This window comes from Podarcis pityusensis, assembly GCF_964106645.2.
Source record: "Podarcis pityusensis genome assembly, chromosome: 6".
In the NCBI taxonomy this organism is placed as follows: domain Eukaryota; kingdom Metazoa; phylum Chordata; class Lepidosauria; order Squamata; family Lacertidae; genus Podarcis; species Podarcis pityusensis.
In genome coordinates this window covers 37,743,005-37,815,093 of record NC_138030.1, presented here as the reverse complement: position 1 = coordinate 37,815,093, position 72,089 = coordinate 37,743,005, and positions in this window count along the sequence as shown.

Here is a 72,089-nt window from a genome sequence, read left to right as displayed (position 1 = left end):
TCCCATTCCACAGTTAAACAGATAAAGCAAATAGATCTAACTTCAACTTGCACTCAGTTCATGTGTGTATGCACTGCCTCACCTTGTTTTGCTGGGCGGTTCTTCAAAGCCACTTCTGCCTTAGGAGGAGATGGAGTTGTGGGCACTCACGAACCCTTCAAGTGCACAGGCGTGTGGTCAGCCCTGCGTGATTGGGGGTATTCCTGCCTGTGTCACTGCCCAGGCAACCAAGCCGATTGCCCTGGGGGTGCAGCTTGCTTGACTTAAGCAGGACCCAGCGGGAACCTCACCCCTTTTCACACTTCCAGCTGCTCTGGTTTTCCTACCCTCCCACCCTTTAGGTTATTTCATCTCTTGACCTTGCTATGGACTCTGGTTGGTCGCCACTGAGGGGCCTGGTAGGACTTTTTCCACTTGGCAAATTGGCTCCACCACTTGGTTTTCGCCTACCTCATAGCAAATTGTCACAACTTTGTAAGGTTTGGCAGTTAGGCATTGGAATATTGCTGGAGAAGAGAGGAGGGGAGGTAGCGCCATCACCTCCCCCGCACATTGACGGGCATTCCATTAAAGGATTCTGGGGGTGTGGCCCTGTCCGAAGCCTGGGCAGGCTAGGGCCTAAGGCACGACCCCTATCAGTGGCCCCGGGGGAGCTCCTAGTTGATGTGCATCAGCAGGACTCTCCCTACTGGTGGTTAACCCGTCACAGACTCTGTGCAGACGGGCGGGAGTCAGATATAGTTGGTTAGCCTAAGCCAATACCACTCACAATCTGCAACCAAAAAAGTTGTGGCCTTTTTAAGCCCATTAACCTAAAATACTGGTGTCAAGTGTCTTTATTCAACCTCGTGGGGGGGGGGGGTCAGGACCTTGCCACACAACTGTGTGGTCATGTTCTCTGCAAGCGTTCTCTATCACCATGAGAAAATATTGTAACAAAATGTGGTGTGGCTGGGTGAGCATGATCTTTTATTTAATAAGGCTAAAGAAGAGATTAAAAGTTGTGCTACCAGTGAAAAAACCAACAGGCACCGAAGAAGCTAACAGGATGTCTTAAAACCAGCCAAACGAAAAGGCCCAGAGGAGGAATAGTGAAGACACTGGATACTTTGACCACAGAGGAACAGTTAATGGAATGTGGAAAGATGAAACCACCAGTGACAACCTGCCAGAGGTGCTTCCTAATTCAGAGACCTGGTTCATGGGAAATTCCAGTATAACTAATGACAAGAAGTCTAGGTCCAGTGAAGATAAATGCAACTGGATTCTGGTTAAGCTGCATAGTAAATTGCCAATGATTGCCCCTTCACCAAATCAACTACAGCAGGGCTGACTCCCTGATCATGTTCTAGTGTGGATAAGATTGAAACAGTCAGAGATGTTATCAGTGAATAAGAACACAAATCATCAGATCAGCAATCATATATATTTGAAGCAGAAAAAAATAGATAAGCCACACAGCCTGGAAGCCGCAAAACTGAACAGAATGCATTGCTAGTTCAATGTTGCCCTTCAACATTTTGGAAATCAAAGATTTTAAGAAGTTTGTAAGCACACTTTGGCTCCAATTTCGTATAACTACTAAGCAGTCAGTATATTGTTGGGCCTGTCACAGAGCACAGAACAAAAGAGGAATAGAAAATGCATTAAGGAAATCAGATGAGAAAGCAGTCTACTTCACAAGTGACTTTTGGATTGGTAACCAGATGAAATCATACCTCTGCATTGGAGTGCAACTTCATTGATTCCTGTCATTATTAACAAAAAACCAAAAACAAAATTGCAACGGTGACAGATTGTTTTCTGGAACACACAATGGTGACAATATATCCAGACAGTTGCAGGAAGTGATAGATGACTGGGTGACTTCATTGATTTTAGTGGAGGGCTGTATCACTACCGATAATGGTTGCAATTTCTTTAAACCTGTGAGACTAAGCAGCACGAATCATGTGCAATGCATTGAACACTGCCCACTTCTGGGTGTTCATTCTGCTTTGCCTCTGTAAGAGTGAAAAAAGTACTGGTTAGCTAGCAAGAACAAAGCTAGCAAGAATAATCTGTGTGCACTTTAGATAGCTGCAGGCTGCAATGGAGAGCATAAGAGCAATTCAGGTATGACATGGCCTACCAGAATACTAATTCATACTTGATGTACACATGGATTCCAGACAAACTTCAGCTAATACCAGAGGAGGAGGAGGAGGAGGTGGAGGAGGAGGAGGAGGAAGAAGAAGAAGCGGCGGCATGGAACTTTACCAGACATGCTTCCAGTAATGACAATGATACTGGGGTGGAGGTGGGGGGGCAACACTGGTGATGATGAAGGCACATTGCGTGGTGAATTCTACTAGGAGGACACCACAGCAACAAATGAAGGTATTCAAGTTGACAATACATTTAACATGAAAAAAATTAGTGGTTATTTGCGTGCCTGCCATTCAGCTTCTCTATGGTAGTTTGTTATTTTTGAATAAAGTGTGCTAATGGTAACATTTACTTCAGTGCTAATGAGTTATTCTGTGTACAAGTACTAAAATAAGCTACAGGCACAATGAATTACAACCCAACACGCAGTGCTGAACAAAAGAGTTGAATATGTGGATAGATAATATTTTGAGCCTATTCATGACCTGCACACGTCTGCAAATGGAATGATTAGTTTGAAACACTGTCTGTTATATCTTCATTGTAACATTTTATTGCTGTAAATGCATAGTATTATGTCAGATTCATACTTAGTATAAGTCTTGCATTTAAGAGTGTCCCCTCTTAGGTCTTTGTAAATAAAAGTACTATAATGAGGCCATTTTTATTTTATTTTTAAACGTCAGTCTCATGCTACCATAGATTCTATCACAGCATAGATGTATATAATGACATTATCACATTATGCTTTCAGAAGTTTCATTTTCAATTCGTTTTCTAATGATCCCAACATGGAATTTCTCTTCTTCACCACTGCATCACATTGGATCAACATCTTCCATGAGCTATTATGACCTCAAGGTCCCATTGTTTACTCTGAATTGCATTTGCAATTTTACCACCCATTCACTCAGTTTGCTTGTTTTAACAACCCTGAACAATTAAGTATCATCAGCAATGAGGCATGATGACTGTTGCAGTCCAAGAGCAGATGAAGGACCACAGATTCTTCATTTGGTTCCAGAAATTTCTGCACTGAACAGACCTGTGATGGCCTGGGAATCTGATTCAGAATCTGAACCTGAGGAGTCCCAGCCTGCACAGGAGTCCCCACCTCCATGGCTGGCTGAGCCGGGGCAGGGGCTTGAATCTGAAGGGCCTTCACCTGTGCCGGATCCTCAGGAGCAGACACCAGATGTATCCACTCTGGCTCCGGAGGTGATTGAGGATCCATTGCCTGCAGGTGTGCCTCTCGCAGCCCTGTCAGGGGAAGGTGAAGCTGCCCCTGGGTCCAATAACCCTCCAGCCTCTCTTGAGCTGCAGAGGCTCGGGGCAGAGAGGAGGAGGGAACTAGGTTCTCTGCGGAGGAGTGCTCGCCTTAAGGCCAGGAGAGGCGGGTCACCTGTGGGCCGGGACCGCCCCTGGCCTCAGAGGGAATAAAGGCCAGTCCCAGGTTGCGGGAGCAACGTCGTTGGAAACCTGTTTCTGCCAGCACCCAGACCTGTTCTTCCAGAGTTCCCGACCTCGCCTGGCTTCTTGCTTTGGACCCCGCTTCGCCCTTGGTGGACAGTCTCCAGACCCTCGACCCAGGACCGGACTCTGACCACGCCTTATGGTAACCTCCCCCCGGGACCAGCACAAGACCATAACCAATGCTCTAGATACACCACAAGACAAGCTAAATGCATGAAGATTCACCAGCTAGCATAAAGTAATCTTTCTGAAGATGGCTGTGAACAGGGCTATTTTTCTAGAAAAAGAGTTGCTGGAACTCACCATGAATACCTTCTTTGTTCTCTTAAAATGGCAATGGTACCCACCTGAGAGGTGGTGGTACGGAGTTCCAGGGAGTTCCATCTGAAAAAGGCCCTGGTCATGGAACTTATGTCGTACTGTAACATGGTGTTCTTCTCCACTGAGAGCACTGCACCCCATAGTTGCCTTTGACTGGACTTAACTGCCCAGGGATACTTTACCTTTACCTTTACCTTACACTGACCTAATCAGTTACTTCATCAAATCCATGGTGCCCTGCTTTCTTGAATAAAAGTATAAAAGGCACTGTCTCTCAAAGCTTCTGCGACACATTTATTTATTTAATCAAATTTATATACTGCTTGATTGTAAAATAACAACAACCCTTGCAACAATTTACAAAAATATAAAACAAAGCATTTAAATGATTGATAGAAACAGTTTAAAACAGGTATTTGAAAACTCTCAAAAGATAATTAAAATCAACCAAAGCTAAAAAGCGATAAAAGGAGATATAACTTCTACATGTCTGGATAGGCTAGCCTAAACAAAAATGTTTCAAACTGGTTCCAAAAAGGACACTCAAGCTGCCTGTCTGATAACTGATGCCTGCAAGTTATGACTCCTTTCTGTGCACTGTCCCTTCAGGCTAAAACCTGCAAGAGAAAATCACACTAGGAAATGAATTTAATTGGATTTTGTTTTTTTAAAAATATATTTTATTTAGTTTTGTTTGAAAAGTTCACAAGAACTTTTTGGAGCTTCATAGGCAATTTTGTGTGGCTGCAACAGCAAAAAAGTGTGAAAGAAGAGTCATACAAGCTCCTTAATTGGTCTTAATTCATAGGACTGAGCCTAGTGAGCTAGAAAATAGAAAAGAAAACTAAATGTGATGAGATAAATGTGCCTGCTAGAGTACATTTCTGACTGATAATGGGTCACTTCCAGTGTTCAGAAAGTTCTGTTTTGTATGAAAACCACTTCAATCTGAAATCAGCTACAAATACTTCAAAGTTTTGAAATAATCTAATGAGAGATCTGTTTCTCAAAATGAACTGCACCATAAAACACTCACAGCTTTGTAAAATGACAGTCTACATGCACCCAGGCAGACGTTTTAAAGGAAGAAAGGCAATTTGGAAGCTACTCTTGCCTCTAGTTTGAAGACAAGAACAATGGGATTCTTGATAAAACTGAAAAGCCAGCCACTTCAAGGGAAAATTCCCTTCCATATGTGTAATTAGGTTGTTGAATTCACTGTCACAGGAAGTGGCAGAGGCAATAAATTTGACAAAAAACAATTGGGGAATTTTGGATGACAATAATAGCTGAGGACTCATTAATAGTACCAATTTGGGGTAGAGAATGAAAAAGTCTGATTCATTATGCTTTAGCAATATTAGGCATGAAGATTAGACCTATTCAGGGTCTGCTTTCCACATCTGCATGACACTGAGGGACTTACAGCTAGAGATGCGGGCATTTCACCCATTTCAGCCTGTTCCTTGGTTGTTGTGTAAGTTTTGCTTTTGTCCTACTCCTCACAGATTCCTGTTCTAGAGCTGAGTCAACATTTTGAAAAAAGACCAATTCCTGGGGCAATGATTTTGGAGATTTTTCTTTCTCACACCCCTTGTCCCAGAAAAATGAGACAAATTCATTCCAAATATTCTCCACCATTTTCCCAACCCCAATGAAAAGAAAAATTCTCCTCACAAATAGGATGGACAATTTCAAAAGTTCATTTGTTCATAGCTCTATGGAAGAATTCTAAAATAAACTTCAGCAGTGGTGAAAGCAATTTGCATACCAATCCAACATTTCTCCAATGAAAATAGGGGCGTCCTATTCCTATAATAATAATTTTATTATTTATACCCCACCCATCTGATTGGGTTGCCCCAACCACTCTGGGCAGCTTCCAACATATATAAGAAAATAATAAAACATTAAACATTTAAAAAACCACTTCCCTATGAAGGGCTGCCTTTGAATGGTGCGGGGGTTGGATAACTCCATACCCGCTAACATTTCTCCAATGAAAATAGGGACATCCTAAGGAAAAGTGGGGCATTCCGGGATCAAATCAGAAACCAGGACAGCTTCTGTAAATCCAGGACTGTCCCTGGAAATTAGGGACACTTGGAGGGTCTGAATTTGCCACATCTTTCCATTCTCTTTCCTCCTTCTAGTGTACATAAGGCAGCAGCAGATGGAAGGAAGTGGAAGAAAAAACAGCTAGCTGAAGGAGTGGGGAAAGGTACAGGTTAACATCAGGCCCCCTGCAGAAGCAGCTATGTCTAAGAGGCTGTTCTGAAAGGAATTTAATATCAGATCTAGGCCTTGTCAAGGCTGTACACTATCTGGCTAAGTGGCATCTGCTGCTCAGGATACATTCCAAACCAGCACACTTTGCATTGGTGCTGGGAAGGCAGGATGTAAGACAAGCCTGCTTGGGGCAGGGGGTGCTGGTGGTCCTGAAGGAGCAATGCCAAAGAAGGGCAAAGGCAAGGACCCACCCCCTATTCATAGCTGCATTGGGCATGGTTTTATATTTGGCATTGTATCTTTCCCTGTGGGGTTGTGTTTTTCTCAAGGCCACTTCTAGTGTGAGAGGCTGGACATGGTCTGAAGTGGCGTCAGCACCAGATTTAGGGTGGCAATGGGTCCCCCCCCACAGGGTGTCATGCCAATGGGGCACAAAAATGAGAACATCCATAACTGAGAAGTTTCATTTTGGGGCACTACATTTAGCCTTATTCAAGGCGCTGTATGTCCACAGATGTCCACCCCTGATTATGTGTATTAATAGAAAGTGGTATCATGCCACTGAAGTGAGAGTCTAATATTGCATGGAACAGTGGCCTTGCTAGGTGGGAGGCAGGTGACAGAGTGGTGAGTTTTTATCCTAGGTGAAAGCTGGATTACAAGTCCTGACTGATTTTTTATTTATTTTTTAGTAAGTGTTGCCTGATGCTATCTTCTTCTACATGCCTGCTGTTGGTGCCAGAATGTCCTCCCACTTCCAAAATAGTGGGAATTTTTGTTCCAATAAGGAGGAGTGGGATGCTAATGAAAGCCATTTTCAACAACTCTCCAAGATAAAGATAAATGAACTTCAAAGCCTCATTTATCATGGTGATGTCTGTATTTGTAAAGATTTAATTACGTTATGTTTTAAACGCATGTTAGTTTCACCTTTTTGAAATAAAACTTGTAGATTTTTACTTGCTATAGGGACTGAAAAGTTTTCCTGGCTCTACCATGTCCGAAAGAAAATCCCAGCTGTGATGAGGAAGCAGATGCTGTGGAACTAGACAACTTTTTGCACAACCTTGTGTGGGCCAGTGATGATTAATGAAACTGAGGGTAAAGACTGTGAATATTTTCATTACCTATTCAGGTTCTCGATATCAGTCAAGTGGCTTTTTGGACTTTGCAAACATTATTAGATTACTAAGAAGGCTAAAACATATCATGGTAGACACAGAGGCTACCATAAAAATGAAATCTAATGATAATTATGCACACCAGGCTAGTCAACCAGAAACTCTATTAGCTAATGAGATTAGACAGCAATCCTGTCCAGTGCCAATTAATCACACACCAATGCCAATATACCTGAGTTTAAAAGGGCACCTGATTATCTGGGAGGAGGGAGAAATAACACTGCCGTATCAGAATCTTGTGGTTTATTTAAAACCCAGTGAATTAAACTTAGGGAAGAATTTCAGTTTAGAAAACAGGAAAGTAGAGGAAGGGAAACTTAGGATGTACAAAATTAGGCATGTTATGGAAAAAGCTGAAAGGGAAAAGTCATCCCCACCATAATATTTTAGAGCAAGGGGTCACCAAATGAAGCTGAATACTGGGAGACTCAGTTCAGACCAGAGGAAGTACTACTTTATACAATGCATGCATGCAAAACAAAAGGACCACACAATGGAATATGTTACCATAAAATGTAGTGATGACCACCAACTTTGATGGCTTTAATAGGGGGATGAGATGAATTCATAGAAGTTAAGGCTATTAATTGTGATAAGGCTACTAGTTGTAATGCCTTTGTTTTAGTAATTGTGAAGCAACATGGCTGAATTAAATAATGTTGAAATGAGTACTAAAATGCACTATATTCCATTAGCTTTGCATGGTGTGAAAGCTCAGCTATAAGGTAGATATTAATAGTGAGGGAAACATTGTGGAAATGGAATAAACTGGTATGTGAATGCAACCTAAGTCTGCTGAAGCAAAAAACAACAAAGAGCATTGCGTAACCTTAAATAAGGGGTGGGAAACTTGAGATCCTCCACATGTTGTTGGACTCCAACTCCAGGCAGCCCAGCCAGCAGGATCAATGGTCATAGGAGATTAGACTTGTAGTTTAGGAGCATCTAGAGGGCCAGAGGCTCCCCACCCCTGACTTAAAGACTAACAAATGTATTATAATAGAAGGTTTCATGAACTGCCACAATCCCCTTTGTTGTCCTTTATGCATGTAGTTATCTGTAGGCTTCTCTTTGTAACTCTCTCCCATTAAAATGTGAGCCGCACAGATACACAGTGGGAAACCATCCAGTGTGTATCTTACCAGTATATTGAGTAAGAAAACAAATTAACCAAGGCCCTTTGATCTCAAGATTAGCTACTGGTCGTTTACCTACGGGATTTTATCTGAAATGAAGCTCTAATCACACTAGCCACATACATGGTTTAAGAAGAGATTAAAATTAAGTTTCTCAAATATGCCCTGCATTTAAATTTCATATTTCCACACAACAGGGCTCAATCCTGAATTCCTTATGCAAGCAATATTCTCAATGGAATTAAAGATTTCTCCGAATACGCATAATGGAACAGAAGATCCATGCTTGATAAGGATTAACAAGGCTTTCAGTTCCCTCTGTATGTTGGATGGATACCCATCCAAATATTTATTATACATTTAATGGCCTGGGTGATGTTATTTACATAGTCATTACGTTTATCTAGGAGGGAAGAATAGTATCACAACTCAAAATGATGGCTGGTTGATTATGTAGATCTGCTCAATGACAGATTGGTCGTCCCTAAGAATGGCAAGAGCATATGAATGCAGGAGTCAGTGCTATGACATTTGTGGAAGGGGTACAAAAGATTCTACTGCAGGGCTGAAATGAATCATTTCATATGAGGTATTAGGATCAGGCCTCTGGGGAGCAGATTATCTTGTCTCATTCTATTACAACGGTTTTGCATATTGCTTTTCAGAATTTGAATATAGATTCAGCCCCTGCAAATTAATAGTTGGTCAGAAAAAAAGGGATCTTTGTGGTAGTGCAAAGTCAGCTCTCTAGTTAAGGACTGATTTCTATTTTGTGAGATACAGTACAAGACTCTGCTAAAAGAAAAATAGGGGCTTTGTCCACAATGTGTATGAACAGATGCTCACACATTCCTGCAACCATCAAAAAAGTGAGAAGCAGCTGTGGCAGCTTCCAGGTTCCAACGAGATTACATGGAGACTTCTGGAGGCCTCACATGACCTTACCTTGCTGGTAAGCAAGGAGCTCTACCTCGCTTACTGGGGTCTTGGAAAGTTCACATGAACCTGGAAGCCACAGATATGTGACTCCAGTAAGCAAGGCTTCGGTGGGGGGTAGCAAGGACAGGTGTGTGGTGTATCCACAGGGTGGCACCTTCCAATTTTGCCTCCCTGGGGAGGAGAGGGGAGGGGAAATCCATTTCTTCTAATGCTAATTCTTGTGCCTCTACAACTATTTCATTAAATACCTCCCTGAATTTTTTTGAATCCGTTTTATAGCTGAAGGGGAGATAAAGTGGGGAAGAAGCAAATATTACTTTAAATATATATTCTTAAAAAAAACCTGTCAGTTGCATGGTAGTTTCACAGTCCATCTTCTAGACATAAAACACACATGTCAAAGATTCAGACTTCATTCTAGAATTCAAACCTGACAGGGTTGATATTTTTAAGCTTTAGCAATGACTTAGAAGCATACATGTGTACAGATCTGTAGGTGCAGACCATCCCCCAACCCAAACTAGTTCGCTAAGAAAATCCCCAAACTCGGTCCCATGGGTGAATCTGTGTCATCTCTCTGCGGTAGCTTAAAATAAAGTTTTAAGTGTATATATTGTTGTATATTGTTTTAAATGTTTGTTTTCCTTCTGGGATTGTACCCCCAAGTGTGTTTTATAAGCTGGTCTCCGACCGTAATAAATTATCTATCTATCTATCTATCTATCTATCTATCTGGAAGCATAACTTCCTACGAGAGCTGATGACATCTCCAAAGCAATGGTGCATCAGCCACAGCACTGATTGCAATGGAGACATCATGAGTATCTGGTGCTGCCAGAGGAGGACATGCAGAAGCCAAATCACATAGCAGCCTCCCATTTCCCCCTTTTCATCATTATTCCATGTTCCAAATGTGGCTCCTTTAGAAGTTCTTTATGGTTTGTAGCTATGAAGATTGCACACAATTATGATCATCTGACATATTTGCTCTTTTCATTCCCTTGGTAATCCTGCTACAAGATATTTGTAGGGATTTCTCTTTTATCTTTTTTGTTCATCCTCTCTGTTCAGTTGGATGGCTGCAAGTGGTATATAGGGAGATATGCCCATGTTTTTTAGATCAGTACTTACCTTCTGCATCACACAGGAAGCCTATATGAGTAGAAGCAATTCCTCACTTCAGAATGTTGCCCTTCAACTCATGAGGGGTGGGCAAGGACAAAGGGCAGAGGATTCCTGCATCGCTCCCTGCACCTGCTACTTTAACCAAGTTTTCTGAACACATGAAGAGGACTAAAATGCAAGTCAGAAGTCACCTCATTCCGATTTTTACCAGCTCAAAGATGGCTTTGTGAATCAGTTCCTGTTCTAGAGATGTTGGCACATATCTTCTTTATTCTTCCCTGACAGCTCTCTGTCCAACCTGCAGATGGATGGAAAGAAGGGTGTGTAAATGTTTTAGAACAGGTTTTAAAGTGTGGTGGAGGAAGCATCTGGAATTAGTAGTAAGCAGAAACGATTTTGAAAAGTGAATGCTTTCCTTGTTCACAGCGAGATCCATTGCCTGCATGAAAATCAGCAAACCCATTTCTTCTCATTTGCACTCTTTATGCAGAAATAGAGAATTAAAGGTCTGTACTGGTTACTAAACTATTTCATCTCCCTGGGACAATCCTCCCGGTTAGTATTAAAAAATATCTTTGCATAAAAGCTATCATGTTATGTATATTTGGCTGATGCTCAAAGTAAGCATATAAAGGGTGTTTGGCAAATAAAGAGATGTAGGTAACAGCACACAAATAATACAAAAGGTAAGAAATGAATAAGGAAGCAAAAACATAACACCTAAATCCTCATAAAGAATAATCTGTTGTCACTGATAAAAGCAGAAACATATACTCATGACTAACAGTTCTCATTGATTTCTGTGGGACCTAAGAGCTACTACTTGCTCTGGAACCACATAATAATATATGCCTTAGTTACAACCAAGTTGGACTACTGTAGCATACTCTGTATGGGGCTACCTTTGAAGGTCTTTGGAAGCTTCATTTGGTTACTAATATACAATTCAAACTGTTGGTGATTATCTTTGAAACACCAAAAGCTCCCTAAGATCAAATGGGTGGAAACATGGCTGGGTGGGACAAGAGAGAGGACCTTCTCAGTGACCGCACCTATATTTTTACCTCAGAAGTGTGGGATATAAATGTTTTAATAAAACAAATATGCATTTAAAAAAAGAGATATATGCACTGCCCAAATGTATGTGCCATATACAAATAAACTTGTAACTTGACAAGGAAAAATACATGCTTCCATGCAGGGTACCTGTCGTGCACTGTGTAAATAATTACTGGAATATTCCATCTCATTTTTTATTATGATGAATAATCAGGTCAGGACAATCTCCTCATTTTACAGCTATTTTCTGTTTTTGTAATCTAAGATGAAAGACTCTAGGATGTATGTCAGAGATGGGCCATCTCTTTCTGTGTAGGTTGTAACTATTGCTTCTTATCCTGTCCACACTGGAAAGATAGGTTGAACAAATATTTCCTGATTTATCTAACATCTTTGAGGCATTTGAATTAGCTGTCAGTAAACCTATGATTAATCTTCTGGCTATGCAAAATATGGGCACTTTCTTCAGCTTGTACTCATACCATTCCCACCCCCACCCCCCGTACATTGCTATCAATTTTTTATTATTCATTGGTAACTCTCTAGCTAATGCCTCCCAGTTTGTCAGCATTTTCTTTACAACTGCATACCCTCCAAAATTCCTCAGATGGAAATAGGGACATTTCTCACCCCCCCCAACTGATCCTCCTTGACCCCCCATTTTTTTGTCTCCTCCCCACTGAGCATTTCCACCACCACTACACCAACAGGAAACAGGACACACACACTCCACAGTCCTGAGAAAAGCCCTTAATCCAGATTTTATTTAATTCTTTGGTATGTTTACAAGAAGAAACACACATGCCAATAAATGCATTTTTAGAAAGAGGCAAGATTAGACTGAATGTGCAATATATATATATATATATATATATATATATATATATATATATATAATGTGTGTGTGTGTGTGTGTACATTCTGTTCCTCCTTTCTCCATTCTGTTCCTCCTTTCTTCCTGCCCAGGGTGTCCCTACACCTCAGGGCTGTTGCATCATGCGAGTCTGGTCCTCAATGGCAGCAGCCTCTCCTCCTCATCTGTTCTCCAGCAGCCACTACAAGCTGCCCAAGGGAGGAGGCCAGCGGCGACAGTCATGGAGAGGCCTGTTGGAAAATGCCCTGGGGTCGCCTGCAAACCTCTGGAACTCCGAGTGTCCTCCGATGTGTGCAGCACTGGAAAAGGCATCTCCCTTCTTCTCCAGGGCGCTCAGCAACATATATCAGCTTGATATAGGCACACTAATCTTCTGGCATAACACAGCAAGAAGAGTGAGACATCGTAAATCTAAGCTATTATTTATTTACATACTATATACAGACTACAGCAGAGGTCAGCAACCTTTTTCAGCCGTGGGCCAGTCCACCGTCCCTCAGACCATGTGGTGGGCCAGACTATATTTTGAAAAATATATATGAAAGAATTCCTATGCCCCACAAATAACCCAGAAATGCATTTTAAATAAAAGCACACATTCTGCTCGTGTAAAAAATGCTGATTCCCGGACCGTCCACGGACCAGATTGAGAAGGCGAATGGGCCGCATCTGGGCTCTGGGCCTCAGGTTGCCTACCCCTGTACTACAGCATAATTGCGCCCGTTCTCTTCAGCTCTGAGAGAACAATCAAAGTGAAAGTACGTTACAAAGTATATACAGAGGAAGAGAGATAAGGTTGTCTTCTGTTCCCACAGTCTTCTCAGACAGGTGTGTGATTCGCACCAGTCACATTTGCAGCATCGGCTGCATGCGATACTAACAAGGCCACAGAGAGGCAACAGGATGCTCTCTCACAGCTGCTGCCGCTGCTGCTGCTTCTCAGGACTAGTGCCAGCTCATCCTCCTCCATGAGCTCGGCGGCGGCACTGGTGGGCGAAATCAGGACATTCCAGGATCAAATTGGAAGCTGGGATGGATTTTGTAATTCCAGGACTGTCCCTGGAAAATAAGTACACTTGGAGGGTATGTGACTGTAATGCTCACAACTGAACATAATATAAATGAAGAATGATATGGTACTATAGCTTATGAAGCCTTAGAGAAAGTGACCTGGTTGGCATTGGGTATTTGAGTTTCATAATATAATTGAAAATGTTTGCAAATCTGAAGAGTAGATTTCTCCCCCCCCCCCCTAAGTTGCTAAACTTCCAAACTCAGGATACCGACTGCAATTCGTCTAATTCTCAAAGAAGCTTTTTGTTGTGTTGAGGATAGTTTGGGTGCCCATTCATCTCCACCTTGCCTAATTTCCACTCACCTCAACTCATTTGATCAAACTGCATTTAATTCCAGTTTCTTTAAAATCTCTAGGAGAATATGGACTTTTTTGGTTTTCAAATACGTTAGATTTTAATAACCTGCTGGAGGATTTAAAAGCGATTTATTCTACAAAACAGTTAATTACTAATTAGAAAATTAATTTACACAATATAAATTAATTTTATCAAGCACCAGAGCAATAAAATACTTTAAATGCTTTTGGCTCATCTGTGTTTTAAACAAAAGATGATTTGATTCACATCCTCCTTTGAAACCCTGGTTCTATACCTTGTATTCTTCCCAAGAGGGCCTCTTTATAAAGTAATTTTGTAATTAGGAATAAATTGCTTTGAAGAGTGACACTTTTTCCATTTCACAAGTATAAAAATGGCCTACCTATTTCTCTCTCTCTCTCTCTCTCTCTCTCTCTCTCTTAAGTTCCATTTGTTTTCAAAGACAGATTGGAAAGAGACTGCAGATATAATTTTGGAATAATTGCTTTTAATACGTTTGGTTACAAAAGACTGAATTATACACACTTTACCTTCCCTTTGAAGCCATTACCAATCTTCGAAACTCCCAATAGTTAAGATGACACTTCGCTGCACTGTGGAATTCAACAGAGGTTGATGCCAATGTAATAATCCAAAGCTATTGCCTACTCATTTTATACTGGTTCAGACAAGTACCCATCAAGAGTATTATACTGTCTCCTATAAAGGTTAGAATTTAATTTGTTACAATTGCAAGAGGCTCGCCTTATCTCATGATAGAAATCCACACCACTCCTTCATGTTCCTTGGTAGGCCAAAATGATTACTTTGCTAGGATAGGTTCAGGACCAGGTTCCAGTAGTGGCTGGTAGGGTGGCAGAGGCAGGAAAACGCAGCTCTCCCAGCTTCCAAATACAACATGCCCTGAAACTTACTGGGAGCAGGCATGGGGAACTTGATGTTGTACAGGCACATAATAGCCAGAATTAGCTCTGCCATGCTGCACTGCACAGCAGCAAACCTCCCATGTCTCACCTCTCCCGCCAGTAAGTGCCAGTAACACACAATGCTTGGAAGCTGGGAGAGCAGTAGTGCCCCACCAAATCTTTCCAATTTGCAATTTCCAAATTAATGTGAGAACCGACATTCTGCCATTCATCAAAATAGCACATATCAGAATTTTGCAATGCACCTCTCCAGTCAGATAATATTTACAAAAAGATGCACATTGTAGCCAAAAGTGTGCGTAAAAATCAATATTTTTCTGAAAATAGCAGGAAAATACATCATATTATGTGAAAATGCTTATATTGGTTACAATTGCATGAAAAATTGTGCTTGTGTGAAATGCCAAAGATTTTCCATTATATATTTTTTTAAAAAATAAATTCACGAATTGCAGAAGAAATCTGGGGAAATGAGTTTAGGATTGGAAATGTGAGAAACGGAGATTCTATCACTCCTGGTGGCGCTTCACTTATGGAACCCCTTCCCAGGGGAGCCCCTGAAAATCTCACTGAGGCCTCAGAAAACCAGCCAGGATACCACATCTATGTCTAACAATCCCAGCCATCAAAATCATTCCCTTGTAACCTTTTTTGTTGCTGATGGAACCAATCCTCCTGTGTCCCACTTCAGGTTACCATTGTTTGATAGTTAGCAGTGGGATAAAGACCCAAAATAACAATATTCAAAAAGATATTCAGTCATCAAAGGGATTTTAAGATGGGGTAAAACCCCCAAATTTTTACAGTAAGGTGCTCAGCGGAGAGGACAGCTGCAGTGATAAGGGTTTACTGGCTCTGGTGTAAAACAAACAGTTTGTCTTGGCAGGGATTTGGCAGGCAGAGACTGTGCCTGCTGAATTATGGGCTTATTACACACAATTATGTGTGTTTATAAAGAGCGAGTGGCAGGCACAGACAAAGCTGACTCCAACATCCATTCACTGAGCAGGTGACAGGTAGGGGAGGAGGGCAGTGCAAGTGAAGCCAGCCAGCAGTCATTAGGCTTTAAATGGGTTCATTAAAAGAGGATTCTTTAATAAGATTCGTTCACTAAAGGCCAGAAGTTGCCTGTTAAGGCACAGCCTAGCTGTAGAGGTGACAGGTAGGGCAACCACAGATGGAGAGGTCCTGCTTTAACCATGTGTCATAATGTTTATTATGTTGCTGAATTTTCATGATGTTTTCGTGTGATGGTGTGCCCTTTCACAAGGGAATAATTCTTCACCAAATTAGTTCCCTATTATTTTTTTTAAAAGAAAATGGATTTGTTTATTTCCATACTGAATGCTCTTCAGCCACTCACCATGAACTATCTCCCTGAGTCCAGGGCCACTGTATTTCTAGGAAAAGAGTCAGACCACAGATAAAGATAGACAGCCTCCAGCAGAGGAGCTGAAACCACTTACGCTGTGTTGTTCATAAAGAAGTCCCATAATAAGGGCACAAGTTCTATGTGCAACCAATCTGATACATTTAAAAAGCCCTGTTTGCTACCTTGTAAGAGTCACGTCACATCATGCTTCAGCAACTAAAACACATGAGTTAATATAGTCAAGTGCAAAGGGCTGCTTCAGATATAACAAACCACAGTTTCCTGCAGGCTCCTTCTCTCTTCTTCTGCCTGCCAGATGAAACTGGAAGCATCTGCTTCTGGTTTTAAACAAGCCACAATTCTTTGTAATATCCAGACTTGGAAAATTGTGGTTTGCTTAAACCAGGATCAAATGAGTTGAACTTCATGTGACTCTCAGCCTACTTTCAAGGTAGTGGCAAGGGGGGGGGGAAACAGAGGGAAAAGGAATGGCGGAAAAAGAATGGGGTGGCACACACAGAGAAGAGTGGGTGGCAAAAACAGAGAGGGGGAAAGATGTCATGCTCGATTTTGGTTGCCACTCACTTTTTGCTCTTGCCCTGCCCACCACTGGCTTTGCCCCCACCCACTGCTGAGGTGTGGATTCTGTCAGGGTAACCCTGGCAGTACTTAAGAGGGGTAGGTGTTTATCACTCTTAGCTTAATATATGGTGAGTAAAAATGACCAAGATGAAACCTGTTTATTTAAAGACCTTTTATCAAGCGCTTCAATTTATCTACCAGTAGCCATAGCACTACTCATGTGAAAAAGTTTTCATTTCTCACCATTAGGCAAGCAGTAAAGAAGGTCAGAGAGATATCCCTGGGGAGTGCATTCCATAAACCCTGTTTTTCATTTTACTTCTTCTTTCACTTATTCCACTCAGGACTGCACTCCATGCATCTGATGAAGTGGTCCACAAAAGCTTATGCCATTATAAATTTGTTAGTCTTTAAGATGCCACAATAGTTTATGTGTACACTTTTATAGTCCTTGGCATCACACTTCTCTCTCTAATACTGCACACACCAAGAGGGTTGCAGCATCACCAGCTTTCACACATACAGCCCCACATTATGTGTGACTCTGCTTTTATAACTGCTATTGGCTCTGCTTGCTAGTTTGTCTTTTTTAAGGCTATATTTTTATTTTGTACTGTGTCAATTTTGTCTAAGTTTGCCTTGTGTGCTTTTGAAGAAAAGTGGGGTGATGATGATGGTGATTCCAGAGAACTTCAAATAGAAGGTTCCACAGAGCTAGGTGTCTCTGCCCCCACTTTTCTAGACTTTTGTGTCACTTCGCCTTACAGCAGCTACAAATTTCACTTAGAAGCTCCTGGGTTCCATCCATTTGAAAGATGCTCAGCTGGGCTGGAACAAAGACCTTTGCCTGAGATATCAGGAAACCAGTGTTCATCAGATCAGATGACTCTTGGCTAGATGTGGTAATGCAAAACCAAAACCAAACCCTGTTCTACCTGAACCATAGCAATTGAAACGCTACTACAGGATGTAGCTGTCCACCAAGAGGCAAGTTTTACCTCCATTATGCCCTCCTCTTTTTGTGAATCTCAATGCTACTTCAATATTATTATTATTATTATTATTATTATTATTATTATTATTATTTATACCTCACCCATCTGGCTGGGTTACCCACTCTGGGCGGCTTCCAACAGAAGATGAAAAATACATTAAAGTAAAGAATTGTCTCTTATAACTATGGAACTGTTGAGGCCTAACTAGACTTATTGTCCATTGACTTTAGAGGTTTGGACTGGACACATACCCTGGGCTGTACAATCTTGACAAGAATGGTACAACATGCCTCACAATACCTTGCAAATTCACTTTAACCTGATATTGCCACAACTGTAAATAAAGGAGACAAAATGTTTTCTGAAACCTGCATCTACCATCCATAGGTTTGTTGCATTTATTTCAAAAATTCAATACTTTTTTCTAACATTTTTTTGGTGGGGGTGTTCTTTCACAGAGCCATTGGCATTGTAACTCTGTCGCATACAAGGGATTAGCCATTTTCCTGGTCACTAGAGCAAGATCTAGCCAAGGCCAATCATGTCAAAGTCTCCCAAAGGGTTAATGGTGACTGGACTTGATCTATTTTTTTCACCAGCTTGGCTAATACACGGTCCTTTTTTTTTTTTAGAAAGTAGATCTGGCTGTGGTCTTTCATCCTCCAGACTACCTCCAGACTACTGCAATCTGTAGCCAAAGCATCTGCAAATTTTGGCTGGGCCAAACTGTTGATTTCTTATCTGAGATAGGTCCAATGGGAAGAATTTCTAGATTTAATTCAAGGTGCTGATGGTCACTTTTAAGGCCACAAATGGCTTGGTTCCTGGGCAATTCTGGTTCCCGAGCTGGAGAGGGGATTGGGCTTATCTCATTACCATAAGTCCCTCTCCTTCTTGCCACCATGACCACTGTCCATCTCCCTGTGGGCCCAATCCACATGTTAGTGTTTATTATATGAAGTTCCACCCACCTTACTACAACTGATATGTTCAGAGCTGTGCCTTCCCATTTTATAACAGATGCTCATTTTAAGCCAGCTATTAGTCTGAAAGGATTTCAGTTTATCTCCATATGAAAACCACATCCCCCCATCAATTCTTTGCTGCTGCAAAGGAGGACTTCATCATGGCAAAAAATTGATTACAAATGCATTAGAAGAAATATGTACTCCTCCGTTAGTAAGCACCTGCTTCTAATACCAAACCTTTAACTCTGATTGTCTATCTCTTATCCACTCTCTGAGGAACGTTCATTGGCTAATAGCCAATTTTCCTCTGTGTGTCTCAGAGATATTTTTCCTTGTCTGTAACAAGGATGATTAAAATGTGTAGCTTCAGAAAGCGAATACACTTTAAAAGTTTGCATGTGGGCTTACTATATTGATTCAAATGTAATTAAATGTCTATGCTGAAAACGTGAACTTTGCAGAAAACACACGTGTTCTAATGACTAACAAAACAAAGTTTTTAATCTCTTATAGCAAACTGTTTTGGCTTCTGGCTTTTTCAGCTTTTCTGCTGTTAATTAAAGGCTGGTATATTGAAGATGGCACTTTCAGAGCACTGAGAATGGAATATTCAGGCGTGTTGCATTTATTATAGCTGAATGATGTCAAGTATCCTCCTAGTTGAAGTTATGTGGTAAAATGTCAAGTCTATAGATGAATAAGTTTTCTATTGTTTCCAGTTTACTTAGATCAGATGGTAGATGTGAGCCAGTGTTTCTGATTGATGGTTTAAGTACAGCTGTCTTGAACGGCCTGCATAGATTTGAAGGCTGGCATAATGCTATGACAGGAGGTTTGCTGATTACATTAGCAAGATGTTCAGTGCCCACCATCAGTGAGTAGCTTTCTGTTTGTCTTGTCTATTGTTTGTTGTTGTTTCAACCATCATGGTCTTATCAACCACCAAAAAAAGAAAATACCTCCTATACAATATATACATTGATATAATATTAAAACACAATATCAACCTAGATTGATTGATAGATCGATAGATGATAGATAGATGGACATAAACGAATACAAATAGGTTTTTATATTTTGTTCCCAATTAAATCTTTACAGTGCACCAGTGAACATTCTCCTTAATTTTTGGACAGCAACTGCAAATCTTGCTACTTTATCTGCCACAAATTTGTCAAAACCAGACAAAAAACGTGATTTTCAGTTGGTCATCTGCAGAATGCTATAACAGGAGATTTGCTGATTACATTAGCAAGATGTTCAGTGAGTAGCTTTCTGTTATTGCTAGGTGACAGGAGGTGCTGAATGAAAATATCTCAAGCATGGGATATGGTGTTCCTTGTTGATTGATGCCTCACTTTTATGAAGAAGAACCTCTTTAGAAAAAGATGTATGCCCAGGGGTGTTTCAGTCATTGATATGTGGAGGATACCCACTGTGCTGAAGTTATTCTTTAAGTTTTCTGGTTCCTCTTTTGCAATTTTCTTTGTTCTTCCATATGCATTTCATTTGCTTCTCTTGAGATGTTTGAGAAGCAGGATTTCCATTTAGTTAGGTATATTAGTAGGTTTGGTGTAAAAATCCATGACTATTTTGTTGTTCCTGGTGGTGAGGACAACATCAAGGAAATGGCAGTGTGAATTTCCAATGGTGCTTTTGGATGCAAACTTGGATTGCGGAATAAATAGAACTGATGTGATATCTAATTGCTATTATTACTGCTATCATGGTTATATGGAAGCAAATCTGCTGCAATGAAAAATAAGATATAGGCATTTATAGCCTATTCCTAACCTGTTGTTTGCTTGTATGTTTTGACTAGCTGCCTTGCTTTTTATTGTTTGGAAGTAATGTGAAAAGTAGGCTTTGGACATATAAAATGTGCCACTTGTTTTCACATGGCATCATGTAGAAGATGTTCTAAAAGAACTGTAAAACAGGGTGATGTGGAGTGGTTGTCACCAGCAGTGTATCATAAATCAGGTGGTTACTGCATTTTAAATTGTGTCAGTGACACCCCAGCATCCAGATATATGAGCTATCTAGTGTCTATATTATAAGAATCACTTCCTTCTACAGCTACAGACTGGCCGGCACCTTTCTGAGGTATGACAGAATGCCCTGGGGTCTAAGACAATTTCTGTTTGTCTTAATTAATAGCATTTCATAAGAGTCCCATGCAGTATAGCTAGCAGGTGTGAAAAATAGGAAAGACTTTATCTCTTAGATACGTCCTTAAAACATGCAAAACCCATCTGAAATGTTAGCTCTTACTCTCTGCAGAAATAAAGGAGAACACTTGCTTTTGCCTGAGGCTCTGAGAGAGAGATCACATGGAAGGACCATGAGAAGCAAGCACTTACACAATAAAAGGGGGGGGGGTGCTCCAGTGGTCCCAAGCACAGTGCTGGAGGGTTCATAGCCAGCTAAGAAAGCAATATCACTTGTTCCAAGAAGACTATCACAGAGGGCTTGAGTTCATCTTTGGAACTGTCTGCATTTCCAGAGAAACTAAAGAGAAACTGTTTAGAGATCAAAACCTGTGTGGACAGTCCCTTTATGTAGTTTATTCAGTAGCTTGCACTGAACTTAGTTGTTTCTGTTTTCCATCAGGTGTTCCCTGTGTCTGTTCTCTTCTTATTGGGAAGAGAGGGTAAAGTTCTCCTGTTTCATGATTGGTATGCTCTCTAACTCTGACATGACAAGCTATAATCCAATGGTTTTCAGACTTCTTATTTTCAGAGAACTGTTTCTACGATGTTTAGTCAATCAAATAAACCTTCCACATTTGCCACAGAACCACAATGTACTATTTTTTTTTGGGGGGGGGGGAGAGGCACGAAGGATCATCATTGTTGAAGAACACCAGCCTGGTCTATAAAACTTCCCTGTTGGTTGCCCTGCTGCAGTTGGAGGTTGCACCAAATTTTGGTAGTGGCAGACAAGCTGCCTCACCAAGAAGCTTGTCTTCCATTACTGATCACTGAGAGACCCCTGCAAAGCTTCCCAGGAATCTCTAGAGCACAGCTGGAAAACTCTTAACTATTAATGAAGGTAAAATAAAATACTAGATACCGTTGCAGTTAGACAGCATAATCACATAGAAGCCTTCAGAACAAGATCCAAAATTAAGGATTACCTTTCCTCCACTCTTTCCAAGCTCTGCGTCCAAGGATTTATTTTTATTTTTTGCTCTGGAGCTTTCCCTGTGAAAACCCGCTCTTTAAAGCTCAACTGGGGCAAATGGCAATCTGCGGAAAACCTGAACTGATGTTTGCTCTGATTGAGCACTAAAGCCAGTTCTATTTTTCTGGGGGGAAAGTGCCGGAACTCAGGTGGGTCTCTCTCAGGCCCACCAGAGAGGTGCCAAAACTCACCTGAGAGGTACCGGAACTGATTTCTGGTGAGTTCCCTCTGAAAAAATGCCCTAGCAAAAGGTAATTGTGAATAAACTCTAATGCACATTCCCCAAGGTCTGTTGGAGATTATGCACATTGACCATGAAATGTGCACAATACCCTCTTCTTTGACAGATTATGTGCATATTCTCCATGATCCTGAGGTGAATATGCACATTGGCCAACTGTTATGCATATTAACAGCTCAACTTACATTGCATATGTGTATCTGCTTTTAGGAATTTAATAAGTTCACAACAGCATGGTTCTCAATAAAATAGAATTGGTTCAACACAATTTGCAAAATAATGATAAAACCATTGTGTCTGCTATTTGTGTTGGAATAGAGATGGCTTGAAGAGAATGTTTAAAAGGCTTAGAGGATAACAAAGAACAATTTACAAAGCATTATTGGCAAATATTCATACTTTTTTGACAGTTTATGTGAGTGTTTGTGGGAGGCGGGAAGAAAATACTAGTATGGAACAATGATTCCAGAAGCCATCTTGTGGGAAGGGAGAGACAATGGATTAAAAAATGTTAATTTTAGTGGTGTTACCAGATAATTGCAGCCACTTTTTGAAGGGGGGAAAGTGTGTGTGTGGTGGGGGAAATAATAAAATATCCTAATGTTATAAAAAAATGTGTGATTATTAGCAATTGACAAATAGAATATTTATATAAATTTCTATATTTATTTTGAAAATATACGCTTCCTACAAACCAAAGTTCTTAAAGTGATAAACCTGCTGTGAGAAACCTTGTATTTCTAGACGGGGTGATTGTGTGGGGGGAAGCTGGTGCAGGGAAACTCTGGTTGAAATTTAAGTAGATGTCTAACTGCCTTTGTCTGAAAATCCCAGTCATTTTTCTCTGTGACATTCACTCTGCAATTTCACCCACAATGAAAATGTATTCAGGGTTTTTTTGTTTTTTGTTTTTTGTTTTAAGAAGTCAGTGGTGTCTGTACTTCCCTGCTTCCTGCAGTGGGAAATTTATCATTGCCCTGAGCACTGTGTAGCTGTCATTTCCCATCACCCCTTCTCACCAATCTTGCACGAAACAACTAAGCAATTTACTGATCGACAAAGCCTTGGGATGCCTGTGTGGACTGCCACCAATAGCGTTTCTAATTCTGTGCTGGCTTACAGTTTTACAGTTAGCTTACCTCTGTAGCTTTCATGTGGCTTTGATAGCTTTTAGTATTTCTGTCAAAGCAGTCAGGTTTTGGTGGGAGGTGTCAGTATGTATGCAAGGATAATTCTGCCTTGTGGAATGGGTTTGATAGCATACTGCTTTCCCCCAAGATTATATTTCCCCAAGATTATATATATTATATTTATATCCCACCTTCCCTCCAAGAAGCTCAGGGTTCTTCTTCCTCCCCTTCCTCTCCATTTTATACTCAAAACAACCCTGTGAGGTAGATTAAGCTGAGAGACTGTGACTGGCCCCAGATAATCCAGCAAGCTTCATGACTGAGTGGCAAATTGAACCCTTGTTCCCCAGGTCCTAATCTAACACCCTAATCACTACACCTCACTGGCACCACACCATATGTATTTAGAAGTAGTTACTAGAAGTAGACTTTTCTCCGTAACGTTTGCTTCTCAACCCTTCTTTTGAACATATGGGGAGGGGGGGAATAGCATCAGAAGGACTTGTGTGAAGTTGAAGTCAGGGTCTGCTATGTCTGCAGAATTATGAAAACTTTCAAAACTCTTTCCTCCTTTCAATCCCTTCCTCAATGTAATGCCTTCTAGATGTTTTGTACTACATCTCCTGTCAGCCCCAGCCAACATAGCTGTGCCGACTGGCGCTGATAGGAGTTGTAGTAAAAATAAATAAATCTTGAAGGCACCAGGTTGGGTAAGGCTGCCCTAAGGAATAGATGACTATGGAGATTGTCCTATTCCCATATCCAACTCTTTCCCTACTTATGGCACCACTGAAATAGAAGTGGGGACTTCCTGCATCCTGCAGTTCAGATCACAAATGATTATTCATCAGGACCAGGATTACTATGAAGTATCAAACGTGAGCTCAACTAAAACACACTTGTAATTGAAACTTTTGAAGCTGAGGATCTCTGCCGTTCTCCATCTCACAATGGAATCTTGTATTCCCTGCCGCTAGTGAAACTCCAAATGGAGCTTATTCTGCCCGTTAGTATCTCTTACCCATCTCCATTACAATACTCTTCTTATGTATTTTACCTCACAGAACACCTGCCTCCAGAGTCAGAAATGAGGCACCAAAGTGCTAATGATAAATCAATCACATTTCTCCTTCAGTCAAATCTATGAGAGATGAATAGAGATTCAGGATGGACAGGAAGTAGGTTTCTTGAAAATGCATACAGGTGTGTTTTACTGATTATCCCATATATCCAGCCTTGGATTACCTAGTTATACCAGGAGCTACTACTGTCTTAAGGTGCACAGTAGGTATGTGTGGCACACAGAATAATGAAACCACCACCCACACTGGTGCAACATATAGTGGACAACCACTGTTAATAGTGTATACCTAGATGTACAAGTATTCCATGGTGAACCTATCCATCTCTGTTAGTGTTCTTTTAGCCTGTTTTCAGTGGAATATGCCTTGAATTCCACTCCCTTTGATATCTCAGTTGTTGTTACTAATTCACAGGTTGAAAAAGGAAGATTAAATAGGAACACACAGGGCGATACTATATGACAGTGGTGAACTCAAGTGACAACTGATTGTCATAATCTGTGCTGACTTCATGGCTGCAGAATTTATGATGCAAATGGACATTAATCAAATTCATACCAGTTCCCTGGTGGTGGTAATTATTATTAGTAATTATCTTTGTATAGCATGTGTGGCAAACAATTGATGTCAGCCTCGATTGTGTTTATTCTTAGCTGTTTATGATACAAATCAGGAAGTGTCTTGAAGAGAAAGTCAAACATGGTGGGTTCAATGAAGGAGCAGATCTAAAATGATAGTTATCACCACACTATTCTATTTACTTCCTCTTGACCTTGGCTACATGAAGAATGCCCCCGTCTCCTGCCACCCTTTCACCCCTAAATTGATGGCTATCTCTTTGCAGACAAAGCGGGTATCCTGAAGTCCAATTTTGAAGTCTGCTAAGAATTGCCTGCCCTTCATTTAAATTCCTTCTCCTGTCAAACTGACGGTGACATTAACAAGCATGCACAGAAGGGGGCTTTGTGCCAATTAACAATTTCTCGTTAGCTTAATTAGGGGACACATGTTTTTAATCACAGCTAAGAATGTGGAGTGATTGAAGAATTGATTCTGAGCTTTTGAAAGCGTCACTGTCGGTGCATGGAATTTAATTCGGCAGATGTGGTTAAAAAGAGCGAGGGAGCTCTTTAAGTGACTTTGCCTAAATGGCCTTAATAGTAGACTAAAGCAAAAGAAATGGCAATTATATGGAAAATGCTTCCCTGGCGTCATCATCACAGACAGAATCTCACTAGTTATAATAACTGGGATACCAACAAATGAATATGTATGGATACTTCTAAAAACACACAAAGCTTTGAATCTTTCATTCCATTCCCTCCCCCCTTTATAATATATTTGCTAATGTGTCAGCTATGTATAGGGGTTGCACAGGAGCAGTGCTGAATAGGGTTATTGCCTCTTGTGCAGCAGATTTCAAGCTGACATGCTGAGAGTGGGGAAAGGATCTGAACTCTTTGGGAAAGCAATTTGATGACATCTGCATGTTTTATCAATCTAGCAATGGCCAAGTAATAATCTCTCTTTGTACAGCCTATCTCCTAAATCAGTGGTGGCAAACCTCCAGCCTGAGGGCCTAATTTAGGCCTGCCGGGCCATGAAGGACAAACCACCCCCACCTTTCCTGGGCTTGATGATGTCACACCCTGGCAAATTCAAGCCATTGCCAAGAGGCAGAAGAATTGGAAGCACTCTCCAAGTGTTCCTTGGACTTGAGCTGTGCCTGCAAAGGAGGAAAGAAAGAATCAGGAGTGCTTCTAGGGTGTGTTCCCAATCCTTTCTTTTCAAACTGAGTAACCCAATGTCATGATAATATCAGATAATTGACAAGGGCAGCCCTGCCCCCCTGTCAAAGTGATTAGAGAGTTCAGGATCTGGGTCAGGTCCTGTTCCCCTCCCCTTGTTAAAAAATACATTTGCATAACATTTGCATGTGCTGATTTATGTATATAGATGCACATCTAGAAATAATTAATATTACTTGAATAGAAATAAGGTAAAAGGTAAAGAACCCCTGGATGGCTAAGCCCAGTCATGTGGCCAACATAACTAAACCACTACTAGTGCACCATGATGGAAGCTAGAGCACACGGAAATGCCGTTTAGCTTCCCACCGCAGTGGTACCTATTTATCTACTTGCACTGGCGTGCTTTGAAACTGCTAGGTTGGCATGAGCTGGGACAGAGCAACGGGAGCTCACCTCGTCGTGGGGATTCAAGCCACTGACCTTCCGATCGGCATGCCCAAGAGGCTCAGTGGTTTAGACCACAGCACCACCCACTTGAATTCACCCTAGCAGAGAAGACTGTGACCAGGTGATGTGTGCCTGCTCATTCTGCTGTGCAGGTGCTAACAGTTGATGGGTGACTTTGCATTGCCTGCATGTCCATCTTATGGTTCTTTATCTTTAAACCAGACTTGGACTAGGCAGCTCTTCAAACAGGGAACTGTCCTCTGTAAAGTAGCACACATGGCCAGAAAATCGACCTTTGCAAGTTACATATCTTTAACAGACTACAGCCCTTGAAACTATAGCCCTGTTTCTTTTGCAATATAGTTACCCTCTATTGAATAGGGCTTAAAATATAACTGTTTCATTGTCATTCACTAGTAATCACCTTCATGCTGACACCCCAGCTTTGGAACCGGCTATTCCTTGAAAACTGGTTACTGCCTACACTGCTGGCTTTTAGATACCAGGTGAAAACTTGCCTGTTTATGCAGATCTTTGGACACAGAAGCTGCCTTATATTGAGTCAGGCCACTGGTCCTTCTCACTTGGTATTGTCTACACTGACTGGCAGAAGCTCTGTGGGTTCAAATAGGGGTTTCTCCCAACTCAACCTGAAGATGCCAGGGATCAAACCTGGAACCATTTGCAGGTAAGGCTCTCTCACTGCTTTAACCCTTCAAATGTAGCAGTGCCACTGGCATTTGAGATTGTTTTAATTGCTGTTTCTATTTTGTTTGGCTTATTGGCCATTTTGTATTGTTGTGTTTTATGAGTTATGTGATTTTATGGAATGTAATTTTTAGGTGCCCAGAAATCACTGGATTTGGGGTGGGATAGACAAATAATCCCTGTGTCAATGCCCTACTCATCTATTGTGAGGAATAAACTACAGCTTTGGTTTAAAGGGAATTAATTTCCCAGCATAGCAAAGCTCTTTTTTTATTTTTGTTTCCAAAAGTTCACTTTGCACTTGTCTCTTGATGATGCTCAAGAAAGACATACAATTCTCTAGAATGCCATCTATGGCTTTTAGGAAATCAGAGAGCCAATAACTAGTAACATCACTAAAATGACATGTTCGCCTTGGTAATGTTAGGCTAGGTAATCTGGAAAGGTACTGTGGGATATTGTCTGGATTAAAGGACTCTCCCCTCTTATGCCCTGGAGAAGATTGTGATGGAACTTCACTACTGCAGCTTAAGATAAAATTAGATCCTAAAGTGTCATGAAATACTGTGTTTCCTTGAAGGCATAGAATCTGTATACTATCGGCTTCTAGGCTTAGTGGCTTATAGGCTGGAGATCTCTCCTCTCCCTCCCTCTCATACTACCCTGCCTAGTTCTTCTCCTGGCTCTGAGATTGCAGTTTGAAAAATGATTGTCTCTGCTCAGCTGATTTTTATCAACTTCCACTCAAAAGCCCAGAAAGACTGACAAAACTTTTAGTCCTATATTATTCTGCTCAGTCATTGCTTTAAAGGAGATTTATGAGATTATGGCCAACACTGCCAGTGTAGGAGGTCTTATGGGAACTATATCAGTAGGGCTGCCAACTCTTTGTACTGTCCCTGCTCCTGTGCCTTTAACAACAGTTGGATCTGCAGGCTCTTACTTCCATACCATGAAATGTTTTGCCTGCTGATTCATTATTCAGACTCCCCCATCTCCAGTTACACTTAGTAAGCCTAATTATCTATTTCCCTTGGTGTGTTTGTGTGTGTGTGTGTGTGTTTGTTTGTTTGTGTGTGTGTGTGTGTGTGTAACATTCAATAAATCTGAATTGTTTTTAGAAAGATCTGCAGAAGTTAGTGACCATCATCACTACCCTAATGTTTGATATTATTTGACAAGGGTTACATGGTGGTTCATCAACAAAAACCTCTAAGCAGTTTTATATAAGATCACTAGGCAATGCATACAAATACTAAATGATAAAAGGCACTGTCTGTAGGGTTACAAATCTAACATGTATTTTAAAAATGAGACAGGAGAGGAAAGGAAGGAGGCAGAAAGGAACAGTAGAGAAAGGAAAGGATGGATAAATAGGTCCATTCCTCAATGGGATAATCTATATCTTGGATAACATAAATCATAAAAGGGATTAACTTTTAAGTAGAAAAAATGTCTTCAACTTCAAACTACCAGCTGTTTGCTGTAGTTCTCTCTGTCTTCAGCTTCAAACTACCCTGTTTGCCATAGTTCTCACTTTCATTTAGTAACATTTCTTAGCTTATTCCTTTTGTCATCTCTTTCTAACCTTGCAGTTGAAAAATGGGAATACAGCATATAGTAGTATGTGCCAGATGTGAGAAATGATGACATTTACTGGCAATAGTATATATAGCAATAAAGGCCTCAAGGTCTCCGATGGTGGTAAGAGTGTTTATGCATGTGCTACAATGTCTGTGAAGTTGCAACTAAAGCATATAAATGGAAAACCTGCCACTGTGGCTTAAAAACATGACTTCACTGGAACCTTTTGATACATTAATGTATAACGTATTACTGCTTTTACTCACAAGCATTTAGATACAGAGGTAGAGCTTTGAATGAGTGTTAGGGCTGAGCCAAAAAGGTGAGTGCTTTTTCAAAAGCTTTCAGAAGTTATGAAAACTTACCCCCTGTCTACAACAGTGGTGGGGAACTGTGGTTCTCCAGATGCAGGAATACAACTCCCATGAACCCTGACCAGTGGTTATGCGTGATAGAGGTGATGAGTTGGGTCAGACAACATCTGGAGGGCCACAGGTCCCCCATCCTATTCTCCCTATTCTAAGGGAGAGAAAATTCATAAAACTAAATGCATTTCTCAGAGTCAAGTGTTCTCACAAATACTTTCCTGCTACCATTTTTGAAATCAAACCAATAAGAGGTTATTTTTCCTCTCAGTTTTCACATGATAGCAGACTTGTGAAACATCTCCCAAATGTAAAATGGCAAGTTACTATGTAATGAAAATCATTAACTTCCCTAAGATTTAGGATGTAAAGTCAGTACTGTAAACGAGTTGCAGAAGATATGGCTGGCAGTGTTTCAAACAAACTGTCCTTGAATGCAGAATAGACTCACATTTCCTTGGACAATTGCTAGGATCCCTCTACGATTGAGGTACATTCCAGTCAGTTTTGAATTCTCTCTCTGCTCTTTGCTGTGAATGTGCTGTGACCTTGTTATGGCTTTGTTGTTTGAACAGATTTGGCACGTATCACATAGAGTGAGGAATAGTTTCTTTTTTCTAACACATGCATGCACAAGCACCTCATTTTGCTGGGAATATCTATCTTTCCAATCTAATAAGTATTGTGGATGAGTAATGAGCTAGATGAGTTGCCTTAACTAGCCCACTGCAATCATTCAAAGTACAAAGCAAGCAAACCTCAAAACTAGTCCTAATTTCAAACAGGCCCCATTTGTTATATGTGTTTGCTAACTCAATAGTATTCATACAGATATGTATCACAGAAGCAGTGTTGGACATATTAAGATATTTCTTGACAAACAAAAAAATATCCAGCTATGAATTTTAAAACATAATTAGGAAAACAAAACACCAGCATGGGAGACAATGTTTGATCACATCCCACATAGCAATAATAAGCATTCAAGAGATGCTGAATTTCTAATAGGAACCTTTGCCAACAAAGCAGCAATTGCTTACTCTCATTGTACTAGTGGTGGCTGTTGCCCCTTGGAACTGATTGAGCAGAAGAAAAGGAGACCAACAGTAGACGGCAACAGAACAAACTGGAACAGTTTGGCCCTGATTTTAATCAGATGCAATGGTCACCATTTTGTGGCTCCAGGAGGATGGTCAAGGAAGATGGGAACAACTTCTGAAGGGCACAATGTTGACTATCCCTGCTCAAATACAACGTCAACAAAAAGTTGCATTTTTTGCACATCCATGAGTATGTAGTCAGTAGTACCACTCATATTTCTGTGGTATGAAAAGTACAGCTAAAATGTTTTTTTCTCAAGGAAGTAAACAGTAGAGGAAAATACATACTCATAATAGCCGGGTCTGGAGATTCAACTTTCTCTAGTTGATGTTACCTATTGTGTTTGTTCTCTAGAGATATTTATTATTGGCATATTGTAAAGGTCACCTGACTCAACTTCAAGAGCCTTCTCATGAGGATATAGCAAAATACCAAAATGGAGTTTGGTCAATTATACTTGTGCCCTTTCCTCCTCTCTCGGGCATTTGAAGTGAAGCAACAAAATGACTTCATAGCTAGTAACAAATAAGCACCTGGTCTTTGAGGCAAAAGTCACTGTGCATCTGTTTGGACTTTTATTTTATTTTATTTTATTGCAAGCACATCCTGCCAAGCTCAAAGCCAGCTGAGAAAATTACCTGAGACTGGGATCATCTACTTCTTCCTAGTCTCAGAAGACTTTGCCAAAAAACATTCTGCTGCAATTTGCTTTTTTGTTCACAATTTCAAGTACCCACAAAAAGGCAAGATCCCAGTGAAACTTCTCATCTAGTGCAATGAAAAGTGTAACCTTCAGACTGATGACTGCCTCTCCAAAGCTGCTGACTTTAATTGCAAATGAAAATGATGGACCTGGTGGGAATGGCAGTTTTAGATTTCTCCTGCCGACTCTTCCTAAATTCCACTTCATTTAAGAAGAATTTATCATTTATTTATTTGTTGCATTTATATCTCACCCTATTTTCCAAGCTGTCCAAGGTGGCATACATGGTTCCCCTTCTCATTTAATTGGCACAAACCCCTGTGAGGTAGGTTAGGCTGAGAGGCGCTGACTGTCCAAGGGCACCCAGTGAGCTTCATAGCCTAGTGGGGATTTCAAAAATTAATGTACAACTTGAAAGCCATGGCTCTCAGTTCCCTCAGTTTATTCATCTCTCTCCCACCTTCCTGTGTTAAGAATGCACACATCTGCAGTGATAAAATGCTGCTAAAATGTAGGCTTAGTGCAACTGTTTGTATAATTAAATCAATATTTTTGCACATTTTAAAGCTGATGTGCTCAGGCGTTCCTTCACGATGGAACAAAAAATACTGTTACAACTGCATGAGTGATAGCCAAAGTTAGTCATACACGAGTCCATTGATTTTGATGGGTCAAATTTGAGTATGTCTGTGTCACCTATCACCTAATGTATATACAATCAAATGAATTGCTGGTTTGGAGCAGGATTTTATCAATACACTCATGTGTACATGCATTATTGCATGCAAAACTCATCAAACTGTTTTTGCCCAGTTTTATCAATGCCCACTGGTAATTCAGAGGACACAAGAGAGAAGGCACAGAAAGAGGTGGCATGAACAGGATTCTGTAAATAATAATAATAATAATAATAATAATAATAATAATAATAATAGAGGAATAACAAAGAATTTCATGTGCATTGGTTCCACTTAAAAAAAAAACAACCCACTACATACAGATTTCCAAAGTCTGGAGAGAAATCTAGATAAGGAGAACTGCAGATGCATTTCTAATATAACTGGGTCCTTGGTTTTACTGAAGCCACTACTGTATAGTTGTGTCATTTTGCCTTAGAGACAGAAATACTACTAGCCCCTGCATGATGCAGAATGACACTGCTGCTTATTTTGAAACAGAAAGGGGTTAGCAAAAGTGGCAAAGTTCTGACTTTATTTTTATATGACCTCTACAACCACAGATGATGTTTAAACAGTTTATTTACTCAGAAAACACTGAAAGCTTTTTTGTTCAGTGGGAACTTTTCCTCCTTGACATGTTTCTGTCATGGCAATGAAGCCCTTAGTACATCTATGACATTAACTGGAGTTGATCTTCAAGCCCAACTGCATATGATGCTGTCACTTTTGGTGTCCAATCAAGTGTGTTGGTCAGTGAAGTAATGGTCAAACGAATATATAAAATTAGGTCACAGGAAAGTATATTTGGGTAAGCCAGAAAAAGCAAAATTAATGGTGAGCTGAGCTGTTCACCATCTCCTTTCTGCAGAATCCAGGTTGTGAACAATGAGAAAAATCAGAATGATGGATCTTCGTATTAGGCCTGCTGGAATTATCCTGTGGGAGCCAGGAAGTCATGAAAAAGGCTTGTAGCGCCACCTGGTGCCTCGCTGACCTCAGTGACCTGCATGTCCGTGCCTTGCAGTGTATTAAGTGCATGACCCTATAAGGCGATGGGTGGGTTAAAGCCATGACCGGATGTAGGTAATGTGAGACATTGGCAAATGGCCATGCGAGAGGAGAGAACAAAGGATAATAAAAGTTACGGGAGAGAAGAGAAGTTCGAAAGGAGCTGCTCATACCATCCTGAAAATATTGCTGGCTCTCTGTGTCTTTATTTTATGCTAAACTGCGCCATTTGTGACGGCTGGCTCCGACATTATCCCATGTCTGTAAAGAACTTTTCCATTAGTGAACTATGCTCTGCTCACTTCTAAATTGTTTTGCAATTTGTGAGCTTTCTCTGTGAGGTTTTTTTGGGGGGGTAGTGGGGGGGGGTTCCCAAGAGTTCTCTTCCAACTCGTATGTAGTTGTAGCTCACAAAGTTGTACTTCTGGTGCAACCCACATGCACCTGTATTGACCCCTGGAAAGGGGAGATCCCTTTAACCACTAAACACAGACCATGCATGCCACAGCTCATACATACATGCCAAAAGAAACATACTTGGGTGCAACAGAAGACTTTAGTTTTTGGTGGGAGACATAAATACATCAAATGTTTGCTGAAGAGGGAGAGGACAAACTCAGCAAACAAAAGGCTGCTAGACCAGGCATATTATTCACTGAAATCAAAAGGACATTAATTGATGTTAAATAACTTTTATGCATGTGCTACAAAGCAGTTAGTTTATTTCTTTCATAAAATTTATACACTGCTTGATTGTAAAACACACAAACACCCTCAAAGCAGTTTACAAAGAAAGATGAAAACAATGCAATTATTTTTGAAGATGCCTGAACTCAGCCATAATAATTTCTTGCCAGGGCCTAAACTTTGTTCTTGAAAGCATTCTTCAAAAGCTAACTTCCCAGACGTCAGCAAGCAGAAGTTAAAGCTGCAATTTGGAACCAGCACAACCAAGGAATAGTGCCAGCAGGTGAAACCTTACATCAGCCACAAACTGACTAGATGGCTTAAGGAAAGCCACTGATACTTCTCAGCATCAGTATCTCATTTGAGTAGTGTGGATAATTATATTGAATGACCGTATGAAATTATGGAACCACCCTGAGATCTATGGATGAAAGGCAGTACACAAATTTAAGAAATAATAATGAATAAAAATGGTAATGATTACTCAGATAATATATGAAGTGTTTTGTGAAATTGATGCATCATGTATTGGCATTGCCAAACAGTATCTGTATCAGGATGGGTTTCATATCTTTGCTAACTATGAGATGGAAAGGGAGATTCCAGACCAGCTGTTTATTGAGTCTTTGTACTGATATGTTTGTGCAGAGGTTATATGATGTTGCCAGCTGGTGGTTGTCATCCAGCACTTTCCAGCCAATTTTCCATCACTTTTCTTATCAGACCTTTTGCAGTTAAAAAAAAGTATCAGGATAACTGCAGCAAAAATGTCATGTATAACAACCACATTTTGTGCAAATAAGCAGCCTGCCTGGAAACTCCAAAAACTCCATTCTATTTATGGATATTACTGAAAATGAATAAATTGAGCTTTATTCGCTTTTCAGAAAAACACAATGACTAGAAACATACAATTTACAAGATGTGGAAAACATTTAAAGTAAAATGAATTCTAAGCAAACATATTTCAAGGAAATAAAAAGATTTTTGTGTGTCAGAGGGGGGGATCCTTGTCTGTGAAAATTGATAAAATGCCTAATTCTTAATTTCCACCACATCTATTAAGAGCCAGCCATGTGGAGAAACTATTAGTACTGGTAATATTTCAACCTGTGTTCTTTTCCTAATTGATGTATTCTTTAATTAATGTTGTGCAGACAAAGTAGACCATGTTCTCACAAATTATACAAACCCATTAATTAAAGAGGCTTACAGTTTCAAAGAAAAAATCCAACTTTAGGGCTAAGCAATGAAAGGCCTAACTGCAGAAGTTAACCCTTCTGAATCATCTCCTCTGGTTTCCATAGGAACAAGTTGTGCCTATGAGGCTGCATTGTACACAGCCATTCATAGAAGTTGATGGACTGATGAGCAGATCCATATGGTCAAACTACACATTACAAACATTTGGCTGCCAGGCCCCTACATCTCCCTATGTCTCCCTTCGTGCAACTCTTGGTATCATTCCATTTGATGCATGGTGTGATGCCACTGCTCTCAAGTTTACATACACCTTGCAAATGACATTCATCAAAGTAGAGTGGAGAGAAAGAAATGCTAGGTGCCATGATATAATATCTCACATCTATTTTAAGCATTACTGGGATTCACAGAGAAGAAACCTGTGGAAGTGGGTGGCTGCAGATTCAAAGTAACATTAGAATATAAGAAAAGTCTGATGGATCATTTTTGTCTAGCAGCCAGTTCCACATTGGCCAACTAGATGCCTATGGGAGGTCCTCAAGCAGGATTTCAGTCTCTCCATTCATGGTTCACTGCAACTGGCACATTGCCTCCAAAAGTGGAGGCAAAGCATAGTCATCATGCTTGTAGCTATTGATGGTCTCACCCATAAATTTGTCCTCTTTTAAAGTCATCCAGGTGCAATGTAATATTGAGCTGAATTTCCACCTGTGAAAGTTTTGTGGGGTGAAAAGGGAAACTTGGAGACAAGTCATGTTTATTAGTTTCAATGGGTCTACTCTGAGTAGGACTAGTGCTAGGTACCACCTACTGTTCCTTCTTCCACCAAGGATATGTTTCCTCTCTTCCAGTTAGGTGCTGACACTGCAGCCCAGTGCCAGAAGAGAGAGAATGTTCCTAGTTATCTCAACAATGTGGGGATATAATCCCTTTCCACAGTGCCCGAGCTCATCACTCCTTAATACAGACACCCCTTTTGAAAGCCATAAGGCTGCAAAGGTAGAGGGCACCTCAGCTCATTCCAGTTTGGCCACTTGAGAAGCATTTCAGCCCCTGCTTTTGAATTAGTGGGAATTTTGCCACATGCTTACAATTTCTTTTCAAGTCTTCAGATAGAAGGATGGCCAAATCTGGTGGTTGTTTTTTGATCAAAATGTTATGACTTTCCTTAAACAATAGCTTTCTTCCAGAGGCTCCATGTATGCTAGAAGCCTGATTTTTCCATGATTTTCTATATCCTTCCATGCGTTTCAGGACAATTGGGATGGCAACAAGGGCACAGCTAGCCTACTTTTCTTCACACTTCCATCTCCTGCATCTTCATGTATGTGAAGAACACATGAAATGGACTGATGTCAGCAAAACAAATCATTCAATCTGTTACCAGTGATGAGTCTCATGAAGCAATTATTGAATATATTGCAGGAAATAATATTTTGAACCGACTTTAATATGAATACTGCTCACCTGCTGGTTTCAACAGTACAAGCTTTATACATATAGAAAGGCAATTTTTCATACTATATAAGACTTCTAAAGCTGTTAGAGCCTTCTGTGGAATCAGAAGAATTTACAAAACAATTTTGTATCAAACTTTACTAGGAATATGTCCTGTCTTAAAAATGTATTTTAAGAATTCGCTGTAGGGATTGAGAAATCCATCATTTTCAGATTCTGACAGTTTCTTGTTTTCCCAATCTTCAGTTTATCCCATTTGCACATTGGAGTTTTTTAAAATGGCAAACTAAAGTAAATTGCCCTCCATCCATAGTATGAAGTGATACTACAAAAGGAGGAATTGGATTTAAGCAGTGACTTGTAAGCACATACCTTTGTCTCTAGAAAGACAAATGGGCCTAGACAGTCAATCTTCCTTCCCACTGCCTCAATAGCCCATCCCACTAAGGACTCCATTTGCTGCATTTTCAGTCATGGAGCTTATGTTTCCATAAAGAAATAAAAGAAGATTTATGTAAGCATTTATTGACAGGTGCAGGTCAATTAACCACATGTGCACCTGTCTATCCAGTCACATCCTGCATAATGCAATTTCCCCATTTGTAATGGATGCTCCTAGGAAAAGTAGCTCTTTCAGTCAAAATGTCTTCATTGTGTCATTTTCTTCCACAGAAAACTAGAGAAGAGTAAAACAAGGATTCATGCTGAAACTGTATTTTTAAAAGCCTGAAAGTTAAAAATGTACATATTGAAAACATTAGATTGATTCTGTGTTCATATAATCAATTTTGTGACTATACAGCATGTGGTCAAGTGAATGACAATCTCAATTATTGTCTGGTTTCTTTATAACATGTGAGTTCATAAAATGACTATCCAAACAGCAGAATACAATTAATCATTTGAGCCACTGCAAGGGAAGGCCTGTTCTCATGTTGTCACCCTCCAGACCTCTCATGGAGAGGGCTAAGAAAGAAGGGCTTCAAATGATGATTGCAGGGTCCAGGTTGGTTCATAAGGGGAAAGGCAATCTTTGAGGTACTGCAGTCCTGAGCCAATTTACGGCTTTATGTGTCAAAACCAGCACTTTGAATTGGGCCCAGAAACTAACTGGCAGCCAGTGCAGTTAGGCCAGGATTGCCAAAACCATCTTGCCTCAATGAGCAACATCGCCACTGAATTCTGCACCAGCGGAAGTTTCTGAACCGTCTTCAGAGGCACTCCCATGTATAATGTGTTGCAGTAATCTAACCCAGAGGTTACCAGAGCATAGACAACAGAAGTTAGGCTATTCCTGTCCAACAAGTCCATAAGTCAGAGATAACAGGAGTTGTTGTTCTCAAAACCTGGAGGGCACCATGTTGGCCGCTCCTACTTTAAGTCAACATATTGTGGGAGAACCAACTAGTAGCAAGAATATTATGACTAACAAATATCTTAGAGCTCTGCAAAAGATGATTCCTAAATAGTATTTCCTGCTATCAAACTGGACCTTGCATTTGAATTTTTGAATATGTTTACTAAATAAGAGAAGATGTTTCAGTTCACCCATCAATGATTTTTTTTTTCTATTGAAATGCTAAGAGGCAACACTACATGACTCCAGCAAAACTGCTGACTAATTTTTTATAGGTCATGTGCTTTTCACTTTTCACTTACCAGCTGCTACCAGCCGCATTTATTATGGAGTACAGTGAAGCAGCACTAACAAGAAGTAAAAGTTTTATGAATAAACAAAACCCCTTCACATCAGCTCCTGTACAACATGCCAGCAAAGTGAAACAGGAAGAAACTTTTCAGCTTAGAGTTCTTGCTTTCAACAAAAACAGCTATCAACAACTCAACATATAACATCCACAAATATATTGACTAATGAACAATCTGTATCTAATGCCTTTAAGAAGATTTGGTTAAGGTAAGATATTTTGACTATTCTCATAGTTATACGGCAACTTCTTAAAGGTGTGTGTTGTTTTTTTTAAAATGTTTCTTTTTTTCTTTTTTAATGTTTTGATGTGTTGTTGATGTTTTGTATTATTGTATTTCCTTATGTTTTTGAGGCTTTGTAATTGTTTATTGCTTATATTCTTTTTTTTCTTTTTTCTTTTTTTGTAATATTTAAACTCTAATAAATATCTTTTTTAAAAAAGAAAATGAATAAAGTAATAAAAAAGTCAGCACTAGAAGATCACTAATAGGAATGGAGAAGCTCAGTGATTTGATTACAATCTCTTTTTGAGCTTTGTTGCTAGCTGAAGACATATTTATGTTCTGAACCACCTTGAGATCTACAAGTACAGTATAAGGTGGTATATAAATTTAATAAATAAAAATAAATATTCATTTATTCAAGCATTTATTAGGTATTAGAGTTTGGGCTAGTTTGTGATCTATATTATCACTGTATTAGCTGCTGTTTCTTTATTTTTATCTGCTTTTGTTTTATTACACTGTCATGTTGTTGGATGAGGCTGTTGGTTCTTTAATTGGTTTACCATAACCCACCTTGAGACCGCTTGCACTGAAGGGTAAGTTAGTAATATTATAAGTAAATAAATAAGTATCCTATAATAATAAAATAGCCTAATAAGAAGCTTACTAAATATATCATATGTAAGTTAGATATGACATACATAAAGGGACCCCTGACCATTAGGTCCAGTCGCGGACAACTCTCGGGTTGTGGCGCTCATCTCGTTTTATTGGTCGAGGGAGCCGGTGTACAGCTTCCGGGTCATGTGGCCAGCATGACTAAGCTGCTTCTGGCAAACCAGAGCAGCACACAGAAACGCTGTTTACCTTCCCGCCGGAGCGGTACCTATTTATCTACTTGCATTCTGATGTGCTTTTGAACTGCTAAGTTGTCAGGAGCAGGGACCAAGCAATGGGAGCTCACCCCGGCATGGGGATTCGAACCGCCAACCTTCTGATTGGCAGGCCCTAGGCTTTGTACTATGGTTAAAAAAAAAAAAAAAAGAAGGCACTGTATTTGACTGGAATTTCACCAGATGCTTGAAATGTAGAACCCCTTCAAGCATCTGATCATATTATACTTTTTAAGATATTAAAAAGACACCCATTGTGACAGCAGTGACCTTTCAAGTTGCCTAGACTTTTCAACACCTAGTATAAGGTTGCTGTATATTCCATTCATTCTGCTGAATTTAATAGGATGTTTTTAACGGCTGATTTTTTATTTTATTTTTTACTGTTTTATCTATTCAGCTGTTCTTTCCTTCTTTATCCTTTTCCTGTTTTATTACTCCACTGTCAGAGGCTTGGAGGTTTTACAGAAGAACTGCATTAAAAATATATTAAATTAATAAATAAAAATTGATGGCTGTTTTGATAGCAAAATAAAGTCCTGCGCGCTTCAATCACACTACTTTATTCGTAATTATTAATTGGAGGCTTCAGCACGATGCACACTTACCTGGGAGTAAGGGCACTGGAAAATTCTGATGAAAATGGAAACAGGAGCATCAATTGCTTATTCCAGGAGAATGGAAATTCAACCAGTAAATACAACTGGCATTCACTGTTGTTGTTTTCAGCCCACAAATAATACATAATTGATTACATTACCCCCCCCCCCCCAATTTGCACTGTGTTTCAGTTGCACTGAAATGAATGGGATGGAATAATGTAATTTATGTAGATTACATAAATGACATAATTTCACCACAGCAAACAGCAAGATGAATAATGTGGTTTTTGGTGGAATACAAATTGCAGCAGAATGGAAACAGCATGTGATGAATACAAGGCAGGGTGGAAAACGATGCCTTCTTGCATCCCTATTTATGTATTCCTATTGAACTCAATGAGAATATTTGAGTAGTCTTGCCAAAGATGGCACTCTATGTGCGCTGTTAACCTCATTTCTTCTCTATGGTGGATACTGTATTGTGGGTTCAAGCAGAAATTTCTCAGTACAAATCTAGATGGAGTTTGCTGTCTAAAGTATGTTTTTTCTAGTTTGTTTAATAAAGAAAGGGGGGTTTCACTGAGGTTTTTGGTATAGAACTCTACAGGGGAATTGGATTTCTATATACATAATCATGTTCCTCCCTCAATCAAGTTTTCTTTGGAAACACAAAGCCGTGCAAGTCTAAAACTCCTGGGGAAGTACATATGATATTGAAGGTGTAACCTCTAGGTCAAAAATCTGTTTCCTTCACTGCTATGAGCCTTACACTTGACCTGAATTTTTTTTTCCCTCTGGCAAAATCAAATCTTCCTGCCATGTGGCAGCAGAGCAGGGAATCAGGCAATGCTAGAGTGAATTTCACAAAGTGCAAACTATAATTTTTTTAGACATCAGCAAAAATGGCTCAGTTGGGTTGCATTACGACGAGTCCAAAAGGTAAAAATCAATGAAACCTATATATTATTACTATTGTTACTAAAATAATAGTAGCAATAATAATAAATTTGGGAATTGACAAATATTAGAACCAAGCGTAATAAAAAATGGTCCCCATTTTATTCTGGCACAGCACACAATCATAATACACACTGGTAGTATAAATAAACTTGGGAATAGACAATTATATCAGTGAACCCAGACTAATAAAAATTGGGTTCCTATATATAATTCTGTCACTGCACACTTCTTACATAATACACATTGGTGGATATGCTAAACAAGGTTTAAAAGTAAGTTGAAGGTCTGTGGGTGGGGAATAAGAACGAGGTCTGAACAATGTTGCCTGACAACAATGCGGCAAAAAGCAATTTACTCTGAGGTGACAATCTGAAGGGGGAAGAAAAATAAACTAACAAGAGGGAGTTTAGGCTCATTAGCATCCTGGTCTCCATATTTCATCATTAATAATAATAAAGATGGATGGGTGAGTCATAATAAAGCACTGCTCCATTCTTTACTGAGTACACTATAAAAAGAGGCAGGGACAACTAGAAGTTAACATGAAGAATGGGTCAGACGTGACATCAGGCTGCTGTCTCCAAAATTATAGCCCCTCTGTAGGGAGGCAGCTGATTTATGCCAGCCATTGGAAAAGGCAATTAGGACTTTCCATCCTGCCATCTTTAATGTATCCTAAGGTCCACAGAGCACCAACTTCCAACAGCCGTGACTAGGATGTCTGAGGGTTCATCATTCAAATGATGGCAGGCAGTTCACTTTTGTGAATATCCGGCCTAATGTGAAATGTATTGTCAGTCTGAAGGGGGTTGGATGCGAGATTCAGAAATGGAAACAAAGAATAAATTTCTTTCATGGGATAGCAAGAGATAAGAAACTTGGGGCAGCAAAATACAGAACATTTTCAGCAGGACTTGGGGAAATCTTAATCCAAAGCAGTCTTCCCAAAGACCACAACCCCCTTATTGTTTTGTTTTGGTTTTTTAACGTCCTATTTCAGTCATATATTCTGCTATTTTTATATTTCAGTAGTTGCTGAGTTTGAAATCAAATTGGGCTTTGATTTAAATAAATTGTTCCAATTTATTTGATATTTATCTGACTTTGGTACCTTTTCTGATTACCACCACTTGTTCACTGGAACACAATTGAAGGCCCTCTCTTCAAATTCATAAGCTGCTTAAGGAGCAGAGGCAAGGGCAAGGGAGGAAACAGAGAGCGTTTTGCTTTCTGTATTTTTTTTTTTTTTGAAAACCTTAATAAATATTATTTAAAAAAAAAAAAACAAATTCATAAGCTGCTTAGGCCACAGTGGTTCTGGAAAACCACAGACTGTGAGAGATAGATTGAAGATGCATTCCCAAAGTTGGTGGACTTGTTGACTTTGTAAACTAAGATCTTGGCTAAACACCAGCTCATTGCTTAGTTGTGGATTATAACCACAATACTGCTGAGCCAATAAATTTCTCCGAGTCTTTTTGGCCCTAGGGGTGATAAGGAATCCCTCCTGCAAATTGAGAAGAGAAAAAATAATTTTGCTGAATTTTGAGGAAGGGTGATGGTGGAGGGTTTGGCACCAAGTGCTTACCTTAATGTTACGTGGTTGAGAAATAATCTTCCATTTGAACTTTTAAAAATCCCCAAATTGTTCCCTGGCACTCTGACTTCTGCCTGGCTGCCACAATTGCAGAAATGTTCATGGGAGTATGTTATGTCAGGACATGTGATACCAAGAGAAGCTGCTTGTGGAAATGCCAAACAGCAATTTATTTATATTTAAGGTTAAAAGAAAAAACACCAGCCATCCTGTAATGTTATTAACATAATTGCCAAGCACCAAGCACCACACCCAGCCTAGGAATTTCACTGAAATTCTCTTGTTACCTACCAAAATGGCAGAAAAAATGTCCGCTGCTTTTGCAGGTTGGGGAGGGGGAAGAGTTTGGGAAATTAGTCAGTGGAATTTGGCAACTTCTGTTTTGTAGTGCTTTGATTCTAGTTCTTAATTGACTAATGCCTGTGATGCACCAGGATGCAGTTTGAGCGCGCTTGAATCCTATTCGTGTCCCTCGGGTGAGAGGTGCTTGATAAGTGCAAAGCATTATTATGTTAGCACTTGGGAGTGAAAAAGATTATCATCATTGTGTCACCGAAAACATAATTAGAGCTCTGTTATGAAAACATGCATATGGTGGGAGTCAGCCTGCATTGCACCTCTCTCTTAATTATGCCTCAAAAAAAGAGACGTAAGCTCTGCTTAATTACAAAAAGCATAAATTCAGAATTACCTTTTATCAACACACTTTAGCTTTTTTAAATCTGAAGGGAAAATTTTAATAGGAGACAGAAAAAGACAACTGAAAATGAAATAGACTCAAATGCTGCAAGTCCTAAAGCAGATCCTGGCTTGTGATGACAGTCATTGATCCCCCCCCCCCCCCCAGTGTGGTCCTACGCCTTCAGATAGTCTTATATTTCAACCGTTTGAAAGCAGTGCAAAGCAAAGTTGCGGCTGAAAAGGAAAGGAGGAGTAGAATTTCACTTAAGAAATCTGAAGGGAGGGGCAAGAGTTGTGTTTACCATAGAAACTGAACAAGGTGGATGACCGCTCTTTTCGTTTGTCCAAACACTGTAACAAAGACCTGTGCTTCTTCACAGCACTGCAGGACTCTTTCCTGATATGATTCCAGTCTGGCAGGGCTTCCTGAAGTGACCATGCGACCATGCAATGTCAGGAAGCTCTGTTGGGGGACAATCTTGTGCGCAAAGAGCTTTGCATTGCTGCGAGTGTGGAGCATTTCAAAATAGCATTTTTGGCTCTTCGAACATTAGGAAAGCCCCATGCTCACTTGCAGATACATGAGGGTAAGTGCTGCTGTCCATACACCAATAGTTAGCACTCCCCAGAACTCTTCAAAAAGTCCCACTCACCCTAAAATATCTCTTATACACATCAGGGGTGTCATTAAGAATACACATATTTTCATTTATGGTGTCCCCCCCCAAAAAAACCTCACTTCAAAAGCAGATTCTCTCCCAACCCCCTTCCCATCTCTCATATATCCTGGGAGTGTCAGTATGAATGCACATATTTTTGTTTATGGCATTTATCTTTTCTAAACTCATTTCAAAAGTATATATGAGATTCTAAAAACCTAGGGCAAAACTCAGAAATATTCTTTTAAAACTGAAAAGGTTTCTTTTAAAAATCAGAATGTACATATCTTAAGACAAGTATTTAGAAAATAGTGGGAACCATGAATATTAACTGTAGCTTAATTAGGCTGAACTTTAGCTTGAGAGATTAAAAATGTCACAATCAATGCTGCACTTAGTGCTTACAAGTCATAATATTACCCACACATGTTTGAGTCAGAGTTCTTTTGTCTTTCACAATCAGCAAGGAAGCAAGGCCGCCTTACAGACATAGCCATTCAGCCCCTCAAAATAGAAGAGCCACGCAGAAGTGGCCAGAGATGTGCCCTGCAGAGGTGAGTGAATGCAAGGGAGCAGAGATAAATTTCAAGGCAAATCTACTGAATTTGCACTTTCTGAAAATACGTGAACTGAAACACAGCAACCCTTCAGAATTCACACTTCTACGAATTTTGCAGTGTAGTTCTCCATACAGAAATGCACATACTGGAGTTTACTGCACATAAAAATGCATATGTTAGTGAAAATAGCATACAAATTGCATTAAATTACACAAATTTGCAAAATAAAAAACATGCATATTAGGAGAAATTCACACCACAATGCCAATGAATTTTCTGGAGGACTTAAACACCCCCCCCACAAATTTATGTGGAAACTAAATTTAAGATTTAAGAATGAGAAAGTGAGAGAAGCTGATATTGACAAATTCACTCACCCCTAGTGGATGCTCTATCAATGTCTCACTTGCCTTTTCCCTAAACAGTTCAGTTTCCTTGTGACACCTGCCACCCACTTTGTATTCAGTGCAAGGACATCTGGTTGCAAATGGACCAATTCCCTCCCCCCTACCCTTTCCCCTTCTCCTTTATCTCCAATAGGTGCCAGACTGCCATAATAAAATAGTGCAGCCACACTGGGAATACTGTGTAGAATTCTGGTTGCCTCATCTCAAAGGAAATTGTAGACCCAGAAAAGGGTCAAAAAACTGCAGCCACTGTCACCAAGGATCAGGAGTGACACCCATACAGTGGACGCTCGGGTTGCGAATGTGATCAGTGCGGGATGCATCTTATATAGTCATACCTCATGTTGCATCTGCGCACACGCGGGTTGCGATTTGGCACTTCTGCGCATGCGCAAAGCGTGATTTGGCACTTCTGCTCATGCATGACTGCCAAAACCCGGAAGTACCGGAACATGTTACTTCCGGGTTTTGGCAGTCCGCAACCCAAAAAAACACAACCTGAAGCAGACGCAGCATGAGGTATGACTGTATAAGAAAAATTATAGTGTTTGGGGCTTTTTAGTTTAGGAAAAAAGAGAGTAAGGGGGAAGATGTTAGAGGTGCTTATGTTTATGCATGATGTGCAGAGAATGGATAGGGAGAAGTTTCCTCTCTCATAATACTTGAATGTAGCCTTACCCTTTCATCCCAGTGGGTGGCTCTTGTGGGCTCTTGTGCTTGGTTGCCATCCCTGGCAGTGAGAACAGAGTGCACATGGCCAGGCAGCCATTGGGGGAATTCCTCCTGGCCGCCTGGACAGCTGGTTTCAGTTTCTGCTGGCTGCGGCATTCTGGGAGGTGTGCTTCGCAGGGTGAGAGGGCACTGGCTGCACACATACCCTCGCAGCCGGCGATGCATAAAAGCTGGCAGCGCTGTCCTGCCCATATGGGCGGGACTCACCTAATGAGTCCTGTCAGTGGAAATCCTGCACAAGGACTTCCACTTACGCAGTAGGTCTTTCTTCCCTCCCCTCATTCCCTGTTTCCCCTGAAATTGTCCCTGTAGTGGCTAGGAGTACATGGGCAGAGGAAAGGGGGTGAATGTTCCATCTTTCTAGCTGAAATGCTGTTGCATAAGGAATGTTAATATTAGTGTAATAATGAATTCCACACATGGTATTGATGAGTCCACACACACACACACACACACACACATCAAAACTTTCATGGAAAGAACTGAATAACTAATGAATTAATTCAGTTTCTTGATACATGAGCTTGTGGCGTTACAATTTTCGCTTACTAGTTCAACAGATAATTAACTCAGGTATAGACTACGCTTGTTGTAGAAGCTAAACTGCAGCAGCAATAGTGAACTTAAAGAGACAGTTTATGCAGAGCAAAGGCAAGAATGACGAGTTTTGGTTAGGCCTCATGAACCATTTACCATAGAGTCAAAGAAAGTTCCATAATGCAAGTGAGAATTCAAATTCCCACTTTGTGAACTCATGAAATTCTTTTCTTTGAGTATCAGCTCAGCTGCATCTCAAACAGAAAATAATCCCCATTATCTGAACCTTGCACATTTGCAACTTCTCGGCATCAGAGCTCACTGGGTCCGCCTATGTATCCCCATGTCAGTGTAATCCTTCAGAAATTGCCTCCCATCTCTTTGAAGCTATGATCGAATATTGTAGTTATCTCCCAGGCTATTTGGATAAATGAAGCTGACCTGCACAGGCATCCAACAAATCCCAAACACGGTAGACTTCAGAACCAGGAAAACTGTTTTTGAAAAGAAGAGTTTGGTTGTTTTCCTCTCTGCATTTTCTGTTACAAGTCTAAACTTCATCTTGTTAGGACCTTACTGCACTCTCCCATGTATGCCTACCCAGAAGCAAGACTCACCGGGCTTAGTTGAAATTACTCACATGTAAATGTATATAACAAGATTAGCCACTGTGGTGCCCTCTAGATCAGGCATCCCCAACCTTTGGCCCTCCAGATGTTTTGGACTACAATTCCCATCATCCCTAACCACTGGTTCTGTTAGCTAGGCATCATGGAAGTTGTAGGCCAAAACATCTGGAGGGCTGCAAGCTGGGGATATTATGGGACTACAACTCTCATAATTTCTGACCAATGGTCATGCTGGCTGGGGCTGACCGGAGCAGGAGTCTAACATCTGGAGGACCCTGTGTTGGCTATCCCTGATGTATATTACAGCCTCAATATCAGCCCACATCATAACATGCTAATCGTGGCTTCTGTAGCAGCTTCTTCCCCTAGGTTTAACCAAACCTTTTTGAATGAGTTATAGATTCCATTTGCATACATCTAAAAATTGTTAGTATTTCCTGGGTATCTTTGCTTCATTGCACTGTTAGACAAGGTTCTGTGCTTTTGTTTGGGACTGAATGCAAGTGAATCAGAATTCACGACTCTCATCAGTTTGGAACATGGCAAAATAATTTATTCTCCTTCTGTATAGCCTGGGTGTCATGAATCTGTCCTGGAAAAAATGCTATCTAAAATCAACAGAATTTTATCATGCAAATTATAGGAAGTGTTATTATTATGAGCAGCGGGTGGTTCCTGATTCATTGCCATTTGCACTTTCAATGAGCTCAGATTTGCTCCAGGAAATGCACGGTGTAAGGAATGTAGTTTATTCTCAAATACACAAATACAACTCTGACTGCTTGTAGGACATGGCAGGAGAAATCCTACTTGCAAAGGTGAATTTTTCATATTGAAAGTCTCTGGATCATTGGGAAAAGCTAGCATTTTGACAGACTATTATTACTCCTGTATTGCATTGTGGCACTAAAACCAACTAATGCCAGATTTTCCCTGTATAGGGAAACATTTATAGATGTAGCCCTGATAGGTTGTTAAGGAGTGATTCATCCCTGGCTCTTCTGTACTGAACCCCAGATCTCTTGGTCTTCTCCATCCTTTTCAAAAGCTTTCATGAATTTTGCTTACATGGTTGCTCTGCATATTGTGAAGCACATTTCTGATGAGACCTCAGCTACCCATCATCATCATTTGTCCAGACACCTAAATTGCACAGCTGCATGTGCACTCAAACATATATGCACATGCAAATTTTATGCATATCTGTGTCATGGGCTTTTACCCTTCATTTTTAAAGGAATGTCTCTAAAGACTAAAGCTAAAAGGATCCTTGTTCCCTTGCTAGTGGTAGTAATACAGTAAAACTGAAGGCAGGTGCAGTTAGATCTTCACTGTACAAGCATGTCTTCTGAATGGCCAGTACTGCCCAGTTTGGACTACTGATGTCTTGGTGTTGACCTCCCAGCACCTTTATTCCAGTACTTGTGTGCAATATACCTCCTCACTTGACCTTTGCTCATGAGCTTTGCACTTTATGATATTAGCATTACTGCATCTACTGCCTGTTGGTTAAACAGAGTTCCTTCATCACACAATAGCTAAGCTAGATTCCCCCCATGCTTCTTCCAGTATACTGAACTCCTCAAACTGGGATGTGCATGCTTCTTCTAATGCTTGAAGATAGAGACAATTGTTTATTTTTTAAACTTTTATCTGGCATTTTCCACAAATAGCCCAAGGTGGCTCAAAAATATAATTTTAAAGAACAGTACACTTTACAAATAGGAAACCCCAAGAGTGAATTTCTACAGTAAAGGCACCTTCCATAAAACAGCAGCAACAGCAGCCAAAAAACCAAAACAAAACGCAGCCGCTTCCATGCAATTACCAGTTGGATTAAAACCAGGTTCAGTATGTGCCTTATTCAAAATACTTTCTCTGCCATATGTTAGAAGACCATTAAAGTGAGGGCAAGATCAGTCTTCTATGGGAGAGGTCTTTCAGAGCCTAGGTGCAACCTCCAAAAATGAAAATAGCAAATTAAGCATCTCTGTTGCAAAAAGAAAATAATGCAGGCTACAGTTTTGTGGTGTTTCAAACAAGAAGCCTAAAGACCAATTAAATGTAGAATGGGTTGTTAATGTCAAATTGCCAGCAGGAGCAGGGATAAATCAAAGTTCATTCACCATGTTTCCTCGCTTGTATCTTTTAGCAATATTCTCTCTGCACATTCATAAGTGTGAGACTGGAAAGACTTGCAGCATTGAGATCCACCGAACTTTCGGGTTGAAGTCATGGCAAATGCTTTTCATTTAATTTAGTTCTCTATGCCACTCGTGAGCAGGTGAGATTTTGCCACTTATATGCTCATTTTTATTAACAGAGGCCAGAATGAGGGGGTCTTGCAAGTATTTTACTTTAGCTGAGTGGGTAATGAGAGGCCACAAGTAACAACTTCATAAATGTCTCTGACACCTTTTCCAGATGCCTCCTGCCTCTAAGGGGTTGCCTACTTGTACTAATTGGCTGCTTCCACAGGCAGAATTAAGAATCAACTCACATATGAACATTCTGGCTCATTTTTTATGTGATGAATCAACTATCAAGGCAGGTTGGAATATTTTTACAAAGTCAGTAGACTAACAACATATATTCACACAGACCGGGAGTGCTTCCCTCTAAAGGAGCAGGTATGCAGCTTGAGGGTACTTCTGGATCCATTGCTGTCACTTAAGGCTCAGGTGGCCTCAGTGGCACAGAGTGCTTTCCATCAGCTTCAGCTGGTAGCCCAGCTGTGCTCCTAGCTGGACAGGGATAGCATATCCTTCAGCATTTCTCCAATGAAAATGGGGAAGTCCCAATCCATAATGATAAATTAGTTTCCAGGCTCAATTCAAAGTGCTGGGGGGCAAGAGAGAGATAACCATTTGCTTTTTTATTTTTTTAAAAATACTGAATGTGTTTATAAAGAAGCTTAGAGTGAATTTTGTTGGCAGTGCACACCCCCTACTGGAAACCCTTAAGCAGGGAAGCCAACATGCTGCCCTCCAGACATTTTCAGACTACAACTCCTATCAGCCCCAGTCAGCATTATCAATGGTTTTAGGGTGGTGGGAATTGTAATCCAGCAACATTTGAAGACACCACATTGTCCACCCACCGATAAACAATTTTTTTGGTGCTAAACATTAGCTTCCCAAAATGCTAATGTATATAACAGTGTAACTACAGTATAACTTGCCTGTTCATAGGCTCATATTCAAGATTAGAAACTTGTGACCTCCAAGGAGATTCAATAGGAATCCATTTTTAACAAAGGTTCATCATACCACAACATATTATAAAACAGTGATTACTTTCTAATCTTCACAATAGCAGTGTTATATGACATCTCTCTGGACATCAAGGTCAGAAAGCACATTGTTAACAAACCCACTTATGACAACTGAACAAAAGGCAATTTCTCTTACAAGGTCCATCACTTTGTTAATGAACCTGTGCACTAAAGTACACCTGTTTCCTAGATTTATAGACATCTTATATATCCATTAAGCGTTTACAGGCTTATTGGTTGAGTAGCTCTTTGGCATTTGGGATCCAGACAGGAGTTGATCTGACAGCATTGCTACTGTAAAGAGGATCATGCAATGATGGCTGATCATTACAATTGGGGGAAGGGCATTTATTTTTCAAGAATAGTCAGTGGGAGAAGCGAAGGTGCTGTCAACTTGATCAAATGTTACCAGATCAAGGGGAAGGAGAGTGGGGGTTGAAAGAGATGAACTGTTTTTCTCTGTGTGTGTTTCGCACCAAAGGTCGGCAGGTTGGTTCAACTCCTTCATCCATGCAGTCACTTAACACCAGACATGTGAGTTTCCCATTGATTTTTATCGATAGGTAGCCTCTAAAAGCTGTGATAGTGAGGCCCACATGGTGGGCTTTCAAGCTATAAATATGGGTTAAGGTTGAAAATAACTCTAGGGTGAACTTGGGGATTAAAGTGAAGTGGTCGAATATTGTCCACTTAGTTCCCTTTATTTGCAAGATCACTTCCCTCTTTGCAGAAGAAAGACAGAGAATAAAATAGAATAGAAGTTTCTTTAATTCCAGCAATTTGAAAGACTGTCTATAAGTTTCGATATAGCCTGTGTGTGTGTTTCATTTTTTTCTATAGAACTTTGACAACTATAAGAAATTTACCTTTCTGGTGAAATATTATGGCCAAACTACATATTATATTTAATGAATAGTGTGTAGTTACTAGAGATGAAATGAACTTTCCATTTAAGTTCTCTGTGCTTCTCATTTTTCCAGTCTTAAACTCAGTTCCTCACACTTTCTAACAAATTGTGATTTTTAAAAAATGCTCATGAAAATACCACAGCAGTTTAGTGCACTTTTCTCCAGATAAATACATTTTTGTATGCAGTTTTGTATATATTTTTGCAAGCATTTTCCCTAATATGAATTTTGGTATGTTATTTTCATTCATCTATTCCTTTTTATTCATTCATCTATTCCTTTTTATTTACACCTTTCTCTAATATATGCATTTTTAAAGCATTGTTTGGAGAACTGCACCACAGAATTCTCATAAGTGCAAGTTTTGAAGGATGGCTGTATTTTGCTTCTCATATTGTTCTGGAAAGGGCATATTTGCCTTTACATGCAAACAGAATTGAATTTTGCCCCCTAGAAGTAACATCTGCTTGCTATTTTTTAAAAAGGTATGAAGTGGGGGGCACAGCATGCAGGCAGCAAAAATTTATCCCTAACTTTCCTGCCACAATCCATAAAAAAATGTTGCCCTCTGCATGGCTAGCTATGAGGACCACTAAAAGGTAAAGGTAAAGGACCCCTGGATGGTTAAGTCCAGTCAAAGGCGACTATGGGGTTGCGGCGCTTATCTCGCTTTCAGGCTGAAGGAGCCGGCGTTTGTCCACAGACAGCTTTCCGGGTCGTTTTGCAAGCATGACTAAATCACTTCTGGCGCAACGGGACACCGTGACAGAAACCAGAGTGCACGGAAACACCGTTTACCTTCCCGCCACAGCGGTACCTATTTATCATCACCATCATCATAAATTTTATTGCACTAGCCAAAGGCCATGGCATCATTCACAATGGGAACAAAAAGAAAAGCAACAATAAGCATAAAAACCATAAAAACACCAGGCAGTGCAGATACAATAAACCACAATCACTTCTCCTAAAAATTATTTGTTGCATATGATAGAATAGCAAGGGGTTCTCAGATAGAATGTGCCAGCTTAAATGTCCAAATCACCTTTGAAATTGACTGCTATTTTATCTAGTTCTTTTCTCCTGATCTTCTTAGCCACCAACGCATATAGTGCTACTTTATATGTTATGAAGTCATCAGTATCACTCAGCAGCCATTTCACCCTTTCCACCCTGTTCGAATGTGTTCCATTCATGAGCAGGGGTTTTATAAATCGGTCTCTTGGTTCTATATATAGTGGGCGTTACAATAAATATTGGTACAGTTCCTCTACACAAGGTTGCCCACACAAGACAAAGTCTCTCCTTTGCTGTGCTGACCATCCACCATACCTATTGATCTATTTGCACTGGCGTGCTTTCGAACTGCTAGGTAGGAAGGACAGGAGCCCACTCAGTTGTGTGGATACGAACCGTCAACCTTCTCATCAGCAAGCCCAAGAGGCTCAGTGGTTTAGACCACAGCGCCACCCGCATCTAGCTACTAGCCATACAGGAGGCATAAATCTCCTTTTCCTATATGCTGTGCTCTTAATAATGCACCCTACACCCAAAATTAATTTAACAAACAACAGAGATGTAGCTGCATGCCATGCATTAGGCATAATGTGTCATTTGCCCTTAGGGACCTACACTAAATGTCAGAATTTTACCGTGTCTTTTATTGCCTATTTTTTATTATGAATGGTAAGGAAAAGTGTTTTACATAGGACCTAGGTCTCAGTCAGAGCAACTACATAAACGCAGAATGGTTCTACATTAGTCATTGTCTCTTGGCCTAAGCACCACACTTACATTATCGGGAAAACAAGGCAGGACATACAATAACAATCAGTTTTAGCTTGCAGTTCAGGTTTACATTTTTAATATGTTTGTGCAAGTGTTTATAGTTATTTTTCTTGTTGATTGGCTGCATTCTTTTAAAATTGTTTGCATTTTGCATATTTAATGCTTTATATATATCATCGCAGGAGGTGAATGATAATATAATATATTTAAAAGATAAGAAGAAGCTGCTGGATCAAACTGATGTCCCATCTAGTCCAGCATCCTGTTCTCACAGTGGCCAGCCTGTGGGTAACACACAAGTAGGACTTGAACACAACAGTACTTTTGTCCTAACCCACCAACACATGCCTCTAGCCTCTAGCCACTAATTAACTGTCCGCCAAAGATCTGCGCCCTATGGAGAAGTTGCAGTGACAGTGAGACCCCACCCCTCTGTCAGCTTATATACCCTGCCCTGATGCGTTGTGTGCCTGCAACCTGAGACTTCTCCTGCATGGAAGTCATCGCTGCTCTTCCCGCTTCAAGCCCCTCCTGGTTGTAGGAGACAGTGGTGCAAGGGAAACTGGGGAATCTACTGACCCATCTGTCACCTGAACAGCCTCTTTTTCTTCCATCATATCCTGAATGCTTTCTTCCTTCTCAGACTGCTCTGCCTCTCCTTCTGCCCCTCTGCCCTGCCTCTTGCCTTATGGGCAGTGTCAAACCCCATAAATCTCTAGTACCATCTATTGGGTCACTCTGCCTCTGCCACACACCCTTTGGAGCCCTGCCAGTCCTTGACAACTTTCACTTTCTGTGGTTTCCAGCAACTGGTATTCAGAAGCATATTGCCTCCAACAGTGGCGGTAGCATTTAGCTATTACTGATAGCCTTATCCTTCATTAATAAGTAAGTTGGCTAAAATATAAGAAGCATTTAGAAAATTAGAAACATCTACATTCTGTGTGATAACCTAAGCACTTCCATTCATAATTAAATGAAAAATAATGCATATACCATTCTATTCTTTATTTTTTATCCATATTCCATTATATCTATGTTACATCTTGAATGTACAACATGCTGTGTACATGCTATGTAAGTGAACAGGGGGGAAATTTAAGGCCTGCTCTCTACATGATTTTTTCTTCATTGGTGTTGACTCTTGTGAAACTTTATTATGTGAACTTTATCCTAGGGGCACATAAGGTTGTGGAATAGTAAGCAGCTCATAAGCAATGATGTTCTGATTTTACTAGTTAATAATGATGACAGTCACATTTTTTATCTCTCCGTCATTAAACCATAATTTTAAATGCTCCATTTGAGAAACAGGCCTCCCACTCAGTAGAGCATTGCAGAATTACGGCGTGTGCCATGAACCACTGTGACCCTCTGGCAAAAGCAGCCATAACCTCATCAGAGCTTCTTAGAAGAGACTATTAAAGGTGCTAATGGGAACAAGGTATTTAAATTCATGACTCAGAGAGGATTATCTAGAGTGAGTTGTTTTACACTGATGCCTGAGTTCCTCTGAGTGTCTCAGAAGGATGAGAATAAACAGTGGAAGGGGTGGGGGAGAGAAGCAATCATTTTGGATGACTTTGCTTCTTCACCTTTAGAGAATATTTACATTAATCAACCTCCAGGCCAGTGAAACATTTAACACCTGAGAATCTCTGTGCTGTTTTGCCTCCTGTGATGGTAATTTAAGATAATGTGGATGCTGCTGATCTAGCTAAACTTAGAATTCTTGACTAGCTCCATTTGAAAGCAAGATGGACACTGCCTTTGATCTTCTTCTAGCTTTCTATCACCTTGGTTGATATGGAGATTATTGGAGGTTGGCATCCATCTGGCTTGAGAGTCAATGGAGTGTGCCTCTGGGGGGGGGGTGGAGTCAAACTGCTGTGTTTGCGACATCAAAGTGACCTCCCTGGGGCGCAAGTGTGGGCAGTGTGTATGGAGGTCTTGGGCTGCCCAAATGACAAGACCTCTTGGCCTCACTGATGTGGCCCAAGGGAAAGCAGAGCAATATGTTTGGCACCAGCTTGGCTGCAGGAGTTGCCATAAGGAGGCATACAAGGCACCATCCAACTATGTTAGGGACTCCACTCAGGATTTGTATAGGGTTTACTCCTTAGGCTTTTCTTCTCCCAAACATATCCCACAGGGCAGTAGAGGTTTAGGACCAGAGTTTACCTTCTTCTGGTTGGGCTACCTTTGCAAGTTGATGAGCCCCATCTGCCCCTCACTTCCCTCTACAGCATGTGCAGAAACTACTTTCTTTATCACTGGACCCACTATTGGTCTCATCCACTCAATCTGCCAGAGCCACTCTTCACATACAAGGGAAGTCCCTAACAGGGCTGCCTTAAGCATATCCAGTGCCGTGGTGCAAAGCTCCCTCCGATGCCCCCCCCCGGCACTGCGGGCAGGCCTGGAGGAGGTGGGCAGTGGCTGGAGGGCAGCTCCTCCAAAGGGGAAGAGGCGGAGGCTGGACGCAGCACCTCCTGGCTCAGCTGGCTGCTTTGTGCCACAGTGCCCGTGGCAGATGGAGGCTCCGGGCACAGCGCTGCTTCAGTGCAGCATGGTGGAGGTGGGTGAGGATGGAGAGCTGATGCCAGGAGGTGCCCCATCCAGCCTCCGCCTCTTCCCTGGTGCCCTCCAGAACTTGGCGCCCTGGCACCCCGCACCACTAGCCTCTATGGGTAAGATGCCCCTGGTCCCTAACTCACTGAGGGTTTAAGACACATGGGCTATCCTCACCTGATTTAGCCAGCCAGTGAAAACCATTCCCGGGGTGTGGCCACTGTCACACGCCAACAGCATCTGGGAGCCACAGCTGAGAACTGAATGCAGGGTTGGAACCAAAGGTGGGCAAATTACCCCAGAAGGAACTTGAAGCAGACTGTCTCATGTTTCCCCCCAGCTTGTGGTCTAAAGGAGGGAAGAGACTGGGCTCTGAACCTGAGTGCATGCCCTGAGAGTGCAATCTGCTCTTCCAAAGATCTTGTAATCTGCAAGGGGGGAAATGCCACTTTATAACTGTAAGGTTCCTGCCAGAGCATGATTAGCAACAGTGGATATGATGCTTCCTTGCCCAATCTACCCCATAAGAACCCTTTAACCAGAGGGGACAGGACGGCAGATCATGACTGAGCTGCCTAATCACTTTGTGACTCCACTACACCACTAACATTAGTATAGTATTAGGGACAATCCATCCTAAAGACATCTGTGCACTTTTATAGCCACTGAGGATCTAACCCATTAAATCTTGCAGTTTATGTTTCTCAATGGCCAGTTCTACAATAGTTATAAGAAGGAGATTCATATTTCTCAGCCTGCCAGAAAGCCAAGCGCACACTACTTCTGGTAGTAGCTAAGGGTGGTTATTTTCCCACTGTTAGGTTTTTAATCACTGTCAGCCTAGCACCGTGGTCCAAACAGACATATAAATAAAAACATGGGAAGAAACTGTGTTTCCGTTTATCACTTGTGATAAGACAGTCTTGTGTGTCTTTGACACTTGGCTTCCTCTTCCTGCCATCCTAATAAGTAAAATAATATGGCACAGAAAGCAATTTGCAAACAAACCTTCACTGCATTTGACTAAATCGTCACTGACAGCGCAGGGTTAGGGGGAGTTCTTTTACTCAATAAGTGGCTGTATACACACATACACAAATGCATACAAATGATTGCAGCTGTTGTTATCACAACTTTGGAATAAATGCAGATGGCATGAAATAATATTTGAAAGCAGCTAATAGAATTTTAATGGCCTTTGAAAGAAAATAAAAGGAAAAAGAATTGCTTTTGCAAGGGATGTGAAAGGTATATATGTATACCATTGCAATGTGAACAAAAAAGATGTTCTGGTTCTTACATTTTCAGATTTCTGCAGGCAGATCCCATGCACTCATTATTTATGTTTAGGCTAAATAGCAACTGCAATCTACAAAATATTCAATGTGTCTGCCTAAAGTGGGAAGTTTGCATTATGCAAATGCCATGTATGATGAATGAAATGCACCAAACATCTTGAGAAGTCACAGATGTTAAGCATGCCAGAAACATGGAAAGAAGCAAGGACTGCAAGTTAATTGATTTCCATGTTACAACAGTTGAAATACAAGCAATCAGGCAGCAATGCACATTGTTAATGTTAACTTTCCTACTAATTTTAAAAGGCTATGCATCACCTCCGACCAGATTTGTTGGGGAGCAAATCAACAGAAGAAGTTGTTATTACATATTTCTAATGAGGAATTAGCTTTATATGTGGTATTCATTCGGGTGTGTGAATAGGAATAGAAAATAAATCCATATGCAATGGCAGCATTCAGAAGCTTAATTTACAGGAGTAGCACTGTGTAGGCAGTGCAAAAATCTGCCCATTCCCACAGACATTTGCACTGCCCGTGTGGACAAACCTCTCCAGAACTCTTGAGAACTTACTCAGAACACAATGATGGAAGCTCAGGTTGAACACACAAACATCACAAATGAGAAAAGATTTAACTGAGTCCAAGAGTAGTGTAGTTAATAAACAGAGTCATGAAGCTATTAATTAGAGGATGAATGCTTCCTTCAGAAAACAGAAGGCTTACCCAAACAAGGTGTATAAGAAAGAAGCACAAACTTTAGCAAAAAAAATGCAAATGGACACTGAATTAATTAATTAATTAATTAATGATGCTAAAAACATTAAGACCCACAAAAATGATGATGATGATACTACCTTTAACTACCCCAATTGTTAAAAAACACAGCTTTCAGTACGCAGGGGACTTGGTTGGCTCATTGGACAGCAAGGGGATTAAAGGTGTTCTGAAGAAAGACAAGGCAGAGAAGCTGGAAAAAAAATATGCATCTGTTTTCACTGTGCAAGTGACTGAACTGTCATTTTCAGGAAGGGAACAAATGCGGAGAGGGGATAAGAGGTGACACTCTAGGCCTTGTCAACAAATTAAAGAGTAACAAATCACCATGTCCAGAGAATGGTGTTCCAAGTATCCAAAAGTTTTGAAAGAACTGAAATCTGCAATTGCTGATCATCTAACAAAAATATATATTCTGTCCCTAACATCACACCTAAGATCAAGAATTAGGAATGGTTGTGGATCTGGTTTGAGAAACGACACATCAAACACAAGTATGCTGTAATAAAGTCCAGGTTGCATGGGCATTTTGGATAACGTTGTGTGATTAAAATCCCAGTGCTGAAATGCAGTGACTGCAGTGCATATGGAAGTGTTATCCCAACATGAGAACAAGGAGGAGGAAGCTGAACTAGTTGTAAGTAAGAAGACAGGCAGGCAGGAACTAGTTGGGGCAGAATTGGTGGGGGGCACTGCCCCATTTGCCCTTAAAGAGCAGCCTGTGCTGAATTGTTGCTTTAGTTTGAAATGCTTTACCCCTGTGGTTTAGCTGTGATTTCTGCATTGCAGGAGGTTGAACTAGATGTCCTTTTGTTTTCCTTTCAATCCTACAATTATATGATTCTATCTTTGTAGTAATCTGTGTATTCAAATATTCTAGACCCTGCTCTGATACCTCTTTATTCTTTTCCTGCCAATGCCTCATCTTCTCAGAGCACTCATTCTGCTGTAGCACACTAGGGACTCTGCTACATTAGTAAAGAATAAACATTTTAAAATGTGTTATAACACTGTGACACCAAATAGCGCTGTAGAGTTCTGTCTTTCACCAACATGATTTCCCATTATGAGGTTTACAATGCATTTTTCTGAAACTTTTTTTTTATGTGTCTAGATTCAGCCTAGGACTCTGGGTTAAAGATCTTAACACCTCTCTCCTTGGGTGTATTATAATTATTTATTATTATTTATATCCCACCCCATCTGGCTGGGGTTCCCCAGCCACTCTGGGTGGCTCCCAACAGAATATTAAAAACACAGCAAAACATCAAACATTAAAAACTTCCCTAAACAGGGCTGCCTTCATGCTAGTGTAGACAAGGAGATAGGCTGGTGACATTATATTTATAATGCTTTAATCCATAATGCATTAAAGATTCCCAGCACTCCTTTAGTCCCAGGATAATCTTTATTTTCACTTTGGCATAATTTAAGAAACAATGAGAAATAAAGAAACCTTCTGTTGTAAGCTTTTTGTAAATAAGGTGACTGATATTTTGTATTTTTAAAGGACTGGAAATAATAATAGATAAGCTTGAATTCAGGCAGGTACCTGATACCAAAACAGAAGAAACCGAATCTTTTTGATTGGTATAAGATTTTGTATAGCCTGAGACTCAAAGGTTAAGCATAAATATTTTAACAAAGTTAATAAAAGAGAGCAAAAAAGAAAGACAACAATGAAAGACTTCCAGTGATGAAGCCAGCTAGAGAAGCTCTGCTGGTCCTCTGTGAATTATCACAGAGGGAAGGCCTCATTCTTCAGTCTCATGATTGCACCAAAATGATTTCAATTCATTTTTTATATTTGGCTATTGTTTCCTCATAAAAAGTCTTCCAACTTTCAGACTCAAATGGAAAGTGCATCCCTTTGGTGCATCATTAAAGAAATGAGCAAAAATTTAAAAGTCCTATTGTGTGGACCTAACTATTTAGGTATTGCTACAGAAACCTCCCTCTTAATCCATTCTTCGTCATTCATGCCTCTTGTGCCTTTTCTTCTGGTAGCCAGTCTTTTCCTGATCTAAAGTACTGGGGCCCTTATTTAGTGGATCCATGGGATCTCCTAGAAGTTGAACTTTGCATTCCCCTGTCAATGAGGAACTAAAAGAAGTTGTCTGATTTCGAAGCTATTTCACCTGCTGAAGTCACACTGGGATATCATCTGAGTTGTCTTCTCGGACGAAGAATCTGAAGTGTTTTAGGTAAACCAAAAGATCTTTGATATGCAACATTACTGTGGTGGAAAGGTTTTACATGACATTCACTACATAGTTCATTTATCTACAAATACATTTCCCTGTGTATGTTACTCATGTGATTTTTATTTCTTTAATTATCTGAGCTCCTTTGTACCTCGGTTTCACCCCCAGGCACACTGAAGATGCTCTCCATTGCTTATGGAACCTTTCTGGGAATTGTGGATATTACCTAATTAACGCAAAGAAAGTGTTGCAGAGGAGAAAAGTGCTGAGTATAGATATTAATTCCTCCCTCCCTCCCTCCCATCTAATGCTGAATGGCTCCCCATAGTCCATTCCTCTAATACTCCATTTCTGCTCCCCATGTCCTAATTGATGGAGACTATTGCTGTTTCTGTAAGTTGCACTCCAATCGACTTTGCTGACCCCTCTCTGATATTTAGCTTCCATTTCTTTCCTGCTCATTGTCAGACCATTTACATAACTATTCCTCCTTTATGTGCAACATTCCCTTTTTTTTTTTGCTAGGAATTAATAATAGATAATAAAATATATAACAGCAATCATTTTGCAAACCCTGATACATTTCGCCCCCTTTGCACTTGCTTCTGTTGATTTGTTTCATGCCCTTGCCTTAATGCATTTGTGTGCATATGTGAAAGTGAATTTATATTTCTTCCGTACCAAAACAGAGGCTTTAATGCATCACTTTCCCTTGCCTCGTGAGAGCAAATGAATCTTCTCTTTCTCTTGCGCTGCATAGATATTAAACACATTATTCTGTTTGGGTTGAATTCTAGTAAAATTAAATTTCCATGCTGAATCCCGTCTTCCCATCTGTGAAGCAAAGCTGGAAGGGATATATGCAGCTTCCAGAAATTCTACAGAGGTGGTGGTTGTGTAAGGGGAGGTGGGGGGGGGGAAGCATCGTAGGGGATAGCTACCATTTCCCCTTTATTAGTGGTTTTATGCCAAACATGATAAATGCGAGCGTCAGCGGTGCAAATTCCAACATCTGCTCCATCTCTACCACACAGACGTGTTGACAGGTGTACTCTCTTCCTCTGCATTGCTTAGAAGCTGACAGATGGACTGTCAGCAGTAAATAAAGGATGGAACCTCACAGAGGAGTAGCAGGGGGCTCCTGAACTTTTCATGCATTTCTGTTAATTTGGTTTTAATATTCCCCACTTTTGCAGAGCTCATTCCTACCCCCAGCCTGGAGCTCAACATCTTTTGGCAACCCCCCCCCCCCCCATTCTCTCTCTCTCTTGGGAAAAGGAAACTAAATGATGTTAATCTGCCAAATATTTCTCATTATTAGGAATGCAGTAAAAATTAACATAAACCCTCATCAGAACTTAACTGCCAAAGCAGATGAGGTTAAAGGTGAATTAGAGAAGCCAGTTTCATTTCTTTTTTGTGTTTTCAAAATAACAAATGGAGGCAAGGTGCATAGGATCTTTCTTACAACAAGACCCTCATGGTTGAAATGTCAGTTATTTGAAGCTGCTAGTTTGTTAGAGTTCACACTGTGTCAAAGCTCATTTTACTGAGAACATTTCCATCATTTGCAAAACAAAAAACAGAACAAAACAAAAAACACCTCAGGTTATTTTATTGTTTGGGCAATGCCCTGGGCTGTCTGCAGAGATACATATGATCCTGCCATGCCCAGAGGCATTACCTTACTTCATATAGTTAGCACTAGACATGCATTTCAGAATGTAAATAGAGTGAGCCTTTGTTACAAGCTCTTTATATTACACTATAAAGGTTCAAAACATTAGTTTCTGCTCGAAGATTTAATGGAACTGTGTGCAGTTTTCTTGGAATTATCCCAGATTGTCACAGAACTAGGGATGGGGGAGAAATCTGAATTAGTTTGCATTTTAATGCAAGCCTTCCTAAGTCACCCTTTTTTGAAACGATGCATGAACCAAAGTGCAGCTACTCTTCAAAATTCACACTTCTCTGAATTATCCAAAACAGATCTGCAACCAAAAAATGTGTGTACAAAACTGCTTGTATTAGGGGAAAATGTGAATAAATATGCATAAAATAGTGACAATAATAAAAATATGCATTATGTTAGGTAAATTGCTTGCTAGGATGTGTTTATTAGGTAAAATTGCATTAAAAATGTGCTTAATAGGAGAAATGTACACTGAAATGCTGATGATTATGTGGACATTTTTAAGTGCAAAGAGATGCAGAAATGTGGAGGCCTCAGCCTAAATATGGGGACATACAAAACTGAGAGAAAGAAGAATTGACAGATTTTTCCTGTCACTATGGGGTAGAGTGGAAAGGGACCATGAGGCACATTTAGTTTAATCCCCTGCAATGCAGCAATCTTTTTCCCCAACATGGGGCTCAAACCTACAACCTTGAGATTAAGAGTCTCAGGCTCTACCACCTGGCCCTGAAGGTTGCCATGCATGTATCCCTTTTGGATTTAGGTTCTCCCTGAGCTTGAACTAACTATTGAACCATCCATAGCTGTCAACTTACAGATTTGAAAATAAGGGACCAGCAGCCTTGAAAATAAGGGACCAGCAGCCAAAATAAGGGACCTGCAGCCTCACCTGTTCCAGGCACTCCAGTCTTCCTGTCCTCCTGCAGTCTGGTCAAACTCATGCTGGTAGCTTCAAGAACACTGTCCAACCAACTTTGTAACCGGAGGTTCAACAGAATAGAATCTGAATCACATGCACCACAAGGCCTATGCAGCCTCAACTTAAGATGGCTCCCCGGCCCGGCTTCGCACTGCAAAGTTTGCAGCAGCATGTGCAACAAAATGACGTCCAGCATTCAAAAACCCTCTCAGCTTGCATTAACTAGCCACACACAAGGCATGCAAGCTCCACCCCCAGTCGTTCTTAGACTTCTTATTGGATGAGCAACACAGCCAAGCAACACAGTTGGAGCCTCCCTCTTCCCTGGCTGGCAGGGAGGGAGGGAGAGGAGCTGCTTCCTTTGAAATTTAAGGGACATCATTTAAGGGACATCCATCAATAAGTGACAGCAGCAGGACATGGCACTGGAATAAGGGACTGTCCCTTCAAATAAGGGACACTTGACAGCTATGGAACCATCCCTCCCCTTTACATCTTTACTGGAACTAACTATCCAAACCCAAACCAACATGTCAAGTACCTTCCTTTAATTGTACAGATTAGTCTAAATTTAGCATTTTGCTTAACAGAGTGCTGTATGGTAAGCCCAGCAGGAGATATGCTCAAGACACTATCATGTTTGCGCAACTGCAGAATAACTTAATATCTAACTTGGCCTGGGGGGGGGGGGAGATGAGTTGTTCTGTGATCTAGAAGACGACAGCACACTCTGTTCTCCAAGTGGCTCATACAAGGAGTGTGGGCTAGAGATACAGAGTGGCAAGCCAGGAAGGATGGTGGTAATTTTGGCAGGTGTGTCTTGGCCTACATATATTAGAAATGCTGCACCTGCCAAGATGACCACATCCATGGCCTTTAAGGGGCAGGATATATGTGCATCTGGGCACAGAGCCTAGGGATTGCCGATCAGAAGGTTGGCGGTTCAAATCCCCGCCACAGGGTGAGCTCCCGTTGCTCGGTCCCTGCTCCTGCCAATCTAGCAATTCAAAAGCATGAAGTGCAAGTAGATAAACAGGTACCGCTCTGACGGGAAGGTAAACGGCGTTTCCGTGCACTGCTCTGGTTCGCCAGAAGCGGCTTAGTCATGCTGGCCACATGACCCAGAAGCTGTACGCCGGCTCCCTTGGCCAGTAAAGTGAGATGAGTGCCGCAACCCCAGAGTCGTCCACGACTGGACCTAACGGTTAGGGGCCCCTTTACCTTTACCTGGCCTACAGAGAGGTTTGAAAGGCTGGTTTATTCCTTGGCATGGCCTGCTCCTAATGGAAGAACAACTCCTGGTACTAAACTCTGGCCTATATTAGTAAACAGCACCCATATTTTAACAAGAAAAAATAACCTGCTTATTCTGGTAGTGCTTTGTTTCACATGTATGCAACATCCTGAGTCTTGCAAGATAATTGATCGTAATAACCCAGGAAAGGGGAATCTGCAGCCCTCAACATGTAGCCTCGGCAGTGGTCAAGGATGATGGGAGTTGGAGTCCAACAACACCTGGAACTGAAGGACATAAGTTCTCCAGCTATGATCTAAGCAGACATGCAAGGCTAGACACACAACTATCCATTCACTTGTTAATTGTGCTAGGTTCACAAGTAACCTTTTTCATTAAACACACCTTATGAAACTGTCACTAGATTAATAACTGCAGATGTTGAAATAAGTGAAGTAATTACATATTGCCGTCTACAGAGTCACAAGACCAGCAAGGTCAGAATCTCAAATTACCTCAGTGTACCACTGACTTTATTTCTGCAGAACAGAGCTGTGAGACCACTCATAGGAAGAAAAAAGAAGAGCATGTCTTATCTATAGGCCAGATATGCACACTATCAGGTTGACATCAATGCTGCCCTCTCTCAAATAGGCCAGGCAGCAGATTAGCAAGGACAAAGGGACATTATATGTACTAAATTACTGCTGCACTGGGACATCTGAGCGCAGAATGAGGTCTATTATTTCCTGCTGTGGCATCATATTGTTATTTGCATTTGTCAGCTGCTTTACACAAAATAAAGTCTGAAAGCAACATGACAAAACAGAATACAAATAGATAAAATAAATTATAAGCCAAATGTAAAATGATGTACAGTACAATTTTCCTAAAATATTCATCATGCAATACAGTAAAGACAGGTCTTCCCCCACCTGATTTGGGGGGTGGGGTGCCACAAACAAATCTAACTTAACCACCAAAAATCCTGGGAAATTAAAAATGTCTCAGACTGGCACCTAAAACTAACAATGATGGAGTCAGGCATGTTTCCCTGGGGAGAGCATTCTACAAATGGAGAATCAACACTGAAAAAACCCATATGCTACACCTGTCCTCAGGCTTTCTTTTGATCATGCAATATGATTGTTGAGCATTATTCACTTGTGTATTGTGCTGCCTTTTGACTGGCAAGCTTTTCCATTTTCTTCTTATATGAAAGCAATCCGAATGCAGAAGACTTTCAAGACTGTGTTGGTTTGAACATATTTAATTAGCAAAGTCCTGTTCCATGTCTGCTCAGAAGGAAGCCTCCTTTAGTTCGGCTGACTTACTCCCAGGTAAGCATGTATGGCACGGGTAGATAACATTCCCTCACCGAAGGGCTGCATCTGTCCTTGGCCAACCTTCTCTCTTGCATACAGAGGACCCATACACACACAGCACAGGCACACAACCCCTGTAGCTGATCCAATGTTACTGCTTCCTCTCTACTCATCAAATGAGCAATCTAATAACTGGGGAGGGTGTGATTTGCAACCCCAGGAGGGATAAGTGTAAACCTCTCTATCCACCTTAGTGCTCAGTCTACTTTACATTGCTGGTTTGTTTGTTTTTTAACCACTATTGCCAAAATCCATGGAATTTGCGGGGGTCAAGAAAAAGTTGCGTGGCGAGACTTGATCCAGCACCCAAACTGGGATTCAGCCATCCCTGAACTATAGGATTGCAGCTCTTAGTGTTTTAGCGAAACATCCAAAACATCATCACTGTAAGACTGTATCATCATGCCAATATTTTTAATGGTCAGAAAAACCTAGCTAGCCACTTGAGCCAAATGCATGTTGTTTTATCAGTAAGGACAATAATTAATAGGAAACCTCTGCTCAGTATGTTTCCCTCTGCTAGCCTGAAATCAGAAGCTTGATGAGCTCTGATGTTTCTGATTTAATGGAATTGTTTTGCAGCACAGAGATGGTGGTGATAGCCAGGCAGTTGGAGGGTGGGGGAAATGCCCTATTTTAACCAAGGCTCCACTGATCCTCCTAATACTCTGTCAACAGTTCTCTGTCAGGGGATTTTTAAAGGAATGGGGCAACCTAGGTGTCAAACCAGCCAGCAGTAGAGATCCCAGAGCAAGCAGTTCATTAGTGTCACTAATGTACGTGAGCGGTAAGCTCCACAGAGGGCTGCAGAAAGAATGCAAGAGGCATCTTGCCATAATGAGCTGGAAAGTGTCTTTTAAAGGGCAGGCAGAATGATTCACGCTGCCTTTCTGAGTGTCCTGTAAAGGATTCACTGTAACACAATGTGGAGCATACAGAAGTGATAGCTAATGGGAAGTTGTGGCTTCCCACACATTTTTACAAAATGGAAGGGTGCTCTTTTTATGAGGATGGAAAGCTCATTGTTGCAGAGTGGACGAGCAGACAAAGAGTGAGACTTCTAGTGTCTGGAAAAAATGTGTGGCAGATACCTGACTTCAGGTCTAAAGTTCAGGACTCTATGGAGCTTGTTTCAATGGGAGTTGAATACTAGGAGCCAGAGTCACAGCTTTAATGGAAACAGATTTATAGTGCTATACTGTGCATGTTCCCAGTTTAGGAAAGCTTTGCAGAGGAGCTCTTAGACAGCTGGTTGTGATTAGCTCAGACTGCGAGCTTACAGAGGACCTGGAGACTCCTGATCCGCTTGTCTGGTTAGGTCCTTACATGTACTTTTCCCTCCTCCTTGTTAATGCAGCTGGCCAGACACTACACAAGTACCCCTGAAGTTCTACCCCAGGTTGGCAGCATAACTGGCTACTGGTATAAGAGCTCAGCAGACAATCTACTTATTCTAATGAGTAGCTGGATGATGTGGCAAATGGGAGTTGTTGTAAACAGGTATCTGCTTTACATTCCACTTAGTTTGATAAGAATTGAGTGGATAAGCATCCCTGGATGGTTGCCGACTTTAACCTGCTTTAAAAGGCTCAGGACACCATGATTGCATTAGCTTTCATATTCAATCTGATGTCAAGCCTGAAACAAGAAGGATAAAAAGCATTCTGTGTGACTTAGACAAATACCAGTCCTGCTTATCATAGCTATGGAAAGTGACAGACCATGTGAAGAAAAATGCATTTGAACTTCAAAGTCTACATCCCTCTCTTTTTTCTTTCTTATTTACCTGCCAAGAACCCAAAGCTCACAATTCCAACTTTCCTTTGCAACAGCTGATGGGAGTTACTGATGCTTGAAATATTCATGGAATGGCAGCCAGCACATCTCCCATTGCAGCTTTTGATGCAGATAAACTACCATTTGAGGTAAATCTGATATAGGTCAGAATTTGGGATGGGGAATTCTACGCAAATGCAAAGGTGGGCCTAAATCATCTTGCTCTCTCCACTCATTTCTCTAAATTAATTTCTCCCCCTCCCAGCCCCCCAACCTTAAGCAAATAAAGGTTGATTCTCTGCTGCTTTCTTGGGGCTGGGGTAGAGTAAACAGAACATCCCCCAAAATCTTTGGGAAGGGGTTGCTACTCACTGGGTCTCCCTAGGAAGTGTGGCCAGCAGGAAGCAGTAGAAAGAGAATCGAGCTTCTTCCTATTGGCCACACTTCTGGGAAAGTCTTCGGAGCGTTATGCTGCATGACATCACAGCAGTTCATGGGAAGCTGTGGAAAGAGCCTTGCACCACTCTGAGTGATGTGGGGCTTAAAAACAAAATGTTTTACAAAGCAAGTGTAGGCTAAGTGCCAACACCTCCTCCCACCTAAAGAAATTGGAGCAGTTTTACCATGCTAACCCCCTCCCATTTTCTTTTGTTTTTTTAAAGAGGAGTTTCATGTTGTACATTCAACAAACACTGAGCACTGCCTGGAGTTCAGAGTGTGCCTAGCTTGCCCACCTCTTAAGTCCAGCCCTGTTTATATCCAGCCTATATTAAGGATCTGTAGAAATGCAGTATGCTCATTTGCTGCACTTTGTTTTCTACCCACACTCACATGCTCAGATTGTCAGTTGCTTCCTTTGCAACACCTGAACTAGGAAACTATGGTTTGTACTTGTCCCCCCAGAGTGAAATCAGGATTAAATTGTGACTGCACTTTTTCTTCTTGCAGCACCACACCATTATTTGGCATTATGTTTGAACCAAACAATTGTTTTAACTTTTTTCAGAACAAGTGAGGCCATCTTCTTCTTTTTCTGGGTCCATCAAGATACTTTTTTGCTTTTATTTGTAATTTCATTTATTTTAAAATAAGAAGTCAATCCATTTTTAAAGGATTACAACACTGAAAGGATCCTACATCAGCATCGCCTCTTATTTTATTACTGGCTCCCTAACCTGATTCAGACTGAGATTTCCTTTTTAAAGCAGACTGGGACAAAGGTGCCTTATTGTGCAGGAATGATATATTTAAATATATAAAACAAATCCCCAGTGCGGACAGCAGCCTGAAAATTATAGAGACCAGTAGTGGGTCCAATGGTCAGGAAGGTGGTTTCTGCACGTGCTGTAGAGGAAAGGGAGGGGCAGATGGGTCTTATCAACCTGAGAATGTAGCCCACCCAGGAGAAGGTAAAATCTGATCCTAAACCTCCGCTGGCTTGCAGGACAGCTTCAGGACGAAGAAAAGGCCAAGAAGTAAACCCTACACAAATCCGGCATGACCAGCTACTGCCAAACGTATTGCTGTGCTTTCCTTTGGGCCACACCAGAGAGGTCTTGCCACTTCAGGGATACTAATGCATATGTGTGACTTTACCCCCGGAAGCACACTCCGTTGTCTCTTGAGACAGACGGATGCCAACAAAAAAATTAAATATAAGGATGGGTTTTCAACAATATGAGCTTTTAAGCAGAAATTCTAGGCTAAGTTACAATGACATGAAGAGATGTTTTGTACACTTAGCTGCACATAACTGTCTTATCTGATCTTAGGCATATATATTCAGAAATACTACTCAGTTCAAAGGGGTTTATTTCCAAGAAAAAGTGCAAAGGATCGCACTCATAATCTGAGAGATCAGTGAGAAAAAATGTTTGTGCCTACAATATATAGTCTAAGAAAAATAATAATGCTGTCGAAGGCTGCAATGCCACTTAAGCCACTTAAGCCCTATTGAGTAGATAATGATAAGATGTAAGTCTTTGGCGGGGCCCTAAAATCTTTAGAACAGCAGGCCCCAGAGTATGCAATTGACTTTACCATTGAAATGCTCTTAAAACAAATCACAGTGGGCCACTGCCAGTCCTACCATCTGCTATGGGACAGCATGTAAAGGACTCTGAACCACCCTAAAACATCATCCATAATGAGGATGCAATAGAAACAGCAGCTTCATTGCCTCCATGTAACCTGATAATGCATTCATCAGAGATTTGCTCCACTTGCGCTTGTACACCATGGAACTGGGCTCTAGTAAGTGGAAGAAGACACTGAGGAATAATAGTCCCAACTGCCCAGGTCATCCATGTATTCCATTGATCAACCAGGGCTTCAATAGGAGCACAAACAAATCCAACAGAAAAATGTAAATGAATTAGATCCATCAGCCACTAGGGGCAGACCATTCTAGGTCCCCATTCCAGAGGAAAGCCGCTGAAAACCTCAGTTTCACTGGAAAGTGATCTAATCACGATATAATGGTAAAATAAATGCCCTCACTTGCAGATCACACTCTCCCTGCCATATTAAGAAATTAGGAACCATGAAGAACTGTTCCTTGAAAAAAGGAACAGTTGGCAAGCCTACCAAGGATTTTCAATAATATCCACATCACACTTTTTCAGTTCTGATGTGATTTGAGCTTCTCTCTCTCTTTTTGCTAAATGTTTCTCTGGGTGTTGGTCTTAAAACAACAATGGCAATATGTACCACACTTGTTACACAGCGGGAGGGGGATAAGCCCAGTGATGTGGAATGTTCTTCAAGGGAGGTTCCCTGGAGGCCATTTCACATTGCTTCTGGATGATGAAAGTTAGAAAATGATAGAGGAAGGAAGTGACGGTGGGGTTGATGCTGTTGTTTGTGCTTCTGTTGTTTTAAAGTTGTTGTTTTTTAAAAAAAATCTTCGCATTCTTTATGCTGGCCCATGATTAGCACGTTTGTTCATTCAAAAATTATGCCCCAGACTTTCCTCTACAAATGAGTTACTCAAAGTGGCTTGCACATCTGTTCCACATCTATGAACAGTTTGGAAGAAGGAATTGAGGGGATGCTCATCAAATTTGCAGATGACACCAAACTGGGAGAAGTAAATAATGCTGCAGAAGACAGAATCACGATTCAAGTTTACCTTAACAGATTGGAGAACTGAGCCAAAACTAACCAATAAGAATAAGAATAAGAATAAGAATAAGAATAAGAATTCAATAGGAACAAATGTAAGGTTCTACACTTAGGCAGGAAGTACAAGCTGCACAAATATAAGATTGGGGTGGCGGTGGCACCTGAATTGCAAGTAGTACACGTGAAAGGGATCTTGGGGTCTTAGTAGACCAATCAAGGGAAGTAATAGTACCACTCTGTTCTGCCTTGGTCAGACTACACCCAAAATACTTAATTCAGTACTGGGCACCACAGTTTAAGAAGGATGTTGGCAGGCTGAAATATGTGTAGAGGAAGACAACTGAAATATAGAGTTGAGAGTTGATTTCATGCTCTTTATTTCAGCTCATGGTAAACAGGGAGGGAGTCTTCCCCAAAACCTCTGGCTATAGATACATTATTTACACAATGGGTCCTGCATGATAGGCTAATCCATCTCCCCTTTTGGAGCCTGATTGGGCTGCTGCTGCTGCTGCTGCAATCCAATCAGGTTGCTGATCCACTTCCTCCTGAAGCCGGATTGAGCTGTTCCTGCAGACCAATCAGGATGCTGCTTTCTAGGATCCAACTTGCCTATTGATCTAGGATCCAAGCTCAGTACATAACAACAACCAAGCTGGTCAAGGTTCTGTAAACCAAGCCTTATGAGGAATCATTGAGGGAACTGGGTATGTTAATCCTGGTAAAGTGGTGAGTGGGAGGAGATATGATAGCCATCTGCAAATATGTAAAGGGCTATCACATAAAAGATGGAGCAAGCTTGTTTCATCCTGCTCTGGGGTAGGACTCAAAACAATAGCTTCAAGTTACAATAAATGAGATTCTGACTAAACATCAGGAAGAACTTTCTGAAGGTAAGAGCTGTTCAACAATGGGACGGACTCTCTTAGAAAGTGGTGGACTCTTCTTCCTTGGAGGTTTTCAGAGAGAGGCTGGATGGCTATCTGCCATGGTTATTTAAGCTGAGATTCCTGTATTGCAGGGGGCTGGACTAGATGACCCTGAGGGCGCCTTCCATTCTATGATTCTATGAACAGCAGTGACACAATTAAAGTACAATCTTAAAAACTGAAACTAAAAAAAAAAGCAAAAAAGAGCAAGTGGACAAAAAGAGCAGCACTTAATCTATTTATGGTTATCTGGTTGTGGATTTTTATTTTTTTTTAATGTGAATTTTTATGGTTTGGGAATATAAAAATAAAAAATGATTAAAATAAACAGAAGGATTTGTGTCCACCAAAAAAGAGCTAAATGACTTGAAAACGAAAACTGCAGGCAATCATGCCTGATGTAGACCCAATGGTCCCTGCTTTACTGCCCTTATCTGACAGCTAAGCACTGGCTTATACCATTCTGGAAAAAGTGTATTCAATAGCCAGATGTGTCTTCACTATAACTAACATGGGGAATGCTATCCTTTTGAATCTCTGCTAGAAGGAAAAAAGAGTCACCTTCTGAATTACTGGCCTTGCTGCACTGTTCCTTAGAGATCTCCAATGCAAATATTAACCCAGCCTGACCCTGCTCAGCTTGTGAGATCTGTCAAGATCACAGCACAAGATGGCATATCTGAAGCTTTAAAAATGAGTCTTTTGTAGAGATGTAGGCAAGAGCAGTGCGTATACGTCAATAAAAAACCCACTCATGCCATTCAGAAATCTGAATTCACAAATGTTACTGCTAGTCTGTGCAGCTTTTATTGCCCTGGGATAAGCTTGAGAGCGTTATTAGACAATTGGGGGTTCAAGCAATGCAAAAGCTCCTGTGGGAGATTGAGACTAATTATTTTGCGAGTGGTACAAAAGCAAATTTAAAACAAAAAGAGAGATTTTTTTACAGTACCCCAGAGCTTATTTTATTATACAAGCCTGTCTATTCAGTGAGGGGTGGAAAGGTATCGTTTTAACCACACAAAGAAGGCAGTTCTAATATTTTAGAATATACAATTTGGTTGTGGTAAGCCTAGAGGGAGACAGGTTTGTAAATATAAATAACAAGGGTTAATATGTTTCTTTTACCCATGCTGACAAAGTCTATAAAATAAAGGGCTTACATAAGGCCCTCCAGTTCCTCAGAGACCCAGTTTCCCTTTCTTCCCACCGCTGTGTCTAAGAATGTTTGCCCCGTGTCAAACAGAGTGCTGAATTGCACATTGTATGCTTCTTATCTGTTATGGTGATTCCTGAAACAACATAAAGCTTTCACTGTTTCACAGAGCACAGACTAGCCTAACATCAGCTGTTCTTTGAATCCAAAAAAATGTCTTCCAGAGCAGATCCACAAGCCCAGTGGTGAGAATTTCACCTGTGACTCCTTTATTATTAAAGAGGAAAATGAAGATGATTTCACCACAATGTCCCAGAACCATTTACAACAATTCAAAATACATTATTAGAATCAGTGGAAAACTAGGATCAAGTGCTATTTAAAGAAAAAACTGTACAATACCAGAACTGGTATTGGGAATTGGCATGACTGGGCACCTGCCAAGACCCATACCTTTGTAGGCAGCCTGCTGCCAATCCCTGTAGCCTCCTGACCCCGCTGCTTGTCCTTGTTGCTGTCACTTCTTGTTCACCTGCCCTTTCCACTTATGCCAGAAAGCGCCATCAAGGGTGATGACATGGAGCAGCATCTTGCGCTTATATTGGACTCTTAACTCTGGGATATTGTACATATTGTCTCCAAATAGAGGGAATGGACATGGGAAGCTGCCTTATATCCACATACCTTCCAACATTTTTGTCCCCAAAATCAGAACGTCAGGAGGGGTGCACCAGAGTGCTGGAAGGAAGGGACCCTGTTGAATCTCTTTATTTTTGAGTATGCATACCATGGACCACACAGAACTG